Consider the following 72089-nt stretch of genomic DNA (forward strand, 5'->3'; position numbering starts at 1 on the left):
GCTGCGAACAGTCCTGGGCGGTTCTTATACCCCTGAGGTAAACGACTGAATTTTTTCCGAGAGCCTAGTGCGCTAAAGCTTGTTAAGTCTCTCCTTTCAGGCGCTATATTCTGGCAAAAAAACCTATTGGAAATGTCTAGTGTTGCTTTGTATTTTTTACGCACTATGTTGCTCATTAGTGCAGTGCTATGTGAGTATTGTATAGCATAGGTGCGTGTATGACTATTTAGATGTCTGTAGTCTAAGACTATTCTGTATGAATGGTCTGGTTTGGCTGCGGGGGCGTTATTCATTGGCGAGACACAGGGTTCAATTACACCCTAGTACTCTAATTGCGTGAGTATTTCTCTCACTGGTGCTTTTGCTTCATGTTTTATAGGATACTGCGGCTGTGGCTGAGGTTCACTTTTAATGGGAATTGCATGGTAGGGGGAATCCTTATCCCATCCTACGTGATTTCTGTATAATGCAGGTGCTTGTGCTAGAGCCCATTCAATGGAATAGGATTCAGCTAGTTCCTCTGGAACAAGGGGCGAGAAGGAAGGCTTAATGACATCTTCTCCCTATGGGCAGGTAAGGACAAAGTCAGGCGGCCAATCTTGTTCGGCCAAAAAGACATCATACACTTTTACTATGCGATCCCAAAAGATTGCACCTATTGTGCGTTCAATGTCTCCTTCTAATTGTAGCGTTACTTTGTACACCCTATCAGGCTTGGAGACACACATGTCCGCTGTTTCTACTTGTATAAAGTCATCAGTTGCTCTCACCTCCAGATGCTCTAGAAAATTCTAGCGAACGATTGTGACCTCTGCCGCGCTGTGTAGCAATGCTAGCGCCCAATTCTTCTTCTTCAAGAGGACCCTCTTCCTGTGTGGCATGTCAGACTGCGACTGCTGCCACCTTTTTCTTTTTGAATTGTGGTTTTTGTTAGGCGGGTTTCTCTTCCTTTTTAACAGAAACCTCCGAAGAGCGTTGTGATTCCTGTCTCGGTTTCACGTACTCTGTTCTTCACTCTGATCGCCCACCTCTCCCATTTCTCTTTTCCGATGAGTCCTGAAAGGAACGAGATTGGCGTGTATCAGTATATTGATATCTATCAGGCGTTTTGATATTATCTCTATTTCTGAGATTATACCTATTCTGTGGGGTCTCCGTAGGCGGAGATTCTAACCTTTCTTTTTTAGGCGTTTGTTGCTTTTTATCCCAGCGTTTCTTATTAACCTCAGGTGTTTGTTTGGGGTTATCTTTATTCGATTTACCATGAAATTGAAGTTTTTGTGGTCTGGCCCCTAGGCTATCTGGACCGATACTTGAATAGGACTCTGCTATTATTTTAGACAGCTCTCGTTCTTGATATTGTTGCGGAACGTCACAAAGCCACATGCGCACTGCAAGTGCGACTGCTTCCCCTTTAAGGTTACTTATTATGATTGAGGACACTGTGGCAAAATTGCCTATCAATTGCATCCCCAAATCTAGGGCCGGGGCAGCCCCATATTCATCTTGAATTTGTTTTAGCACTTCCGGTAAATTGGCAAGTGTCGGTGTACCGTGTGCGGTTGTGTAGAGCGCGGCAAATACCGTGCCCCATGTATTACAGTTTTCTATTGTAGGGACCATCCCAAAAGGCAAGCACATCGTTAATATTCTATGTTTATCCTGAGGTCCCGCATGGGAAAATACTGCCTCCAGCGTATTAAGTTTCCTCTTGTTTGGGGGGTACTTTACCCATAATCGAATGTACAGTCGCAGGATTTATACCTGGATTTATACCTGGCGTTACTGCATGTGGATGTGCTGGAGCAGCATGTGCTGGGTTTGTATTTAATGTTTGCATCACAATTTGTACTAATCGTCCATGTATTGCTATTAATTCAATGTATAAGCGACGAACCTCAGCTACTGCTAAATTTCCAACTGCAGGATGTGGTGTATAGGTGGCCAATAAAGGTCAGGTAGGACCGTCATTGCTTAGTGGACCTAACCTTACTGGTAATAATGTATGGGGTAGGGTGCCATCAAGCCAATTATTATGTTCTTGATAAGATAGAGGTATCTGTAAATATGCGTACGCTCCGTATTGTCCAGGCGCGTTCGCAGGTGTATATTGATGAAATGTATTAGTAATCCCATCAACTGCTGAAAATGTGACCCAAGAGTAAAAAAGTTCTGTTCTATAAGCTGCATGGGCGTCCACCACAAATGTGACTGGACCTCCCTGGGCCGTTAGGCCATTTGCTAGTAAGTGTGCTGTAAGAGGTTGTCTCATGTTAACAGCTATTTGCACATGTTGGGAATTCGCCATAATAGTAACGCTATTAGTTCAGAGAAGGCACACCAAAATGGCGTTTCCTTTTAAAGTTCAAGCTTGAACAACCGCCAGTTGTAGTAGGGTTACCTACACAGCCGTGGTGGAAATCCTCACTGCCACGGATGTCTCCGCATATGGCATCGAGGTGTCATTATATATAATGAGACAGAGATGCTCTGGAGGACCTGAAAATTAGAGCCTGACCAAAAGTTGGGCGCCATGTCACGTAGGCTCTCATTATTCTAATAAGACTACTGGATTTTGAGCAGCAAGATCGTCCACGGTGTGGGAGACTGAGTCTGACCCATTGTGGGTGACACCTGTCGCTCTAAATCTGGGTTTTGCTCCGGCTAACTAGCAGTGCCTCGTCTCTCTCGAAAGGTAGAGATGATTGGGCAACCAAGCGCATGACATATAATACTTCTAAGGGAAGTCGTGGTCACTCAGGTCGCATCCTGTTCACTCATTCACAATTCGGTCTCATATATAAATGACAATGAAAGCAGTATAGGTTTTAAAGACTGGTTTAATAAAACGACAGCACTTTAGATAGCAAAGCGTGAGCTGCAATAACCAGAAGGACACAACATGACAATATTAAAATGGTGACGATGAGAGTGAAGCATAAAAATAAAGCTATCATATTGCCACTAGAATCGATGGACTATTTTCTATGTGAATCATAATTTGAGCACAGCATGTTAAGCTCTAATCCTGCTTTTCAGGTTCCCCCGTGAGGACATCAACCCCCATACATGAGCAAAGGCCTGTAGTCTGCGTTAGCATCTGCAGCAAAGCATTCAGCATACAGCCGTGGTTCCCTGGCTGGAATCTCCCTCTTGACTTAATGGGACTAGGAAGTGTTTTTACAATAACACAGCTAATGTTCTAGGAAAATGTCCCTATGTAAGGATGTGTATTTTCTACGAATGTTGGAGACTAAACTTCTACCACGTTCACCGGCAATGTACCAAACTGTAGCTTGACTGAAGCACAAAGTGATCAAGAATGTCTTGTTTGAGAACACAGTGCTGGGCTAAGCAAAACAGTTAAATAGAAGAAATGAAAACAAGACCGTAAAACTGGATATTGTAAAAATAACAATGTGAGGCCGAATAAAATATATCTAGATCAAAGTGCACAGCGGCCTAGTGTATTAAACTAACCTGCATGGAGCTATAACTAAAATGGCTACACAACAGCTTGATTTTATGAGTCTTTGCTGTAAGAGGACCTTTATTGCCTGCTCGTATATGCATGAACATAGTGACAGCTTATGAGTGAATGCGCTACCAAAATAATGAAATGTTTCCTTTCAGGGAGTGGAGTGCATGTGAAAACAATGTTTCCGCGTTGACCTGTATTGATCCCTCTAGCAAGGTGAATACATTGAGTAAGTCTGAATGGAATAAACAGATTTATTTGAAAGAAGCAGCTGAATACAGAAAGGTCCGGATTTCTTTCTATTTTTACCTACTGTCTTCTTGCCCGTGTTGTTAATTGTTTGACATGCTCATTTGATTGACGGTTTTGTAACATTGAGGTAGGAATCTATTATATGTACATTTGCTCTTAAATTTGCATGGATGAGGTTTAAATATTACAGCTGCACTTCATTCACCGATGGTTTGTGTCATGCATCTTTCTAGTTTTCTGGTAGGATTTTATATTCTTTCTGACTACTCTATTGTTGCTACCTTTTCGGGAACAAAATGGCGGCTTTGCTGCAGAAGCAAGTTTCAGTCCTTGCCTAATTTTGCTAGCCAATTGTGTGGAGGCAATCATGTTTGAAACTAGACAAAGCTAGCGAGTGAAGCTCCGGGATGGGGTGTTGGGGTTCTTCCCTCAAACAAATTTGTACAAGTAATTCATTTTCAGCTCAACTCTCCCAGGGCATTGGCTAATTCTTATGAAGTTCTCATGAAATTACTACATGGGCTTCTAAATAAACACGCCCATCAACAGTCGTTTTGCGCTGGTCACCCCTCAAGAAAATTATTAAACATGAGAATAGTAGGACTTCTTTACTGCATAATTTCCGAAAGAAAATGGCTATGGGGGGGCCCGCGGAGAGAGAGACTCGCTCTAGTCTCTCCGCGGGTCTTTTCGGGACGACAGGAAGTGGCGCGGGTGCGCCTGGATTGGTGGACAGGTAAGTGGGGGTGGGCTTTAGGGATGGGTTAAAAGGGGGTAAAGGGGTGGGGTCGGCCTCTTTCCAGGCCGACCATTACAGGGAGGAAGTTTTGGACCACCCACCCACCCTGCATAGAAGGTAGGCAGCAGGGGAGGGTTTGTCAAGGGAAGGCGTGATTAGGTAGGTAGGTTTAGGTTTGACGTCAGTTAGGACAGGTGCGGTGCATAAGAGTTGGCAGGAAATGGGGGAGAGCCAGATGCGGGCTTGTTCCCCCCTTCCAGGGGGAAAAAGGAGGTGAAGGATCAGAATGGGGAGAGGTTTGTTTACAAACAAGGAGGGCATGGAAGGAAGAGGGGAGTGTCTAGGGGAGGGGATTGGAAGAAAGCTATTAGAAAAGAAGGATGGGCATGAGGAAGCTTTTAAGTTGAAAGTTGGGCGAGAGGGATTTCATACAGTTCTAAGTTGTTGTTGTTTATGTAAAATCCTGTCCTAAATAAATGACCTTTTGCACTAGAAATGAGTGTCAATGTATGTTTGTCCCGAAAAGCACAATTTCAGATATTCTGGCTGTGCTGTTATATTCCACGTCTTTCTATTTTGATTCAGAAGAGCATCTGTCATAATAACATAAAATGGATGTTGAGAAACCAAAATACCAAGGGCATGAATGTGACATCACACAAACTATGACCCTGCCCTGCCATCGCATGATTGATCCCTTGTCCCACATTTACTCCCTCTTATTTGCTGCTAATGAGCTAGTGGGAAGGACAAGAAATGGAAACTGTAGAAAGGAAAAAGATAGTAGATCCCATCTGATCCCCTTGAGACCAGGAAGAGTAAGAGCAATGCCAGAGACACCAGAGGGGAAGGAGAATAGCATATGCGACCACTGGCTCCCCCTTTTTAGCACTCATGTTTTATGACTGAGGATCTACTTTAAAGGGGGATGATGGGGTAAATAACCCCTGCAAAGATATTACAGTCTCAAGCCTGAGACAGCATAGCTATTCCTTAGATTGCCACGCTTTACAGACTCATATTGTAGCGCTGAATTATAGGCTCAGCCTTCCGACAGTTATGTGAGTGATAATCATATGATAAATATCTATCAACAAAGAGCATGAGATGTCTTCACAGGAGTTATGAAATACACTCTACAGGAGAAAACCTGTGGCTTTGTAAGGAAATGATGCCAAAACATCACACTAGGTGCCTCCGAATCAGTATGACATATCATTAAATTATCAACTTGAACCAACTCCACACATTTTGCCTCAAATATAAGCTTGTCATTTCGGAAAAATGTATACAAACGTTAGTTTTTCCATTTTTACCAATTGACTTATGAGCTTATCTTTTTAATTATGCATGCATGGCCAGCCCACGCTCAGATACCCTATCACTCTACAGTTATCAACAAGTCCACACTCTTCTCAGTGTCAAAACGAAATACCCTTTTCCTTGAGAAAATGTCAGCTGTTGCAATCACGCGTTTGCCAAAATGTGTTAAAGATATCTTGAATGGCGCCAAGGAGCAAGCACAGTTATATGTGTTTAATGTTTTATTCATTTGATTCTCCTACTCCAATAAAAAGCAAATGCCATCTGTATGAAATATTCTGTAATTTTGAAAATAAAAAATCTAATTAGTTAAAGGAGCGGGCATCCATTCAGTAAAATAAACTCACATAAATCAGTTTGACTTACTGAACGGTGAAAGTAGAACCCGAGTCAAAGTCAATATTAACAGAAAGCAGATCAAAATCATGCTCCTTGTGTGGAAGACTTATTGCCAGTAAAAGGATTCAAGTAAGGAATCTGAATATTTTATATAGACCACACACTGAAAGACCCTACAAATATACTTGCCTTCTCCACTGACAACTACTTTTCTGGCACATCGATAACTGTAGAGCTGGTTTTTATGAAGACATAATTTGCATCTGATTTGGTTGCTTTAAACAGCTTGCTGTTTCTATAGCTATTGTTAGGCCTGGCATCCTTGGCCTGGTTTCCCCTAACTTTTTGTCTTCAGGCCTCCTGTTTTGCTGACCTCGTTTATGCTAGCTTTGGGACTCAGGGCAATTTACCACTGCTAACCAGTGTTAAAGTGCATGTGCTCTCTGCTTAAAACGTGGTAACGTTGTCTTATTTACAATTGGCATATTTAATTTACCTATAAATCCCTAGTAAAGTGCACTACCTTTGCCCAGGGACTGGAAAATAAATGTTACTAGTGGGCCTGCATTACTGATTATGCTACCCACTTAAGTAGCGCTTCAATATGTCTCAGGCTGCCATTGAGGAGCATGTATGCAGTTTTATACTGCAATGACGACCTGGCACGTTAACCCTTTTGCCAGACCCAAACCAGTGCCGGATTCCCAAATAGGCAAAGTAGGCACCAGCCTTTGGGCCCCACTCATTTAAGGGGCCCTGCAACAATGGATCAAAATAAAATTGATTTGATCTTGAAAGAAAATGACAATCAAGCTTTTTTTAATTGTTTTCAAATGATATAAAAAAATGAATCATCTCAAAGAAACAAAAACTCTTCGTTAAAGACACTATAGAGAAAATACTGTATTAATGTAATGTACCCATTAACAACTTTAGGTACATAAACAATAAATATCAGATTCTCATAACAGTTTGTCTCTTTAAAGCTCATCTTCTGTCAGTTTGTAAAAAATGGCGCAAACTACGTATGTGTAATGTTTAGTGTAATGTTTAGTTTTGTGTAATAAAATTGGTTTGTCAAAATTGTTGGTTGGTAAAATTAAAAACGTATTAGGATACAATTTGCGAGGGGAACCGCAACATTTCAACTGCCTAGGGGCCTCTAAAGGCCCAAACATTCCTTTTTAATGCATATGTCACCCCTAAGGTAGACTTTAGACAGCCAATGGGTAGTGTGCAATGTATTTAAAAAACAGGAAATTTACTTTTAAGTTTTACATGTCCTAGTAGTCTTAAATTCGTTTTGCACTACAGCAAGGTCCATCTCTCCCATAGGATAACTTTGAGATTACCTTATTGTATTGTATAAGTGTAATTTCCAATAGAGAAGATGCAGGACCCATATGTTTAGTGTCTCTGGAATCACAGCTTTTGGTGAAGGCGTATTTTAAATTTTAATTCTGAAAATGCCACTTTTAGCAAGTTGTCATTTTCTTGCTTTAGCCATTTGGTGCCTACTGCCTGTTTCCATGACATGCCTGGGGTGGGGTAACAGTTGGGCTCCCTCTAGAAAAACACACAGAAAGGGAGCTTAGGTTTGCCTGATGGGCCATCCTGGGCAGGATGGGAGGGAGGAGCTGAAACACTAGAATGGCTGTGTCTTGTTCCCACACAGAGGGCTGCACCCCCCCGTGGTGAGTCAGGAGCCAGGACAGGAAAGACAGGGACTCTGTGTACTTCAAATGCCCCTCTTTGAAGCCCCCCCCCCACTTCAAAGTCACAACTGGATATAAGTACTGAACCTCAGATACTACCAACTCAGTACACATCTGGACATGTGGATACTCTGTCAGGAAGGACTGCTGTGCTGCTGTGCTGCTGTGCTGCTGTGCTGTTGAAAGGACTGCCATTCTGCATGACTCTGCTGGGCTTCTGTGGTGCTGCTTGGAACCGACGCATCTCCATCGATGCCGATGCATCGCCGCGGCTGCAAGGATCGAGGACAAAGCATAACTGTTGATACCAATGCATTGCTGCGAGGATCAGGCACACTGCATTGCAGACTGCGTGCAGCGTTGCCTCCATTCCCAATGCATCCACAACTTTGCGGGTTCGGAGCCAACGTAACACCTACATCTTTGGAATCGATGCCAACACATAACTTCCTTTGCCTCTTGCATCCTGTTCTTGACGATGACGCAACTCCGAACCAAGGTACTGTTTCAGAGTGCCAAGGCTGATCCCTCTATCTGACCCGCACTCTAACATGGTTGGCCTGACTTTTCAGATTTGACCCAGTGTATCGCAACCAGACAACTTTGGTTGGCTCTTTAAGCCCTACAATTAAGATTATTCTTTAAAAATTCATATTTAGACTTCTTCTTATTGGATTTTTGCCATTTTTCTCTTGAGTTGTTCATTAAGTTAAAATCTATTTTCTAACCTGGTGGAGCCTTTTTGTGGTGTTTCCATGGTGTTACTGTTTGAAGTGTTGCACAAATACTTCATACACTGCCTCTTCAGCTAAGCCTGCCTGCTCTGTGCGAAGTTACCAGAGGGTGAGCACAGGTTAATTTATGGTGTGTATCTCACTTACCCTGACTAAGGTTGTGTTTCCTGCTTGGATATGGTGCATACGTTTAGAAACCAGAAACCCAATTAATAGCAGCTATATCATACAATTCTGAACATGGATTAAGAAGGTTATAGCGAAAGCCAAGTTCATCATTACCTATTTCTGTACCCACTCTACTTCTTTCATCAGCCCACAGGTTGGTCATGACACTAAGAACACAGTCCATGAAACTTTGATGCCAGTACTGCTTGCACTAATCATAGCAGGTATGTCAACTCTTTTTTGTGAGAGAATTTAACCCACTTTTCTGAAAAGGATAGTCATTCAAGGGCTACAGTCTCTGGCTGTATAGTTTTCAGTAACCAGTATTCCATACACAGAGGATCACATCCATCATTCCAGGCATTCTGGGCAATATTCCGAACTACTGCTAACTCTACAGTCTGGTCAAGTGATGGAACGCATTCGAGATTCAAATAGGGAAACAAAAGCGCGTTGCTACACTGAATCCATTTGTCCAGATACCTCAAAGCGGGTTGAAATACAACAATGAATCCCTGTGTTACCTTTCCTGCCCTGCTGCAGGCAGCTTTCACAGATATTTATTAACTTTGAAGCCAAAGAGGCAATCTTTCTCTCTGTCCTGCACTGTTTTTTATGTTGCAACTGATTTAGTATGTTTGGGGTAGTAAATTAATTCTTCTTCAGTATCTTAATAGAAATAGATGACATAAAATAATGAACAAAGAAAATGAAGCACTCTGAGAGTGTCAGTGTTGTGGTCAGTTCATCTTGTTGGTCTCTGTGAGAAATTGGGGTTTTAGTTGACTGGGTTGTGACCCTGGTCAAGCAACAGTCACAATCCCTTGCAGGTTGAACCACAAAAAGTCCCCAAAGTAACCTGTGCTTAACTGTGGGTAGATTGGCACAAAAAATAGTCAGGTTTAATATAGAGGCAATGTGTCAAGTATTTATGCAGCACACAAACAGTAATAGAATGAAGACACAACACAAGAAAAATCCCCCACCAATTCAGAAAAATAGTATAGTCTTTAATAAATGATTTGACACCAAAATGAGAAGAATCCAATCAGTAGAATTAGACTCATGAGTTTTTAAAAATCTTAGGGAAAATAAATTCAGGCCGACCACAATGCGAGGTTCTGTGCCGAGGATGCGCCGCACAGCCGATTCAAAGGTGCGGTGTTGTGATGATCCCATTGATGAGGGCCTGCGATCCAAACTCCAGTACCAATGATGCAGTACACAGTGAAGGTGATGCATCTCTTCTGAGGAGCTGTGAGGCTGCAATGCTGGAACCTGTGTCAGGAAAGCTTTGCACTGGCGGTGGTTTCCGATGCGGCTGTGGAGTCGATGCAGAGTAGTTTGCGTTAGGATAACTTTCTCAGCAGAGGCAATGCGCCGGTTCTACTCGGGTTTGGACCGCGGGACAGAGGAGATGCGTCAGTTCTGCTGGATCCACAGATGGGCTGGCAGACCACCTTCAGGCCCACTTCCAAGGGGCCACAACTTGGGTAGCACCACTTGGCCGAGTCCATGTGCTAAGTTTAAGGTTGTGGGATCCTTCTGTCCCTGAGGCTCTAGTCAGGAGGCCAGCCAGCTAGCTCTTGTAGTCACTTTGGGGTTCTTGGTTCAACAGATGCAGGTCCAGTCTTTACCCAGGCAACAGGGCAGAGGCAGCAGATCAGCACCACAGGGCAGCAGTCCTTCTGAATATCAGCCCAGCAGAGTGGCAGTCCTTTCAGCAGCAGAGCTGTCCTTATTCCTGGTAGAGTATCCACAGGTCCAGAGGTGTACTGGAGAGTTGCTGTCTGAGGTCATGTTTATATGCACTGGTGCCCTCCTTCTGGAAGGTGGGAGAAGCTTCTAAGCATCGGCTTTGAAGTGCATAAATTGCCTGATTCCCTTGCCCTGGCGGCTTTAAGCTATCTGCAGTCACAATATGGAGGTGATAGTCCTTTGTGGGAAGGTAGAGTACTCCCTATTCAGTTGCAAGTGGGGCTATGCTCTGCTCCACCCCCTTCCAGCCAGCAGATGGCCCATTCAGGCACCCCTAATCTCTCTATTGTGTGACTGTGTGGGAGGAATGCACAAAGTTTAACTGTCAAATACACCCAGTCATGTGATCCAAGACAGTGTGCAGGCACAAAGGGGCTAAGGGTGGCGTTTTTAAAATTGTTAACAAAAACATGACTTTACCATTTAATAGGGTTTTTCATTACAATTCCAAAGACACCAAACGTGAGATACCCACCTGCTCCCAATTGGGAATTACAGATTATAAAATGTAATAAGGAATATCCAGTGTTATCATATTGGGAGGGATATGGCTCACAGTAGTGAAAAATTGAATGTAGTTATTTTTCACTACCACAACATGTAAAACCTAAAGGTGCTGGTCCTCTCTATATTAAGGGTGATTTATATGTAATAAAAGGGAGTTTTGGGCTTGGCAATGGGATTATATTGCCAAATTGAATTGGAACTTTAAAACTGCATACAAGCTGCTTTGGCAGACCTCGGACATGTTTTATGGAGCTACTAAAATGGGTAGGTTATGAAGTAACACAGGCCCACTGGTAGCACTTAATTTATAGACCCTGGATATATGGTATACCACTGTACAAGATACTTATAAGTAAATTAAACATGCCTATTGGGTATAAGCCAATTTAAAAATGTTTTGGAGGAGTGAGCATAAGCACTCTAGCACTGGTTGGCAGTGGTAAAGTGCAGAGAGTACTAAGGCCAACAAAAAATAGGTTCAGGAAAATGGAGAAGGAGAGGCAAAACATCTGAGGTGAGACCACTCCAAGGCTGACGGGTCTAACAGTCTACAACAGAAAGCTCTAGATAACTCACAAAATAACAACAGCACTTAAGCTTACTCATGTTTTCTGCACTGCATGAGAAGTGAACAGAATCTTTACATACTAGATTTTCTCTATCTAACCTGAGTGCTTTTAGTATTAAGCCTAATTCTTTTTGAATTTTATTTACTATGCTGTATATTGAATAAGGTGCCATCATATTCTCAACAATGCACTCCATATTTTTCTTCTGAAATGTATTTTACAGGCTATCTGCAAATCACTTAATATTTTCACATACAGATTGCTCCTGCAGTCGTAAGACACATAGCTGTGATCATGCTTGCCAGCTTGAAACACTTGTGTCAGGTCAGTAATTTGGATGACATTCTATTGTGAGAGTGGGGAAAAGTTTGTGTTGAAACAAATGGACCTTTTCACTTTGTATGGGATAAATAGGCTTCATTCCCATGGTATACTATTTCACTCCATCTCAAGATGCTTTGGAAAATCATATCCTTCATCCCTAATGATGACTTCAAACAAGTGGTTAAATCCCTTAAAATTGTCAGACTAGTCATTGAAAATGAGCTACTCACAGGCCACCCCAAATCTCACCTAGCTCCGCTGATAGCAAACCTGATCAGTGTTGCACAACTCATCTGAAGCTCTAAACGCTCATCACAGCACTCCTGTCCCCTCCTCCCATAATCGGCTACTGATCAAAATGAGATGCATTTTGTAAATATCCTGCATTACCCAAAGCGTCATACACAGAGGCACCATAATATTGCTAGCAGATAAACCTCTGCTCTTTTGAGTCTCTCCGCTCCCTTAGTAGTTCCAAATCCTTACTACTCAAACCTGCCAGCTTCACAAAACAGAAAACAATAGCCATGATCTGTCATTCACTCCCATTGGAGGCATGCACCAACCCTTCCTTAAGCAACCCTTAATCTAGAATACCTACTTTTATACCATCAGACTCAACGGAGCCTTGCCCTTTTGGGAAACAACACCATCCTAGCAATTCAGAGCAAGTAGACTGAAGTACAGACTGTACACTTCAATGTTAACTGCTGTAGACCCCTTATACCCACTCAAACCCTTGATATGGAATACCTCTCCTCCGTGAAGCCTGTCCTTGCCCTCCTCCCAGATTTTGTCTCTCTTTTCTTGGAACCATATGTATATATGAACTGGTGTAACATACTTTTAAATAGTGTTAGTGTTTTCCTGTGACCCAGGGTTTGTTTGGCATAGGTTTCTGGACTATTATTTGATCCCCGTGAGTTACCTGACAAGTTTTCTGCTGTGTACCCTCATCAAACATATACTGTATTATCAGGACTTGAAAGTGCCATACCACATGGAGTGCTTTATTGCTGTACTCATCACAAAAGGTTATTTGTGTAGGACATACCTGGTCAAACACTACAGGTGGTCCTTTGAAAGCTGAGAAGAAAGAGTGATATCATGATATAAACTGGAAAATACTCCTTGTCTAATATTATTTTATTAGTTTTGAAAAGTCACTGTCACTCGTTTTTCAATGGCATTCACCCTCCAAACAGGAAAAAGGCTTCCAAGTACTACAGTAGTGTTACCTGTTTGGAGATTTGCATTCCCTCCTCAAAAGCAGTCTGTCCACATTTACTTTAATGGGAATCATCCTTTTAGACATCTGCCTTATTCCCCCTCATTATAGTCAAGATTGGAAATCAATAATAATGCCCATGTTACAAGTTTGTTTGATTTGGGTCATGTGTATGGTACTATTAATTCAAAGTAAGACCATTTATAAATATATTTTTGACAATTGTAAGTCTTTCCACATGATAGCACTGAAGTTAATTATTTGACATTGCCCAGTTACATCTCTTATTCTACAAGTTAAGATAAGAAACAGAAATTGCGCTATTATCAGGTTATTGCTGGAGACAAGTAACCATCAATCTGCATACATATTCATTAATCAATGATAATGCTGAAAACCAAAAAAATACCAATAAAGTTTATGTTAAAAAATGAATCAATTATGCACACTAAGGAACAAACCTAAGAATTACTGGATACAGAGATATTAAGGGAGTGAGACATTTCAAATAATTTCTTACACAGAGAGACACTTTTTATGGTACATCTTTGTATGCCACATTTCAGTTAGTGTAATTCCTCAAATTAAACAAAGGGACATTTAAATATATTCTAACATGACTGAAATCCTGTTGTGCTATCTTAAAAGATGTACACATGCTGACTGGCATTTGATAGTTGATATGCTGCTAGTGTAGGGTTACATAGTGAGTCCATGTCACCCTGATATCGTTTTAAGCTGTCAGAGGCCCTTCTTTTAAAAGTCATACAGGTTAACCTATTAACTTTGTTAAGTTAAATTGAAAAAATAGGATGTTTCACCTATTTCACCAATGCCATTATATCATAATGCAGTGACTTTTCAAAGGAAAAAAAAGTCCCAGAAACACTTCATCCAAGTGACATGGTATTATTGGATAAGTACCAATAGCTTATATTCAAGTTTGACTTTTCTGTGAATGGCAGCAGGTGAGTGAAGCAGCTTATAGATTTCAGTATTCTGACAAAATATTGTGGAAACAATATTGTGAGAGCCTGAAATGTTGTTATGTCAATTATAACCTGGGTGAGAAAATTGGAGGTAAGATTATAGTTTTCTTAGTATGTTTTTTGCTAGAAATGTTTTTATGTGTTATATCATTGTAATTTATATCATTTTTATGTATGTTTTGTGTATTATCATGTTTAATATATTTTATTTGTTTCTAAAAAGCTTGTTTTATTTTGCATAATGATTTTAGGAGCAGGATTTTGGTTTTATGAGGGAATGGATGGGGAAACAATACAAATTTTTGAATTGTTTAGCTTATTGTGTTTGTAATTGTTTTGGTTATTTTTATTTATACTTTTTCAAACCGCATATAATCAATTATTTTTTATTAAATTATTGTTTCATTTTTTAAATTTATTTTCTCATTATGCAGCATTCACATTTATATACAGTTTTTATATATTTTATTTTTTAGTTTTAATAGTGTTATATATTTACTTTTCTAGTAAGTACATTTTTGGATACATTGTATTAAAAATTGTTTCTTGCTAATTAAAATTCATTTATTTATTTTTTATTAAAATAATTGATTTAAATAATTGTACTATATTGGTTTTCATTAAAGGACATTTTTAAATTTATGTAATTTTAAAAATGTTAATCTTTTAAATGTATTTTTGGTAGTACTTTTAATTACATTGTTTATGTTGTGTCATTTACTTTTTTGGCATATTTAAAATGGATTTCTTGAATGTATTATTTTAGTGATATGTCTATTGCTTTTGTGCAGTAGTTAATTGTGAAATATAAAAATGCTGTATTTTCTCTCATGTCCTAATTTTGGAGCGGGAACATAAAATTGCCCACCCACAAAAGCCCAACACTTTTCCCAATGTAATTAAGCTTGGAGTTGGGGTAGTAAATCTGAATTCCCCCCACCCCCCAAGCACAATGTGTTTCCTAATGTAGTTACATTTTGGAGATGGGATAGTAAATCTGACCCCTCTACCCAAAGTCCAACATTTTCCTTAATCTGGTTAAGAGCCTCATTACAAGTTTGGCAGTTGGACTGCCATATTGGCAGTCATGCAGAAAGCGGTATTACGAGTTACACAGGCAGTACCGATAAAAGTCAGCCAAAAATCCAACACCACCAGTACTTTGGAGGGTGTGAAATAGGTGGTCCGACCACCAGCCCATCAACCAAGCGCTGAACCTATTACAAGTACAAAGTCGCAGTGGCGGTCAGCCGTAGTGGTCTGCCAATGGAGGTCCAAACCTCGTCGGTTCACGGTCGACAAAGTAAAACACAACACCTCATTGGATTGCCACACCCAACACACCTGCAAAGCACACTATAAAGCACACCCCTTCACACTCCACAATCCTTTGCATCCATAACGCCAAATACTGTAGCCAGATAAACGCTTAGAATAGGCACCCACCAACTTTCACTGAACACATATCCCACACCCTCAACACACTCCTATCACATCCATTTGCACCTCACTACTCCTTTTACTCCCCGTCACCTGTTTAATTCCCACCACCTATCAATATTTTTTATTATCACCCCAGAAAATTCCCCGTTTCACTAAAGATGAGTTAAGAGTCATGGTGGATGAAATCATTAGAGTAGAGCCACATCTATTTGGAGCCCAGATCCAACACAGTAGTACCGCCAGGAAAATGGAAATGTGGCAAAGGATAGTCGACAGAGTGAATGCTATAGGCCCTACCCCACGCACAAGGGATGATATCAGAAACAGGTGAAACAACCTTAGACGGAAGGTCTGTTCCATGGCATCGAGGCACTAGCTGTATGTCTAGAAGACTGGCAGTGGCCCCCCACTTCCTACCTTAGAACTCAGATCCTGAGAGGAGAAGGTCTTGGCCATCCTGCATCCGGAGGGCTTTGCAGGAATACCTGGATAGTGGAGTTGGGTAAGTCACAAAAACAAATATCAGCAAAATGTATTGTCATGCATGCTCATTGATCACCATTTGCCAACTTCACCGTCAACCCACTCAACAGCACAGTGTCCACCTGTTCATAGACCCCTGTCTGGCCTCCAACATGTAAACTAGACTCACCTGGGGTAACAACAACTCTGTACAGTGTGTGTAGTACAAGGACTGACAGCACTACTATTCCCAACAGGCACTGTTCCACCATTACAAAATTGTGAACAGTGTATCCTACTAGACAGTACCTTGATTGTCACCTCCACATTAGAATGTACACACCTGAGAAGATGCCATCTGTATACTGTGTAGATAAGACAGGCACTGACAGGAATGCTAAGGCCGGGAGGCACTGCTACTTTCACTCCACTCAGCTACCACAGTGTCATCAGCTCTAATGACCCTTCTCCCTCCACTCAGCCTTTGAACTGTACTCACCTGAGAGGATGACATCTGTATACTGTGTGGGTAGGACAGGCACTGCCAGGAATGCTAAGGCCAGGAGGCACTGCTACTGTCACTCTACTCAGTCACCACTGTTGTAGTTGGACTCTAGGCAAGACTGCTTGTTTATGGATGATAGCACTTTTGTTTGTAGGCGACTAGGCCATACAACAAATTGCAACTGTCGGCCCAACCCTCCCGGGTCATAAGCAGTACCTCACTAAAATCCCAAACAATAAAAGGTGATTTCTGGCAGCCTTTACACCTGGACTCAAAAGTGCGACATCTCAGGGGAGTCGTGGTTAAACTGATTTTATCCTTTTATCACATGAGCAATAAGTCTCAGTCACACACAGGCAGTAAAGAAGATGCAATAAAGTTTTCAATAGGTGTGATTTCCAAGACTGCAATCTAATGTAAAAAGCATGAGCTGCAATGATTAGGATAATGAACAATGCAAGAAGCAGAATTGTAAAAACGAGAGTTGTGAATATAAAACCCCCCACCATGTTGCAATAACATGAGATGTGAAATAGGCCCTAATGCCCAAGCATGATGAACCTAACCTCTAACCTAACAAGAGCTATGTGTGTTAAATCTAATCTGCCAGTACCATGTCCATGAAAAGAGCCCCCTAATCTTTGTTCCTTTGAATGAGGTCTGTAGATCAGACTCCACGGTGACACGAAGGCTGGGTCTGCATCAAGGTGACGTGTAGCATAGATAGCGTTAATGGCATCTGTCAGGAATCCCTCTGATAGTCTTGTCTGCATGAGATGCATTTATACAGATCTTCTAGGACCCCTGACGCAGGTATGTTCCCAAACAATATCTAAGAAGGCATGCTTGGGGAGGCCATTATATAAATAATTCCCTCCAAAAGTACATTATTTTCCAGTCACACGTAAGTGAGATAGGAACATGATGTCAATACCTACGTGTATCACTTGCCTTTGACGCTGATAGTGATGCCTTCACAGAATGGCACTGATAACGTAAAACCAGAACATCTTCCTAACTATAAACATAGCAGCCATTGTGGAAGAAAAAATTAAATAAATGTTCTAAAACAGAGCAGGCTAAGTAGGTCAAAAGACACTAGGTGGCAGGGGCACGGGCACAGGACTGCTAGCCAAAAGGCTAAGCGAACTCCTGATTTTCAATAAAACTAATTAGAATCTGCTATACCACAGTGTCTTCTGTTCCAATGACCCTTCTCCCTCTACTCAGTCTTTGAACTGTACTCACCTGAGAGGATGACATCTGTTTACTGTTCAAAGGCTCCAAGATGCATCATATGAGTGGTATTGGCAGCAGAGACATTCACAATGCTCTGACCACATAATTACAACTATCACATATACAACATGATTATGGCTCTGCCTGCATAACTAGGTCTTAAAATGACCTTAGCCACATCCTGCCCAGGCACTGTTTCGCCTGCACTGCTGGCAACAAATGAGTCTATGACCATCCTTCCAAGTGCTAATATACTCAGACATTCTGAAGCCTGTTGACTGAGATGGAATTGGTATGTAACCCAAATGTCAGGTCAATACAACTGATAGCCTGTCACATAAGGCAAATCTGCAAATACAATGTGTACATGGTCTTAGCCAAATGTCACTGTTTACAATTGGAGGTACATGTCACATTGTATCTCTCACATCAACAGGTCTAGATGCCACAGTGAATACTGAGCCCACTGAAGAGACTGCTACTACCTGCATGGATGAAACCCTCTGTGAAGACACCACTCCCGGACGTCCGGACATTAATGAGGGTTCTGGCCTACCCAGGGAACGTGGTCAGATGACACCAGTGAGCCTCACTGTGACCACATTGGTTCCTCCCAACCCAGTTGCTTCAACATCTCAGGCAGCCAGTTGTCCCCAAACCTGTGTCCCCCAGTACCGGGATCCTGAGTCACTGCAGAACACTTCAGACAATGATGGTCCTGGAGCCAGTGGTAGGGGACAAGCCTTGCCCAGGGCGCAGGCATGTGGGGGTCAGGTGCATGGGAGGGATGGTGTTGGCCTGCAACATGAGGCTGCTGGGGTTGGCCCTGGCCAGGACACCATCAGCCAAGTTCTGGGAGCCTACCAATAATCCCAAGGCATGATGGGCCAAGTACTTGCCGAACTCAGAGAGATGAAGCAGCTGCAGGGGGACTGCCACTGTGAGTCTCTGGAAAAGTGGGAGGCCATCAACACCATCCTGGCCTCCCTAACAGGAGTGTTCAGCGAGATCAATAGTACCATGATGAGGGACTGTGAGCAACACCACACCCCTTCCTTTGGCCAAGCAACACCGACCCCTAAAACATCTGTGGAAGCCACTATAAGGGAGGCACTGTCAGGGGAAGTACCCACCTCAGACACACCTGCCTCTGTAGCAGCAGAATCCCACTCTAAACGGGGACGTCCACCCAAGATTCCAGGAGGTGCGGATTGCAAGACATCAACTACTGCCAGCAACCGACCTCTTCCTGAAGGGACTCCTTTGTGTTACAGACTCACTCTGTTGACTGCTCTTTAACACTTTTTATTTTCCATGGTTGTAGGACACTGGACTTTGCACTTTAAAAGTCGTGGCAACTACTCATTTGATTTCATCCACCATGCCTGATCCCTTACTTTACTTTTTTTTTTAAGAGTCTCACAATTATGTACTGTACATATGTAAATAAACACATCTATCACAAAAGCCCTTCCTGCTACAAATCTCCAACATTTTTAAACGTTGAATTTCAATCCCATGTGATGCACATGAGGAAGACATAAAATGCTAATGGAAGGAGGGATATGTCTCAGGTAGTTATGCTGAGGAGAATTAGCAACACCATGAAACAAGTGTCTGGTCACACCAAACGTTTTATTGCACAGTACATCACATAGGCTGTTAAAATGAATGGACTGCCACAGCCAAGAACGGCAGAACCATCTTGAGTCAGGCTAGATTTCACAAAGGTACCGTCCATCAGAGCACAGAAGAAACAGCTTTGTCAGACCTTGTCCCATAGAATAGGCTACAAAATGAGTATATCTTGTCACTAGCTAGAGCCACATTACATACCAAAACCATGTCTGCCAACTTAACATACACCATGGCACAGACAGAGGGCAGTACAACTGTCCTTGATCCTATTATAATGAGCAAGCATCTGGTGGCATTACACAAACCTATTTCAGTGTTGTGGCACAGGCACTGTTGCCTGCAATGAGAAAACATATCAATAGTACACAAAGTTCAAACAGGATCATTGTAAACACTATGTGAAGGGAGAATGCATGGATTGCGCTGGTTGGCATGTTTCATGGGTGCATGATCATACACATGAGACAATTGGACCACATCAAACAAGTGTATTGTGAACTTCAGAATTCCACCCACCCACTGTCCAAGCTGCTTTGGCGGAGGACTCATATACCCCATTTCTGTGACTAACATTGCCTGGATCAATCCATGTCCACTTCAAATGTCAGAACAGCAACTACTACCTGCTAATGTCACAATTATGAAATGCCCACATGACAATGGCATGATGAAGACACCTAGATAAAATACAGTACAAAGAGTTTAAGCATGAAAAATCATATACATAACCCAAACCTCATAACAATCTTCAGTGGATCCACTCGCCTTGCAATAAGACTGACACAAACAAAGGAGATCATCAAGGTACCAACATTTCCAAGTCTGACGTAGCAAGCAAACCTTGGCAGTATACTGCATAGTTTGAGATCCCCTGTCTATTGGAAACAAATACCATACTCATCAAAACCTGACCCCCCACAGTTCCTTATACAGTCAAAGTAATCACATAACATTACATACTTACACTCATGTGAAGTAGTAAGTGATGATATGTGCCTGCAAGTCTTCACCTTCCTCTTCATCATTGTCATCCTCACTTGGCATTTCAAGATTCTCACGCGGTGGTACTGCTAACTCCTTCTTATCTGGAATATATGGGCTATCTCTCATCAGGACAATGTTGTGGAGCATGTAGCAGGCCATAATGATCTTATATGCTTTTTGGGTGAGTAGTGGAGGGCTTCACCTGTATTGTCCTGACTCCTAAATCTGGCATTCAGGAGCCAAAAAGTGAACTTCACAACATGCAGTGTTCTTCCATGGGCATCGTTGAAGCAGACTTACCCTAGCGTAGTTGGGTTCCTCACCGGTGTCAACAACCATTGATGGTTTGGGTATGCAGAGTCCCCTGTAATGGAATGGGACATATTTGCAACTATGAGTCCCTCTCATCCACATTTTTGCTACCGACATTGCATACAAACAAACATGACATTTGTGACTTACCAACCAGGCAGGTGCTTTCTGGGTACAGTAGTGACAACAGCTGTGAAGCTGCGCTGTTCCACATGATGAAGGCATCATGGACTGAACCCGGATAACACGCACAGACCTGTGATATGTAAAGGTCCGCCAGAGAAACAACTTGGACATTGATGGAATTGAAGTTCTTCCTGGTACAATAGACTTGTTCAGTGCCATGTGGTGGAACCAAGGCAACGTGTGTACCATCAGTGGCTCCCACAACATGCGGGATGTGTGCCAACCATTGATTTCAGCCTTCACATGGGCAAAACCTTCATGTTGAGGCAACTGGATGTAGCTTTCCAGGTGTTTTAACATTGCTGAGAGTACATCCTTCAATAAAAGACTGAACATAGGCTGGGACAACCCAGAAGATATGAACACTGTATTTTGGAAAGACTCTGTGGCCAGGAAGTGCAACACTGCCATGGCTTGTGTAATGGGTGTATGTTGTTTGGATGACTAATGGCAGGCATCAGATCTGGCTTTAAATGACTACAGAGATCCACAATTGTTTGCCAATTAAGACTGTAGATCTGGATAATGTGTCTTTCCTCCATGGCCTGAAGGTCTGGCAGTGGACGGTAGACAGGAGGATGTCTGATCCTTCCCCTCCCTGGGTACCTGTGTAGGACAAATAATGAGTTTAACCATCACTCAATTTGTCCCTTGCAACACACATTAGGCATGTCAATGACAAACTGTGACAAAACATGTCATTTGTTGAGGACATGATCCACAGTATACATCACCACTGTCAATGACACAGAATCAACATGTTTCCCCCTTGCTTTGCTACAAATGTGTACACATCATCCATCTAGTTAGCAAGAATTTGTGCATGATACTTGCTACTCGGACTGTGACTTGATGTCACAAGTCTTAAATTACCTGGGGGGGAAGAGAGGGCTGTGCCTGAAAGCAAGTTGCCACATGTGTCAAGCAACATACACAAATGGTGTCCAACTAGAGGACCCAGATTACAGGCCAAGACAAGCACTTATAATTAGTATTAACAACATTTTCAGAGTTTTGACACATTTTTCTTAGCCATATACCGCCTGTAATGCCTCTAAAATGGCATGTGCTCGACCTACTCCACTGGACAATTATGAACCGCTAGAGACCGTTCGCAGAAGTCTTCATGGTGGTAGGCAGTTGCTACTGTGGTGGATACAGCCATAGGCTAACATTGTTGCCAGTGGAGGTTGCAGGCCAATGGCTGTGTCCACCAGGGGTGACGGCCATGTATGTAGCAGATGTGACTGCCATGTTCTGAAAAATTTCTCACTTGACACTCCTGCCAGCAAGACTTCCACGACCTGAGCTGTTGTGTACTGCCTCTGGGAGCAATCATGCAACTTCCAACAGGTGATAGAGCCCCTGCCTTCTCCCCGAGGAGCTGGAGAGGCTAGAGGAGGAGGTCCTACCCCTGTATGGACAGCTTTATGGTGCACCAGACGAGCAGATAAGTACTTCGTGTCCACTTGTTTTCACTGCACTTCACCATATTTTCCCCCATCACAGGCTAGATTGTGCCCATGTGTGCCAGTATGTAAAGTCAAGGCCGTGAAGATAGAGTCGGTGTGGCATCAATGGGAGAGTCAATGTCCATGTAACGATGTTCAGTGCCATATGTTGGGTCCTTATACTTTGGTGTGTGTGTCTGGTTTGAGTGTACCCTGTTGTACCTCATGTTGGATGCACAAAACTACTTGACACATGGATTTTGTCAATGTGAGATCACATGTATTTGTATGACAGCATGAGCTGTGTATGCATGTTGTATGTGTCAGGTGGGTGTAAAGTGAACTATGTGTATGTTGCCAGTGAGATTTCAAACCACATCTGGCCTTACTAAACTGTTATTCTGAAGGCATATCCTGATTCACTCTTCCCTTCAGGTTGCCTCATACACACAACAGGCCAAATTGTTGTTGGCTACATGATGTTCTGCCATGCATGAAAGTGATGGGAATGGAGCTCCATGTAGGTTTTGTGTGCTCACCCTGCAGAGATCAGGGCCTGTCAAATGTATCCCCTATTAAGGGTCCAAGTCTAGGCTGGTGTTCAGTCTTTTTGACTACACAATTGTGACACAATGCCCACTCCCTGTAACCAAGTATATCCTGTTATGTGAATCAATCACTCTGAGAAAATGCAGCTTAGTGAGGTTCTTTCTCTGATGAGTATGTAAATGGTTTTAGTAGGGAGACAATGATCTGTGTATAATGTGTACTTGGCATCACTGTCAATGTGTGTCTCTGACGCCTGACAGGTCCCTTACTTCCACAGCCCTGTTGACAGCATCACACAGGTCATATTTGTCCTGTGCAGGCTTATTGCATACATAATAGACCCACAGTGCAGATAGTGTGATGAGTCCTGGGAACCCATGATATATGACTCATTTGTTTGGTCACATAGCAGAAAATGGACAATGCATGCCTTTGTTTGTTGGATGCCATCTCTGCAGGATGGACACATATGTCCAGAAGCATGTTCGTTGGTACATGTACCTGATACAGAACCCCACCCCTGGCATGAGTATGCATTTGTCAGTCCACATATCCACACTTGGACACCATGCGTAGTGTCTATACCCACCATGCCAGTTCCTTCATCGTTACCCATGGGTAATATTTGAGTTTATACTCTGGCAGTAGCCTGTAGGAACTGTATGCAGGAAATCATTCTCACCGACTGTGAGTCTATTAATGCATTCATGCCGAATGTGTGTACTATTCAGAAGCCACAAAGGTGTGATGTGTCCAATGATCCCTCCGCTCTCAGAGCATGTCCACAAGATGTCAGTTGGCATACCTAGTCAGTGGAGGGTCTGAGCAGGTTAGGGGATTGTTCTGACGATTGGGAAGTGTTTGTAGTCCTGTCCCTTCACTCAGTGGCTGGTATGAGGCACACTTGGGCAGTTTGGGCAAAACAATGTTTATAGATTTGTGTGCTGACATATGTGACTCAGCCATTTTCGATGGGACTTGTGGACATAATTTCTTGTCTTTTCTTTTGCATCCATGCAGGTCAATGCCTATCAGAAGAAAGGGATTTGGAGAGCCATCACCAAGAAGGTGCGGACCCTGGGGACCCAAACAATAAAAGGTGATTTCTGGCAGCCGTTACACCTGGACTCAAAAGTGCGACATCTCAGGGGAGTCGTGGTTAAACTGATTTTATCCTTTTATCACATGAGCAATAAGTCTCAGTCACACACAGGCAGTAAAGAAGTTGCAATAAAGTTTTCAATAGGTGTGATTTCCAAGACTGCAATCTAATGTAAAAAGCATGAGCTGCAATGATTAGGATAATGAACAATGCAAGAAGCAGAATTGTAAAAACGAGAGTTGTGAATATAAAGACCCCCACCATGTTGCAATAACATGAGATGTGAAATAGGCCCTAATGCCCAAGCATGATGAACCTAACCTCTAACCTAACAAGAGCTATGTGTGTTAAATCTAATCTGCCAGTACCATGTCCATGAAAAGAGCCCCCCAATCTTTGTTCCTTCGAATGAGGTCTGTAGATCAGACTCCGCAGTGACACGAAGGCTGGGTCTGCATCAAGGTGACGTGTAGCATAGATAGCGTTAATGGCATCTGTCAGGAATCCCTCTGATAGTCTTGTCTGCATGAGATGCATTTATACAGATCATGTAGGACCCCTGACGCAGGTATGTTCCCAAACAATAGCTAAGAAGGCATGCTTGGGGAGGCCATTATATAAATAATTCCCTCCAAAAGTACATTATTTTCCAGTCACACGTAAGTGAGAGAGGAACATGATGTCAATACCTATGTGTATCACTTGCCTTTGACGCTGATAGTGATGCCTTCACAGAATGGCACTGATAACGTGAAACCAGAACATCTTCCTAACTATAAACATAGCAGCCATTGTGGACGAAAAAATTAAATAAATGTTCTAAAACAGAGCAGGCTAAGTAGGTCAAAAGACACTAGGTGGCAGGGGCACTGGCACAGGACTGCTAGCCAGAAGGCTAAGCGAACTCCTGATTCCCAATAAAACTAATTAGAATCCACTATACCACAGTGTCTTCTGTTCCAATGACCCTTCTCCCTCTACTCAGTCTTTGAATTGTACTCACCTGAGAGGATGACATCTGTTTACTGTTCAAAGGCTCCAAGATGCATCATATGAGTGGTATTGGCAGCAGAGACATTCACAATGCTCTGACCACATAATTACAACTATCACATATACAACATGGTTATGGCTCTGCCTGCATAACTAGGTCTTAAAATGACCTTAGCCACATCCTGCCCAGGCACTGTTTCGCCTGCACTGCTGGCAACAAATGAGTCTATGACCATCCTTCCAAGTGCTAATATACTCAGACATTCTGAAGCCTGTTGACTGAGATGGAATTGGTATGTAACCCAAATGTCAGGTCAATACAACTGAGAGTCTGTCACATAAGGCAAATCTGCAAATACAATGTGTACTTGGTCTTAGCCAAATGTCACTGTTTACAATTGGAGGTACATGTCACATTGTATCTCTCACATCAACAGGTCTAGATGCCAAAGCGAATACTGAGCCCACTGAAGAGACTGCCACTACCCGCATGGATGAAGCCCTCTGTGAAGACACCACTCCCGGATGTCCTGACATTAATGAGGGTTCTGGCCTATCCAGGGAACGTGGTCAGATGACACCAGTGAGCCTCACTGTGACCACATTGGTTCCTCCCAGCCCAGTTGCTTCAACATCTCAGGCAGCCAGTTGTCCCCAAACCTGTGTCCCCCAGTACCGGGATCCTGAGTCACTGCAGAACACTTCAGACAATGATGGTCCTGGAGCCAGTGGTAGGGGACAAGCCTTGCCCAGGGCGCAGGCATGTGGGGGTCAGGTGCATGGGAGGGATGGTGTTGGCCTGCAACATGAGGCTGCTGGGGTTGGCCCTGGCCAGGACACCATCAGCCAAGTTCTGGGAGCCTACCAATAATCCCAAGGCATGATGGGCCAAGTACTTGCCGAACTCAGAGAGATGAAGCAGCTGCAGGGGGACTGCCACTGTGAGTCTCTGGAAAAGTGGGAGGCCATCAACACCATCCTGGCCTCCCTAACAGGAGTGTTCAGCGAGATCAATAGTACCATGATGAGGGACTGTGAGCAACACCACACCCCTTCCTTTGGCCAAGCAACACCGACCCCTACAACATCTGTGGAAGCCACTATAAGGGAGGCATTGTCAGGGGAAGTACCCACCTCAGACACCCCTGCCTCTGTAGCAGCAGAATCCCACTCCAAACGGGGACGTCCACCCAAGATTCCAGGAGGTGCGGATTGCAAGACATCAACTACTGCCAGCAACCGACCTCTTCCTGGAGGGACTCCTTTGTGTGCTACAGACTCACTCTGTTGACTGCTCTTTAACACTTTTTATTTTCCATGGTTGTAGGACACTGGACTTTGCACTTTAAAAGTCGTGGCAACTACTCATTTGATTTCATCCACCATGCCTGATCCCTTACTTTACTTTTTTTTTTAAGAGTCTCACAATTATGTACTGAACATATGTAAATAAACACATCTATCACGAAAGCCCTGCCTACTACAAATTTCCAACACTTTTAAACGTTGAATTTCAATCCCATGTGATGCACATGAGGAAGACATAAAATGCTAATGGAAGGAGGGATATGTCTCAGGTAGTTATGCTGAGGAGAATTAGCAACACCATGAAACAAGTGTCTGGTCACATCAAACATTTTATTGCACAGTACATCGCATAGGCTGTTAAAATGAATGGACTGTCATAGCCAAGAACGGCAGAACCATCTTGAGTCAGGCTAGATTTCACAACGGTACCGTCCATCAGAGCACAGAAGAAACAGCTTTGTCAGATCTTGTCCCATAGAATAGGCTACAAAATGAGTATATCTTGTCACTAGCTAGAGCCACATCACATACCAAAACCATGTCTGCCAACTTAACATACACCATGGCACAGACAGAGGGCAGTACAACTGTCCTTGATCCTATTATAATGAGCAAGCATCTGGTGGCATTACACAAACCTATTTCAGTGTTGTGGCACAGGCACTGTTGCCTGCAATGAGAAAACATATCAATAGCTACACAAAGTTCAAACAGGATCATTGTAAACACTATGTGAAGGGAGAATGCATGGATTGCGCTGGTTGGCATGTTTCATGGGCGCATGATCATACACATGAGACAATTGGACCACATCAAACAAGTGTATTGTGAACTTCAGAATTCCACCCACCCACTGTCCAAGCTGCTTTGGCGGAGGACTCATACACCCCATTTCTGTGACTAACATTACCTGGATCAATCCATGTCCACTTCAAATGTCAGAACAGCAACTACTACCTGCCAATGTCACAATTATGAAATGCCCACATGACGATGGCATGATGAAGACACCTAGATAAAATACAATACAAAGAGTTTAAGCATGAAAAATCATATACATAACCCAAACCTCATAACAATCTTCAGTGGATCCACTCGCCTTGCAATAAGACTGACACAAACAAAGGAGATCATCAAGGAACCAACATTTCCAAGTCTGACGTAGCAAGCAAACCTTGTCTGTATACTGCATAGTTTGAGATCCCCTGTCTATTGGAAACAAATACCATACTCATCAAAACCTGACCCCCCACAGTTCCTTATACAGTCAAAGTAATCACATAACATTACATACTTACACTCATGTGAAGTAGTAAGTGATGATATGTGCCTGCAAGTCTTCACCTTCCTCTTCATCATTGTCATCCTCACTTGGCATTTCAAGATTCTCACGCGGTGGTACTGCTAACTCCTTCTTATCTGGAATATATGGGCTATCTCTCATCAGGACAATGTTGTGGAGCATGTAGCAGGCCATAATGATCTTATATGCTTTTTGGGTGAGTAGTGGAGGGCTTCACCTGTATTGTCCTGACTCCTAAATCTGGCATTCAGGAGCCAAAAAGTGAACTTCACAACATGCAGTGTTCTTCCATGGGCATCGTTGAAGCAGACTTACCCTAGCGTAGTTGGGTTCCTCACCGGTGTCAACAACCATTGATGGTTTGGGTATGCAGAGTCCCCTGTAATGGAATGGGACATATTTGCAACTATGAATCCCTCTCATCCACATTTTTGCTACCGACATTGCATACAAACAAACATGACATTTGTGACGTACCAACCAGGCAGGTGCTTTCTGGGTACAGTAGTGACATCAGCTGTGAAACTGCGCTGTTCCACATGATGAAGGCATCATGGACTGAACCCGGATAACACGCACAGACCTGTGATATGTAAAGGTCCGCCAGAGAAACAACTTGGACATTGATGGAATTGAAGTTCTTCCTGGTACAATAGACTTGTTCAGTGCCATGTGGTGGAACCAAGGCAACGTGTGTACCATCAGTGGCTCCCACAACATGCGGGATGTGTGCCAACCATTGATTTCAGCCTTCACATGGGCAAAACCTTCACGTTGAGGCAACTGGATGTAGCTTTCCAGGTGTTTTAACATTGCTGAGAGTACATCCTTCAATAAAAGACTGAACATAGGCTGGGACAACCCAGAAGATATGACCACTATATTTTGGAAAGACTCTGTGGCCAGGAAGTGCAACACTGCCATGACTTGTGTAATGGGTGTATGTTGTTTGGATGACTAATGGCAGGCATCAGATCTGGCTTTAAATGACAACAGAGATCCACAATTGTTTGCCAATTAAGACTGTAGATCTGGATAATGTGTCTTTCCTCCATGGCCTGAAGGTCTGGCAGTGGACGGTAGACAGGAGGATGTCTGATCCTTCCCCTCCCTGGGTACCTATGTAGGACAAATAATTAGTTTAACCATCACTCAATTTGTCCCTTGCAACACACATTAGGCATGTCAATGACAAACTGTGACAAAACATGTCATTTGTTGAGGACATGATCCACAGTACACATCACCACTGTCAATGACACAGAATCAACATGTTTCCCCCTTGCTTTGCTACAAATGTGTACACATCATCCATCTAGTTAGCAAGAATTTGTGCATGATACTTGCTACTCGGACTGTGACTTGATGTCACAAGTCTTAAATTACCTGGGGGGGAAGAGGGGGCTGTGCCTGAAAGTAAGTTGCCACATGTGTCAAGCAACATACAAAAATGGTGTCCAACTAGAGGACCCAGATTACAGGCCAAGACAAGCACTTATAATTAGGATTAACAACATTTTCAGAGTTTTGACAAATTTTTCTTAGCCATATACCGCCTGTAATGCCTCTAAAATGGCATGTGCTCGACCTACTCCACTGGACAATTATGAACCGCTAGCTACCGTTCGCAGAAGTCTTCATGGTGGTAGGCAGTTGCTACTGTGGTGGATACAGCCATAGGCTAACATTGTTGCCAGTGGAGGTCGCAGGCCAATGGCTGTGTCCACCAGGGGTGACGGCCGTGTATGTAGCAGATGTGACTGCCATGTTCTGAAAAATGTCTCACTTGACACTCCTGCCAGCAAGACTTCCACGACCTGAGCTGTTGTGTACTGCCTCTGGGAGCAATCATGCAACTTCCAACAGGTGATAGAGCCCCTGCCTTCTCCCCGAGGAGCTGGAGAGGCTAGAGGAGGAGGTCCTACCCCTGTATGGACAGCTTTATGGTGCACCAGACGAGCAGATAAGTACTTCATGTCCACTTGTTTTCACTGCACTTCACCATATTTTCCCCCATCACAGGCTAGATTGTGCCCATGTGTGCCAGTATGTAAAGTCAAGGCCGTGGAGATAGAGTCGGTGTGGCATCAATGGGAGAGTCAATGTCCATGTAACGATGTTCAGTGCCATATGTTGGGTCCTTATACTTTGGTGTGTGTGTCTGGTTTGAGTGTACCCTGTTGTACCTCATGTTGGATGCACAAAACTACTTGACACATGGATTTTGTCAATGTGAGATCACATGTATTTGTATGACAGCATGAGCTGTGTATGCATGTTGTATGTGTCAGGTGGGTGTAAAGTGAACTATGTGTATGTTGCCAGTGAGATTTCAAACCACATCTGGCCTTACTAAACTGTTATTCTGAAGGCATATCCTGATTCACTCTTCCCTTCAGGTTGCCACATACACACAACAGGCCAAATTGTTGTTGGCTACATGATGTTCTGCCATGCATGAAAGTGATGGGAATGGAGCTCCATGTAGGTTTTGTGTGCTCACCCTGCAGAGATCAGGGCCTGTCAAATGTATCCCCTATTAAGGGTCCAAGTCTAGGCTGGTGTTCAGTCTTTTTGACTACACAATTGTGACACAGTGCCCACTCCCTGTAACCAAGTATATCCTGTTATGTGAATCAATCACTCTGAGAAAATGCAGCTTAGTGAGGTTCTTTCTCTGATGAGTATGTAAATCGTTTTAGTAGGGAGACAATGATCTGTGTATAATGTGTACTTGGCATCACTGTCAATGTGTGTCTCTGACGCCTGACAGGTCCCTTACTTCCACAGCCCTGTTGACAGCATCACACAGGTCATATTTGTCCTGTGCAGGCTTATTGCATACATAATAGACCCACAGTGCAGATAGTGTGATGAGTCCTGGGAACCCATGATATATGACTCATTTGTTTGGTCACATAGCAGAAAATGGACAATGCATGCCTTTGTTTGTTGGATGCCATCTCTGCAGGATGGACACATATTGCCAGAAGCATGTTCGTTGGCACATGTACCTGATACAGAACCCCACCCCTGGCATGAGTATGCATTTGTCAGTCCACATATCCACACATGGACACCATGCGTGGTGTCTATACCCACCATGCCAGTTCCTTCATCGTTACCCATGGGTAATATTTGAGTTTATACTCTGGCAGTAGCCTGTAGGAACTGTATGCAGGAAATCATTCTCACCGAGTGTGAGTCTATTAATGCATTCATGCCGAATGTGTGTACTATTCAGAAGCCACAGAGGTGTGATGTGTCCAATGATCCCTCCGCTCTCAGTCAGATTGCTAGAGCATGTCCACAAGATGTCAGTTGGCATACTTAGTCAGTGGAGGGTCTGAGCAGGTTGGGGGATTGTTCTGACGATTGGGAAGTGTTTGTAGTCCTGTCCCTGCACTCAGTGGCTGGTATGAGGCACACTTGGGCAGTTTGGGCAAAAAAATGTTTATAGATTTGTGTGCTGACATATGTGACATAATTTCTTGTCTTTTCTTTTGCATCCATGCAGGTCAATGCCCATCAGAAGAAAGGGATTTGGAGAGTCATCACCAAGAAGGTGCGGACCCTGGGGGTCCACAGCCGGTGAAGCGCCCACTGCATAAGTACCTGAGATGCTGGCCCCCGAAGATCGTGGAGGCCCAGCTAAGGCTGTCCTCCCAATGTGGGCGGGGTGCCCATTGGTCAATGACCCCCCCTAATGGCCCACATTCGGGCTTTGGTCGACCCAGAGCTGGATGGGCGTTTGAGGGCAGCAGAAGAGCCATAAGGGGTGATTAGACTGCAATTTCTTGCCTGTCCCATTGTCAGGTGATTGAGTGGGTTACTGACTGCTCCCTCTGACAATAAGGGATGAGCCATGTGTCACACAGTAGATGGGAGATTGTGTTGACATTTCATGTGTGTCAAACTGGTCTACCTTGCATTCTGAACCTGGGATCTGGACAAACCTGGGGGGAATCCTCAAACAACTTTCTCTTCAGGGATCAGAAATGGCTGTGTACAGTGATCTTTCATGCTCTTTTTGTTGTTATACAGGGTGTAATTTCTGACACACAGATCACTTCCTCTGAATGTCACAGACAAACGGTAAGTGGGTTATGGATCACTGTACTCTGCCATGTATCTGGGCATATGTGTATGTAGACATCTGCCAGCCAGAAGCAAGTTATCTTCAGTGTATGATGTGTGCTGGTGCCTCGCTGCACTCTGTGACGTGTTTGTGCCCAGTGTAAATGTAACATGGTCTTACATGTTTAATTGTTTGCAAATGTAGCAAATTACTTTCCCTTGTTAAGGGGGGAATGTCCATTGAGTAGAATGATGTCCCAATACTGTAGCCAACATTCCTTGTGCCTACATGTCAGCATGTGTCCTTTTTTGTTTAGGAAACATCCTTATTCTATAATTTCATGCATGTTCTACCCATGTTGATGGGATAATATCTGTATTCCCTCACATTGATGTTCATGGAAAACTGTTAGTGGAATAGTACATTTACAATGCTGGTCCATTTCATGGCGTGCCACAGACAGGAATGTGTCAGCATTGTTTATTGTCTGACAGATACCTTCATGCATTATAGTATGTCATTTGGCATGTAGGACTGCGGTAGTAATTAGGTACAGGACATTTATGCCCAGATTGTGGAACCACTCAGTGTTTATCTATGCCCTTAATGTGGCATCTTGTGGAAACATGCACTGCACATGTTGAATGACTGAGGATTGTTCCCGGACTGTTGTCGAGCATCATGGAGTGACTTGCAGTGATGTTGACATCATATGTGTTTGGGTTCAGGCATTCATCCACAGACAGATACCATGGTTGGTATGTCCAAGATGTGGATGGTGATGTTGCTTCTCGTTGGACTGCAAGTTGGGGTCCTTCTATTATACCTTGCAAGTTCTGTGTCTCTCCAACATGCAAGGTACAGGTGTGTACCACAGACACACTCAGATGATGTCATTGTAATGGATGTCAGACATTAGTAGTGACTATTCTGGGGCTGACTGATTCATTGTTGTCTGTATTCTTGAGACATCTCACCCTGCCATATTGGACCTGACGTCAATGTTGTTCCTTTCAATGACACATGTGAGGCGTTTCTGAGTGGCATTGATACAACCGCCTTGACTTTACTGGGACAGGTGTCACTTTTTAAGCTGTACATTGTTGAAATGTGTCCATTGTGACATGGGTATTTCCATGACAACTACTCCAAAATATATCACTTTTGTATCTGAGATAGCTGGATTTCATTGGCATCATCTCAAATTATTGGTACATCATGTATGTGCAAAATAGATGTGTGCATAAACTTGTGTGTGAAATATTGGAAGCTACTTTACAAAGGGATAGTATTGTTGGCTGCAAGCAAACTGAGGTCTGCTGTATGTGATACAGCTGTGAGTATTGAGAGGTCACCTAGTTGTTGTATGGTCATTGTGGTTGCAAGATTTCAGCCATGCAATTGTAGTTGTGTGGGATCCTGATTATCCTGTGGGTAACTTTGGTCAGTCAAGATGGCAAGATTGCATATGGTATGGCACATGAATGTTCACTTTGGTGAAACTTTTTGATGGAGCCTGCTTGACATGATGGTATTGTTTGTCAATCAGAGTTGTGATTGAATTGTTATCATGTATATGCTATGACCTAATTTCTCATTCTTTTTGCAGCATCAGCACAGTTAGGCAAAGGAGACGGGACACAGTGGCGAGGCAAAGCATCTGGCTGGGGACCTCGGGTCAAGATTCCACCGATACAGAGGGACACAGTGGCCTGGAGGGTGAGGGGAGTGCCACTGGGGAGACGGGATCTACATCCTCATCATTGGATTCCTCCTCCAGTGGCCACTACCAGTGGTGGCGGACCCATTTAGGACCCCGAGTACCATCCTTGTTCACCATCCCCCATTCTGTCATCACCCTCCCTGTTGCCGCCAACCCTGTTGGCTGTGCCCGCTGACCCAAGAGGGTGGGCATCTCCTTTGCCACATGCACCTCCGCCCCAGGCCCTGTTACCCCTGCTGCCCTTAGTGAGGAGGCTATTGACCTCCTCAGAACAATCTCTCTGGGTCAGACAGCCATCATGAATGCCATCCATGGACTAGCAAGGCAGCTACAACAGACTAATGCATTCCTGGAAGGCATTCATGGTGTGATGTCTGGTCTACAGAGATCTTTTCAGGCTCTTGCCTCCACACTGACGGCAGCCAGTCACCCCCTAACATGGTCCCCCATCCATCTCCCCTTTCCCTACCTACCCAAAGCACACAAACAGATCCTCATGTGTCTACCTAAACAGACAAATATAGCGCACACAAGCACAAGCAACACAAGACACACTGGCACACACACAAACAACATACACCCACAGAAACAGAAACATTCACAACTTCCACTGACACCCTCACCACCCCCAGCATCTCACACATGAGATCAAGCCTACCTACAGACACTACCGCAACAGTCACTGACACAGCCTCCTCACCCATCCTACCCAGAGATACAACCCCAGCAGACCCTCAGACATACACCACAAGCACCAAACCCACAGATACCACAACTACTGACCCACCTACATCCACCATACCTGCAGTTATCACCCTAGCAAACACCCACTCACCATGGCATCCCCCAGCACCTCCACCCCCAAAGCCCAAGACACATAAACACCCTCACTCACCCACCCAACAGACACCCTCCATACACAAGCATACCTCCCATAAGCGGGACCCTAAGCCATTCACACCTAAACAGCCTACAACCACTCCCTCAACCTGAAAATCCCATGCCCCTTCTAATGACTGTCCCGGCGTTTCCAGAAAACTGCTCCTCTGTGGCCTTGGCCTTAACCCTGTTCTCCCCCCGGGCCACATCCAGAAGGACCCCACCCAGCTCCCAGTTGTTCCCTTCCTCTTCCAAGGCCTCCTCTGCACCCTGCAAGTAGCCATTTCTATTCTCCCAGCAGAAGCCCATCCCTCCCAAACAGAAGCCCATCCCTCGCACGAAGAAGACTACCCCTCCCCAGGCCAATGACCCCCTCCCAAATCCGATCCCCCAACCCCCTGATAATCCCAGAGGTGCCTGTCTGTCCCCTTGATGACCCTACCAGTGGAGGTTACATGGCAGTCAGGAGTCAAGTTTGGCCACGACAGTGTGCTATTATTGGCAATATTCATGGACTGGCCAATGGCCTTTGGACAATCATACTTCTTCCTGTAAATAACCTCGACAGTTGTTTTGTTTTAGGTACACCTTGCAATTCGTTTTCCAACTTTCTGTTGTCCCTGAGTGACTTTGGTTGTGTGCCTGCAGTTGTGTGTGTTGGAGCCTGCTTGCTGCTCCAGTTGCAGTTGTTAGCAGTATGTGGATTTGTGTACACTGATGTTGTCCCCCAGAAGAAGGGTACATGTTCTGAGTATAGGTATGTGTGTGTGAATGAAATGGTGGTGTCATACCATTGTGCACAGTTTGGTATGGTAAGTATTTCTTATTGTGATGTCCAATGTGAGCATGTATGGTGCTAGACTTGCCCCCCATATCTGGCTTATATATACATGAGATGTGTGTCATCTTGAGTTTTGAATGTGTAGACATGGCGGGTATTGAATTGTGCTAGTTTTGTTTGCATTAGCCTGTGCATGTGCCTATTTAGGTATGTGCCCCTTGCAGATGGTTCTTGTAGAGGTATGTTCCATGCAGTAGGAGTTATATGTGCTTTGATGCATTTCTCTTCCCCATTGTTTAGATGTGCATGACAATTGGTTTTGGTATTGTTTGCCCATTGAGACCCATGTAGGGTCATTTCCTGTGGATATATTGTTTGAGAGTCCTGTTCAATGTGTAATATGTCCTAGTGCAGTCCCTTCCCTGGGTGTCCCAGATGGCCCCATCATCCAAATTGTATCGGCGTAGTTGTTATGTTGTTCTTGATGTATTTGTCTCTCTACGTTTTATGCATGCCATTGTGCTTCCAATGTGCTGTGATGTTTGTGATGTGTGAGTCTTTTGCAGGGCTGTTTACTGGTGTTGTTGTTTGTGTTTCATGTCAAATCAATAGATATGTGTTTTGTATGTGGGGCCAGTCTCTGACCAGTGTGGAATGTGGTTGTGTGAGCTGTATTTGTATATGTGCTGTAGGTGTGTTGTTGTTGCTGTGTGTGACACTGTTGTTTAGCCTTCAGTGTCTCTGTTCCTGAGCTGTGTGGCCGTGTGCATTTGTTTAGTGTGGCAGTTCAGTGTGAGTATGCTGGCCAAAGTATGTGTAGTGTGTGTATATGTCCATGTTGATATATGTCAGTGAGTGTGTGTTGTTTAAGACGTGTGCCTGCTGCCTGTGGTGTGCCCCCCCATGATGTGTTGCCAGCATTACAAGCTGCTTTTAAAGGTTGATGATACAGATAGGTCTGTACTTACGGTTGATGGTGTCCACATCGATGTTGATGTTGTGGTCTTTCGATGAGCAGCAGCAGCAGCATGATGTTTGTTAATGGCTGCATGGCGGCCCAAGACATGTAAAACTGCCTGCAGGTGACTGTCTCCATTTACACTATCCATTTCCGCCAGCTTGTACATGGAGGTTGGACCGCAACAGTCACATTGGTGGTGTGCAACCTTGTAACAGCTCTGGTGGAAACACTGGGCCTGATTACAACTTTGTAGGAGGGTGTTAATCAGTCCCAAATGTGACGGATATCCTGCCCATCCTATTACGAGTTCCATAGGATATAATGGACTCATAATATGGCGGGTGGTATATCCGTCACATTTGGGATGGATTAACACCCTCCTCCAAAGTTGTAATCAGGCCCACTGTCTCGGCTGGCCTGTTTATGCTTCCTTGTGACCATGGCAGTCTGTGCTGCCTGGCTGTGCTGCTGGACTACTGGTAGTCTTCTGTTTGTATGACCCCCAAACTCGTAATACAGTGGTCCGCTCTGCCAGACCATTGGCGGTCGGACTGCCACCACCAACATGGCAGTCACAGGACTGCAAAACTCATAATCAGGCCCTAAATTTGGAATGGGAATAATAAATCCTGTTTGTTTATTTAAAATAATCTTGGTTAATTTGGATTTAATTTGCTTTAATACTATTTACAGATAAATGTTACAAAGTATGACTGTTTGTGTTTGAGGGAGATAAAATGGTTTTGTTTAGTGTGCTTTTTTAAAGTAGGGTTCTTGATATTTAGTCTAGATATGATAGGCCTGGTTTGGTTTGTTAGTAAGGAGATTCACTTTGAATGCTACAGGTGCATGCATTTGTTTAGTTTGTTTAGTGGTTTTCGGTTTGAGTTGAGTTAAGGATTGTTCCATTCTTAGAGCCTAATTACGAGTTTGGCGGTCCTAAGACCTCCAAACTCGCAGTGGTGGTCCGACTGACATAATCCTAGCAGTCCTACCACCAGGTTATGATCCAGGCAGTTGGACTGCCAGGAGACCACTGCCACCACCAGGATCAGAGATCCTGACAGGTTGGTGGTGGTGAAAGTCGTGGTCAGCAACAGCAATGCCAGATTCGGCACCGCCGTGCTGATCACGACTTTCCTTTCTGTCAGCCTTTCCATGACAGGGTCCCCGCTATGAAAAGGCTGGTGAAGAGGCAGAGTTGTTGCCAGACGGGTACCCTTGCACTGACCACAACTATGTCATGGGCAGTGTAGGGGCTCCCCTGTCAGCCCCCTCAGAATGCACACTGTCCGCCATGGCAGACAGTGAGCATTCTGAGGATGCTGAGTGTGGTGGCATGGGCCTCAGCTCTCTCAGAGAGCCAAGGTCAATACGGTTGCACTTTTTCCGGCGGTCAGGCCGGCTGAAACATTGTAATACAACGTTGGTGAGGCTGCCTCCCCACCGCCATATTGGAGTTTGGACAGTCAAACCGCCAAACTCATACCCAGCCCCTTAATTCCTTGTAGCTTTGTTCTTGTTTAAGTACTTCTAGGAATTGGTGGACTGTAAGGAGCCTTCTTCCAAGTGTTCCTTGGAAAGAACTTTGCCACACTTCCATTGTGGTATTAGTCTTTGCTTCTTGGGTCATGGTGCCGTTATAGACATTCCACTATAAAACGTAATTATTGGGTTGGCGTCTGTGGTCTAATTGGTCAAGGTGACAAACCCCTGAAAATATTCCATTAGTGGACCTAGTTTTGTTTCATGTTGTTGGTAATAGGGAGTATTGATTATATATCATAGTGCTTAGTGCCTTTTGTTACAGGGACGTATGCTAAAGCTATTAGGTTTTTTATTTTGTGTGCAGATTCTAGGTTAGTTGTGTATTCTGTGCTCAGGATAGATTTTTATAGGAGCTTTAATATTCTTTGGTGTAAGTGATAGTAGCACTTTTGACCTGCTGAGTGTGGGTAGAGTTTAAGCTTGATCAAAATCATTGTCTTTTCAAAATCTATGATGATCTTTTGAGGGTTATAATTGTTAGTTTTTTTATTTGTGTTAGCATTTTACTGTGAGTTGCACTTTGTTAGGTAAGAGTGCATACATTAATGGGATGTTTTAATCTTTATACTAACCATGTATTGTGTGTATTTGACTGAGCAGTAGAGGGCAAAACTTAAAAGCGGCTTCCATCATCAACGTGTTACATTGCGTTGAGGTTAGTTAAATGTTGCTGGTTGAATACAATTGTATTCTTTTATCACTACTGAGGTTGTCATATAGTAAAAATGTGTCTTTTTTGTGTGTGATTCATAAGTGTTCATAAGGCTTTTTTGCTCATGCTCAAACTATCAAAACGAGATAGTGGCCATAGTCATGTACCCATCCCAATGTTGTGTTATCATTCATTTATACAGTATGCCAGTAGTTTTCATGACAGTGCAGCATGGCAGGATAGTAATGATTGAGATCCCATTGCACTTGTCCCTCATTGACCATTCCACCCCTTCATTGCGCTTCATAGACTGATCATAGCTCTGTCTCTCCATTACGTGAAAAAGGTTTCTAGTTGTCTTGACTACCTGGCTTTTCTAACATGTCAACCAACAAACCTCCCAAAGTGATGGTTTCAAAAGAAGATACAGCTAACCAAATTGTAGTGAGTTATTGCTGTTGTACGTTGTTCAAAATAATAATAATAAATAACTTAGGTGAATCTGGTATCTAAAATGTGTAATTTTCTTCTAGCCATGCAGACCACAGGTGCCTGGGCCAGTGGCAGCGCCAGTGTGACGGTGGAGACCCAGGATGTTGGATGGGGAGGAGTCTCAGAGGTGCCAGGGACGAGTGATGGTGATAAGTCACAGTGCTTGCTTATTGACAAATTAGGCATACTCTATCTGTAAAGCGATGTAGATATCCTCCCCTCATCATCACTTCCCTGCCCATGGCATTTCACCACCAGTGACCTAACTGCAACCTGGTTCAATTTGGCACAGCAGTGTTGGCTGTGCAATGTAAATCTGCTACAGTTAATGCAGCATTACAAAGTTTTCAATGCATTTACAAACTGAAAACAAGGTGTGCTTCTCAGTGCCTACTCAGTCACCTCCTACTAGTACTCATTTCATTATTCTTTGCTACATCCTGTCCCAACCTACCAAAACAATGAATAATCCATTCTTGGCATGTGGCAAATTTTTTTGGCCCAGTGATTTACGTATATATATTTAATGGCTTTCATGACGGATGAGTTATACCTGTTCAAATTTTTCACTTTTCACATTTGTCAACTACAGTGAGTGACTAAGCAAAAGCTTAGCACATGATGATCAGTGATACCCCACTATTCTATAGCAAAATTAACATTTCTACCTAGCTTAATCCCTCTAACCTATTTTGGAGTAGAGTAACTGGAGGGTGAGGCCTGGGAATAAAGTGGAACTAAGGCCAGGATTTATACTCTGTTTGTGCCGGATTAGCGTAATTTAGTTTTTTACACAAATCTGGTGCAAACTTAACTCCGGATTTATATATTGCCTAGCGTGAAAAATATGGAGTTTTCATCATTTTAAGGATGTGTGAAACCACCTTGCATCAATGAGATGCAAGGTAGGCGTTCCTGTTGAAAAAATGACTCAAACACCCTAGTGCCATATTAATCAACAGGGCAAAAATGTTGCACAGGTGGGAGGTGGACCCGAAAAATTACTCAAAGCCCAATTTGTGTGAAATTTTAACGCCTGGGTCAGGGCAGGCGTTAAAATGAGGCAAACACACCACTACTTAAGTAGAACACACACAAGCAACATAATTGCTCAATAAGGACACTGATGCAGCATGCCAGACGACGCAGAGCACAGGACCAACAGCAGCAGCCACCACCCCAACTTGGCCCCCAAAGGCAACGCAGAAGGCAAGAGAGGGTCTTTAGGTCCAGGACAACCCTCCAGGGTCTCAGGGAACAGGAGATAATCCAGAGGTATAGACTCAACTGGCAAGCCATACAGCAGCTGCTGTGCCAAATTGAGCCACATATAACAGCCAGCCTGCAGACACCAAAAAATATACCACTGATGACCAAGCTGCTAGCTGTTGTGCACATGTTGGTAAGTGGCTCCTTCCCAACAATGTGTGCCCTGGTCACTGGGGTATCACAGCCCTCATTCCCTGCCATCCTTCCCAAGGTTCTAGATGCCTTCATCTCCCTCACACCCCGCCATATCAGCTTCCCCAACACCCAGCAGAAGCAGCAGGATGTAAAACAGGGGTTTTACCAAATACATGGCTTCCCGCATGTGCTTGGTGCAATTGACTGCACCCATGTTTGGATTGTACCACCTGCAGCAACAGAGCATCTATACCGTAACAGAAAGCACACCCACTCCATAAATGTGCAGGCCATAGTTGACCACCAGGGATTGTTTACCAACATCTTAGCCAAGTATCCTGGGAGTGTGCATGATTCTTTCATCTTTCGCCACAGCACCGTCAATCAGCACTTCCAGGATGGACGATATGGCAATGTCCTTCTTGTCGGTAAGTCCATAAACCTAGCAATATACACAAGCCACAGCAACCCTGTAGGACACCCAATACATAAACAACTACATTGATACGTGGGCAGGAAGACACTGAGGTGTGACACAGGTAGTTATGTTGTACACCCTGACACAATGAGATACACACCCATGGACAAATGACGGCTGCTAATAACAATAGACGCCATTCTAGAGCTACAAGGAACCAATGTCAAAGCACACAGTGACAATGACATGGCCTGCACTGGAAGTACAACTTGGAAGATGAACCATTTACTATTACGTTAGGCCACATAGTCAATCCCACACCCTCCCTCTTAATAACTACTGCGGAAGGGGTGTGCAATGTGTGTTGCTGCAGGTCAAACACCAGGAGACATGTAGCATGATGATGCTGACTCACATGTAGGTGACATGGAAATACTGAGACAGTCCCAAAATTACACATCACTCCTGGGGTGACATTGCCAGGCAGCAATAAGGAAGTGGACTGTGCTATGAACACATATTGATGTTCCACTAATGCAAACTGCACACTGCTGCACACACTGAAAGAGACACTTGTCCATCAAAATAACAGATGTATAGGGGGATGGCCCTTCCTGCACAGATACATCCACCTCCACAAGGCAGTTAGCCAGGTTACTTGGAACACGTTGGGTAGTCTAGGTGCACAGTTGTACATGAGCCACTGGTAGAGGGAACTACAAAGGTCTGCATAGAACCAAGTCACACATGGGACAATTGTGGATTGTTAATACTGAACACCTCAGTGCTGCCAACTTAGGGAGATGTGTTGTGCATTGTCACCAAGTCTAATCAAAGGGCCTCACTTTTGGATTTAATCTCCAATGAGTTATGTCTAAGTGGATGGGATGTCCAGGCCATGTAGTGCAACCATGTTAGCACCACTGAATCTATTGTGTGTGTGGAAGTATCATGTATCACTAAAACATGTTGCTCACAACACAGCGCATGGTACATACATACTGACCAGCAGTTTGGGAACAAATCACAGATATCAGGTCAATAAGCCAAACACAAGTTGTCAAGTCAAATAACCCAATGCAGAAAAACCTCACAGAAGCCCAGGATCTCATACAATGCCACAAACGCATATGAGTCACAGATGACACAAGATATCAACTGCCATGCTACATGACATTCCTGGTGCAAGCACTAAGAAAATACTTACTCCTATTTTCTTTTTCAGCAGATCAGGGTTATGGGATCCAGCCATGGATCATGACCCCATTCCCCAACCCAAGCACAGCAGCAGAGCGTGCCTATAATGAGGCACATCGGAGGACACGCACCATTGTGGAACGGACCTTTGGCATTCGGAAACCCAGATTCAGGTGCCTGGACATCACAGGAGGCAGCCTCCTATATGCCCCAGAAATGGTCTGCAAGATGATATTGACTTGTGCCATCCTGCAAAACATTTGTGTAAGGAGGAACATACCCCTACATGAACCCGAGCAAGAACTGCCTGAGGAGGAGGATGGTGCCAGGGAAAATGAGGGGGAACATCCAAACACAGCTGCAGGAATGCGCCGCAGACAGCAGATTGTTCAAAACTTTTTTCACCAATGGTCACTCTAAACACATTGTTAAGATATGTAATTAAAGACCTCACTTTATCACACAATCCTGCTCTGGTTACTTATTTCTCCATCCCATGTTCTTTAGGAATGTGAGTATTACCTCAGGGAGGTCACAAAGACAAATCTGACTACTTCTGATGCAACATCACATGTGATGCGTATGATTGTACAGCAAACATCACACACATATAAAAGAAAAACATCTTTTGAATTTCACATATGAAGGATGAAATCATAGGACCACAGCATATAACAGACATCCACATTGCCAACACGGTCTACTGTAGCACATGACAAACAACTATGACATCTCCAATCATAAGATAAATAAGCGCCTCATACATGAGGCAGTGGATGTGAAATATCAGTGGTAACAGGAATGTATAACCAGACACCTGCCATTAGCAAGTGTGACATTTGCTATCTCTGCAAGGAGCTTGTGTGACAAGAGGTGCATCATTTCTGAAAATGGATAGCATGAGTGTCCCAGGTATGACAAGCAATGGTCACAACACATGCCCTGCGCAGTCCATCCATGGTAATGAGTCCTGCCACTGCCATGTGTTAAGTCTCTGCCCTCCCATCTCTAGGGGGATCTGTAAATGGACTATCTGTACCCTGGAATTCATCATTAACACTCACCCAGACTCCCAATCTGACTCCTGTTTGCTTCCCTTTTCCATATGGCATGCTGTTGAAGAACTACATTAGCCTTCATGGACTTCAGGTTCCATAATGCACTGCCTGGTATTCGGTAAGGCCTGTAATCTTCTATCCTTTGCTACCTATAGAAAAAGTCTGGTTGTCCATTTATACTGTATTCTCACCTCAAGGACTTGTGAGAGACTGAAGCTGCACACACCTGAGAGCTCTCTCGTGGAGCCCAGCCATGTGACTCTGCCCTGGCCTTCCTGGAACAGCTTAAAAGCTGCCATTCCCTGAAGCTCCTCATTGTGCATTGGCGTACAATTAATTCATGTACCAGAGCCCTTGTTGGATCGTGTTACAGTCCTGATTATGCATGACCTGCTCTCTGTTTACACAGTGCTGTTCCTACTTGTTCCAGTCAAACTCTGCTCCCAATTTCTCAGCCTTGTTCATGTTTGTTTCTGCCAGAGCCTGCTTTCCGTTACCCAGACCTGTTCCAGTCTTTGCGTCAACCAGAGCATGTTCCCTGTGCTTGGCTTTACCTCCTAGTTTGTTCCCTTGCCTTCTGTTTCCTCGTGGAGATTCATCTCTAGTAAGTGTACTATCAGCCCTCACCTGTATAGAAGTGTTTAACTTTGTATTTGTTCTGGCACCTGGTTTGCAGAGGCTAATCCAGCCCCCATCCTTTGTCTAGTGTCGCAAGTAGTCATAAGTGCCTAACAGTGACAGTGTGCTATGGCTGTATTCCAGGATTTGTTAATGTGTCTCCAGCCAGACAAACAAGGGCTAGTCTTGTATATGTAAGGACAATCCTTGTTTGTGCCCTAAGGGTCCATACACAGACTCACTTCTGCTGCCACCTTTCTATGGGGCTTGCGTGGTGACTAGCTGTGAGATTAATCTGCACAGAGGCACTGACGTTCCCAGTTGCTGTGTGAAGTTCTAAGCACTACCCTGTGTACAATCTTAGTGATAAGCCCTGCATGTTTGTCCATTACTGACCCGTTCCATATTTGTCCACACTAAGGTTGCTCCGTATTATTTGCCTTACCATAGCTGCCCTATCCCCTTGTATGCCTTTAGCTGCTCTTCTGCTTTGGGATGATTCTTCCTTGCAAGATACTCTGTGAACTCAAGGATTACCCCAACAGACTCCTGACTAGACCTGCACGAAACCGTAACACCATGGAGGCCAATACTGACACAGGGCACACATGCCCACACACTTGAACAGGACACTTTTGTGGAATGCACATCTGAAAATATGTGAACACATGCAGCCAAGGCTGCAGGTCCACCATTTCAACATGAGTAACATAGGTAATTTTCATTAGTCAAACTGACGTGTACATAACAATATTATGATTGGAATTAAGGCACAGTGTCGAAAACACTGTACCTACCAAACATGTACAAATGGCCGACATATGGGTAGTTCACACACAAGTCATCATGAAGTCGTAGCCAACAATGTGTGGGGTAACATATCTGACATAGCCCTCATCAGCCATCCTCAATCATCTCTGTCTTTTGCTTGTCGTGGGAAATGTAATGTCCCCAAAGTCAAACAACTACACACATCAAATGAGTTGTAACAGTTAATTCACACACAAAACACACAGGCCATGATTTATACTTTTGTAGCGCCACATTGACATCATTTATTGATGCAAAATGAGTGCAAAGTTACAAAATACAGTTGTATTTTGTAACTTTGTGCCGCTTTTGCATCATAAAATAAAGGAAATGCTGCGCAAAGATAGTATAAATTTGGTCTCCACTTGCATGCTCTACCACATGTGGCCAAATACTATACCACACACTGCAGGCCATACCATCCTATCTTCATCCTGATACAGGCTGCATGCATGTTAAATAATTCAACATTACGCAAACACAGTTTGAGTCAGAAATTTTGACGCAAATGCGTCGTAAAACAATGCAACTGCTAACTAAACATACCTGGGCCCTTAGCGTTAATTCCACCAGCGCACTCCACGCATGCGGATATCCATTAAAATAGGAGTTTCCCGGTAATGCATGGTAACTTGCCACACTTGTAGGTTATGCGTCGAATATATTCATGCAAACTACGTATGCATAAAAAAAAATACATGGAAGACGGTGAACGGGTGCAAAGGGGACAGAAAGTGATGTAATAGGAAATCCTGTTTACAGACATAGGGGGTCATTCTGACCTCGGCGGTAAAAGGCGCTTACCGCCGGCCAGAAGACCGCCATAACACCGCTGCGGCCGCGTTATACCGCCACGGTCATTCTGACCCACAACTGCCAAACCGCCAAAAACCCGACCTCCACTGAAGGCCGCCACATCAGCGGTCAGCGATAAACTGGAGATGACCAAACCTCCACCGTCACGCCAACAGAAATACGCCCATGCCATTCCGACCCACGAATCCACGCGGCGGTTTTTCAACCGCGGTATTCCATTGGCGGTACACACCGCTGTGCTCAAAATACACACACATCTCCAAAACACTGCCACATTGGACAATTACAAATACACACACCTGATACACATACAAACACCACTCCCACACAATCAATCCAATATAAAACACACACCCACATCACCCACAAACCCCCACAAATCGAAATTCAGAGACAAGGCGCAATACACAGAGAGAGAGCACAGGGAACGCAAACCACAACACACACAGGAACCCAACATCATCACCCACACTACATCTACGCACAAAACACCACACACCACCACACTCATCACCACAAACACCACCCCACACCTCATCCACACCACCCCGTGGCACCCCAAAGACACCCCAGGTTCTCGGACCAAAAACTCAGGGTCATGGTGGAGGAAATAATTAGGGTAGAGCCCCAGCTCTTCGGCACACAGGTGCAGCACACCACAATAGCCAGGAAGGCGGAGCTATGGCAAAGGATCGTCGACAGGGTCAACGCTGTGGGACAGCATCCCAGACATCGGGAAGACATCCGAAAGCGCTGGAACGACCTACGGGGAAGGTGCGGACGATGGTGTCAAGACACAACATCGCTGTGCAGAAGAGTGGCGGCGGACCCCCACCCACTCCACCCGAATTCACAGCATGGGAGCAAGAGGTCTTGAACATCCTGCATCCTGAGGGCCTCGCTGGAGTAGGCGGAGGAATGGACTCTGGTAAGTCTAATCTAAACTACTTCATCCCCCCCAACCACCAGCATGCCAACCCACACCCCCACCCTCACCCCCAGCCCCCCAGCACACATCCTCCCTGCTAATGTCTCACCAGCACAACCCACCCAACCCAACACCAACCCCTGAATGCCAACACAAACCATGGACACCCATCACCTAAGCATGACCACTGCACATACCCATCTCCCCCCCACAAACCACCCTCACATCTCCTCCCACAAGGGAATGCCAGCACTGGGGGACAAGGGCACCCACAAATTGCACGCCATGGCACACACAGAAGCAATAACCATACTCTTTTACCCCTGCAGGGCCCGAACGCCAACACACCGGCCAGGAGGGTCCAGAAATGTCCATCCCACCCCCAGAACAGGCCCCCAGTGATGACAGCAGCTCTGTCGACCTAGAACCTGATGACCAGCCCGGACCATCGGGGACCTCTGGACAGTCGGTTCCCCTCAGGCAGCCACAGGCCACAGCAGACCTAACCCCCTCTGGAAACACCAGCACAGCACCCACCCAGCGGGCCCATGCCTCTGTCTCCGGGACTGGTCAAGCAGCGGTGTGTCTACCAGTACAGGGCACCCAGGGTAACCCACCACCCCAACAACAGGGACCTGGGGGCAGTGGTAGTGGGCACACCGTCCAGGGGACAGAGGCCCAGGAACAAAGGGGAACTGGGAGGGCTGCTGTGCGACAGAGGGAGGACAGGCCTAGGGAACCCACTGTCCAAGAGGCCCTCACCACCATCATGAGAGCGTACCACCACTCCCAAGAGACGATGGCGACGGTACTGGCCAGGTTCCAGGAGATCCAGGCCATGCAGGAGCAACAGTACATGGGGTTCGGGAAGAATTGCGCAGCATGAGTTCCGCAATGGGTACAATCGTGGTGGCACTCAACCAGATTGTCACCACATTGCGGGACCATGTGGCCCCACAAAGGGCCCCTGCCACTAGCATGGAGGAAGAACAGCCCACCACCTCCGCCGGCGCTAGTGGTCAGGAGGCCCCGACACAACAGCAACGGCCCACCCGGACCCCACCCCCTGCAGAACAGGAACCACCCCGCAAGAAAGGCCTGAGATCTAGGAAGAAGACAGAGTAGGATGTCAAGACCCCCGCCATGCACGGATCCCCCCGGATGTCATCCCACTGTCCCACTTGTTCACCCTGTCCAACCTTGAACTGCCCCTGCTCCACCTTCCACAGGCATATGGACAATGCACCTGTGCGAACAAGAGTCTGGACCCATCACCCTTTTTTAACTATACACCAATTATTCCACTTCAATAAACACAATTATTGCACAAAAACCATCTGGAGTCTGCCATTTAAAAAAAAAAAAAAAAATGTATTCGATATAACCAACCAGAAATGTCCAATTACATTGTGATGACAACATACCAGTGTCACACAGCGGTAGTCCATGGGGAAATAAACCAGAGGGCACTCCGTGGGGACCAGATCACTGAAAAAGGAATTGAAATACACAACTAAGTTACCATACATTGGGGTGAAAGGACAGACAGTAGAGAGCCAGTACTGTTACAGATATAATAAAATGCAGGAGTAGATTCTTACCTGTGTGTCACTGGAAATACTGCAGTATCACTCTGTCCCTGTTGTCTGTGTCGTCCTCTTCGTCTTCCTCCTCTTCACTCTCCGCAGGCTCCACAGCGGCCACAACACCACCATCTGGAACATCCTCCTGCAGGAAAGGCACCTGGCGTCGCAAAGCCAGGTTGTGAAGCATGCAGCAGGCCACGATGATATGACACACCTTCTTTGGTGAGTACATTAGGGATCCACCTGTCATATGCAGGCACCTAAACCTGGCCTTCAGGAGGCCGAAGGTCCGCTCGATCACCTTCCTAGTACGCCCATGGGCCTCATTGTACCGTTCCTCTGCCCTTGTCCTGGGATTCCTCACTGGGGTCAATAGCCAAGGCAGGTTGGGGTAACCAGAGTCACCAATTAGCCACACACGCTGTCTCTGTAGCTGTTCCATCACATAAGGTATGCTGCTATTTCGCATGACGTACGCGTCATGCACTGACCCTGGGAACTTGGCATTTAAATGGGCGATGTACTGGTCAGCCAAACAGACCACCTGGACATTCATCGAATGATAACTTTTTCGGTTCCTGTACACCTGTTCATTGTCTTTTGGGGGGACCAAAGCCACATGGGTACCATCAATAGCACCAATGATATTGGGAATGTGTCCAAGGGCATAGAAATCACCCTTCACTGTAGGCAAGTCACCCACCTCAGGGAATATGATGTAGCTCTGCATGTATTTCATCAGGGCAGACAACACTCTGGACAATACCTTTGAAAACATAGGCTGAGACATCCCAGATGAAATGGCCACTGTAGATTTAAATGATCCACTAGCCAAAAAATGGAGTACTGACAGCACCTGCACTAGAGGCGGAATCCCTGTGGGTTGGCGGATGGGTGACATCAGGTCTGGCTCCAGCTGGGCACACAGTTCCTGTATAGTGGCACGGTTGAGTCTGTAGGTGAGGATGACATGTCGTTCTTCCATTGTCGACAGGTCCACCAGCGGTCTGTACACAGGAACATTCCTCCGTCTCCTCACAAGTCCCAGCGGACGGGGCCTAGGAAGGACAACATGGAGCACAGAGTCAATCAACCCACAGGTAAGTTCCCACAGCTTGCACAGTACACGAATCTCTCTGGATTGAATGGCTTGTATGATTGTCGATGCAAGGACTAGCCATGTGTGACGCAGTAGGAATTAAGCCATGTGGGCCCTTGAAATGGCGGCTGCCTGACCTGTGAAGTGTGACAATGTGAAGTGAGGTCATTGCACAGGCGTGGCACACCGTGGCGGTAGGCGGTCGAAGTCCGCGGCGCAAAGCCTCATTGGACAACATTGAACCCTATGGGTTTCAGGAGCCAATCGCGATGTGCGCCGGCGGTCGCGGTACGCACCGCCGCGGTACGCACCGCCGCGGCCGTAACCGCCATTTTCTCTCTGCTTAATCACACGAGACCTGATCATCCACAGGAGAGGACCTATACTGCAAGTGCTGCTGTGACCTCGGTCTGGAAGTGACAATGGCTGCTGCGACTGGGGAAAGGGCCCCCGCCTTCAGTTCCGAAGAGTTGGAGAAGCTCGTGGACGGGGTCCTCCCCCAGTATGCGCTACTCTACGGTCCTCCAGACCAACAGGTGAGTACACGGGGGGCAATGCATAGTGGGCAATGCCTGTGATGAGTGGGGTGGATGTACGATGGAGGGGAGGGGAGCGAATGACGAATGCATGGCACGACAGATGAGAGCATGTGCCACATGGCAAGTTTGGGGAGGGGGGCCACTCACATCGAGCATGCTGAAAAGTGATGATGTTTCTTTTCCCCCCCTGTACATGTCACATAGGTCAGCGCCCATCAGAAGATCGAGATTTGGCGTGCCATCGCCAAGGACGTCCGGGCCCTGGGGGTCCACAACAGACGGGGCACCCACTGCCGCAAGAGGTGGGAGGACATCCGCCGCGGAAGCAGGAAGACCGCCGAGGCTCTGCTGGGGATGGCCTCCCAACGTGGGAGGGGTGCCAGTCGTACCTTGACCCCCCTGATGTCCCGGATCCTGGCGGTGGCCTATCCCGATTTAGATGGGCGCTTGAGGACATCACAGCAGACACAAGGGGGTGAGTACCAGCACATTCAGCTATATTTGCGCGCAGTGGAGGTGCCTGGGTGGGGTAGGAGGCCTGTGGGTATCCCTAGGCCAGGGCGATTTCTGTAGGCTAGGCCCCTCCGTGAGGTATGGTCCTGTGCCCCGCCCCCCACCTCTGTAGGGTGCCTAGTAACGCTATTCATGGACCTGTGTATTCTGTGTGGGCAGTTGTCGCCCATAGGCTTGTAGGGCATGTCCCAGTGAATGAGTAGTGTACCCCAAGTGTGCAGCGTAGTGCAGGGGGCTTCTGTGTCTGTCCTCTCTGCCAACAGTGTCCCCAATGCATGCACTCAACTTGTCTTTATTTTTCCACCCCCCACCCCATTTTCTTTGTTTTTCTGTGAATGTGTGCATTAGCATCATCAGGCGGAGGAGAAGTGGCATCGGCGCAAGAGGGAGCAGCATCTCAAATGGCCCCAGAGGGCCATGCAACGGACTCCGACATGACCAGTGAGACGGAGGGCGAGGGGGGCTCCACCACGGGGACCCGTACAGACGTCAGTGACACCGACACGTCCTCGGATGGGAGCTCCCTTGCGGTGGCGGCAACATCCGTGCCCACCGATACTACAGGTACAGCCGCCACCCAGCGCACCAGCTCCGCCCTCCCAGCAGCCCCTCGGCCTTCGGCCCGTGCCCGCACGGCCAGGAAGGCGGCCATCTCCTTCGCCCCAGGCACCTCAGGCCCTGCCCCAGTCACCCCTGCTGCCCTCAGTGAGGAGGTCATTGACCTCCTGAGGACCATCATTGTTGGGCAGTCTACCCTTTTGAATGCCATCCAGGGTATGGAGAGGGAGGTGCATCAAAGCAATGCATACCTGGAGGGCCTTCATTCGGGTCAGGCTGCCCAGCAGCGATTATTCAACGCTCTGGCCTCAGCACTGACGGCAGCGATTGTCCCTGTCTCCAGCCTCCCTCTTCTAACTCCCTCCACCCAGTCCCAGTCTCCTGTTCCTCTGCCTATCCCATCCACACCTACAGACCAGCCTGCACACACCTCAACACCCAAGGGAAGCTCATCCAGACATAAGCACCACAGAACACACAAGCATTCACCCAAGCAACATACAGATGCAGACATGCCAACAGCCACTACCTCCTCTGTGTCCCCCACCTCCTCGTCTCCCTCCTCCCTCCCTGTGACGTCTACACTCACACCTGCATGCACACCACCATCAGCCAGTACACCCATCACCAGCACACCCTCCAGACCAGTCCGCACACGTGCAGTCACCACCCCCACTGCCATGTACACGTCCCCTGTGTCCTCTCCCAGTGTGTCTGTCACCCCCGCTTCCAAACCACAAAAACGCAGGCAGGCACCCAACCAACAGCCATCCACCTCACGTCAGCCTCCAGCCCAAGCACCTGCACCCAAAGACACCAGACTTGACTCTCCTACAACCACATCCTCTTCCTCCACTCCCATACCCACTCCAGCTACCCTTCCCATTGCTCCTAAAAAACTATTCCTCTCTAAACTGGACCTCTTTTCCTCACCTGACCCACCCCCTCCATCTCGTCAGAGTTCCAAAAACACCTCAGCCACCACCAGCCCAGCAACTCCCAAGAACGTCGTGCCTGGGTTTTGGAGTCCGCCCTTTCCTTGGGCAGGGACATCGGCCAGCAGCAAAGGCACAGCCAGACCCCCCCTGGGAAGAGGAGCAAAAAACTGAAGGGCAGGATCGACAGGCCTGATACGCCTGCCCCCAAGGAGGGTAGCCTTGCACCGTCACCTGCCACATCGGGTAAGGGAGCCAAGGGCCACGGAGAGTCTGCCAAGGAGGGCATGGGCAGCAAAGCGCAAAAGGCAGGGAGCAGCCGACCTGGCCATGAGGGCCCCACCAGCCCCATTCCGGGGGTATCGGAGGAGACCCAGGGCCCCAGGACTCCATCACAGGAGGGCCCCGCAACGGAAAGGTCCGATGCTGACTGAGCGGGAAGTATTGGCCAGGTGTGGTTCACTCGAAACACAAGACAGGCACCGCTGAACAGGGCCCCGCCAAGACAGGCACCGCTGAACAGGGCCCGCCGTGAGAAGCACCGCTGAACAGGGCCCGCCATGAGTAGCACCGCTGAACAGGGGCCCGCCGTGAGGAGCACCGCTGAACAGGGCCCCTCCGTGAGAAGCACCGCTGAACAGGGCCCGCCGTGAGTAGCACCGCTAAACAGGGGCCCGCCGTGAGGAGCACCGCTGAACAGGGCCCCGCCGTGAGTAGCACCGCTGAACAGGGGCCCGCCGTGAGGAGCACCGCTGAACAGGGCCCCGCCGAGACAGGCACCGCTGAACAGGGCCCCGCCATGAGAAGCACCGCTGAACAGGGCCCCGCTAAGACAAGCACCGCTCCTCTGGGCCCTCCTGTCAAGCACCGCTCCGCTGGGCCCTCCTGTCAAGCACCGCTCCGCTGGGCCCTCATCTCAAGCACCGCTCCGCTGGGCCCTCCTGTCAAGCACCGCTCCGCCCTCCTGTCAAGCACCACTCCGCTGGGCCCTCATCTCAAGCACCGCTCCGCTGGGCCCTCCTGTCAAGCACCGCTCCGCTGGGTCCTCATCTCAAGCACCGCTCCGCTGGGCCCTCCTGTCAAGCACCGCTCCGCTGGGCCCTCATCTCAAGCACCGCTCCGCTGGGCCCTCATCTCAAGCACCGCTCCGCTGGGCCCTCCTGTCAAGCACCGCTGGCCCATTGGCAGGCCCGGTTCTGTGTCGGGCAGGGCTTCACGAGGCACTCTGCCCACCATGCCTCCTCCATGACCAGTGGACTCTGTAATCCACCTGATGGACTGTGGCTTTGCACCCCCCAGGATGGCACAGTGGGCAATCCACCCACTGTAGAGACTTGAGAGACTGTGGCTTTGCACTCCCCAGGATGGCACAGTGGGCAACCCACCCACTGTAGAGACTTGAGAGACTGTGGCTTTGCACTCCCCAGGATGGCACAGTGGGCAATCCACCCACTGTAGAGACTTGAGAGACTGTGGTTTGCACTCCCCAGGATGGCACAGTGGGCATGGAGGCCCTTCGTGGATCTGGCGTCGTGGACTCATGTGGCTGAGGTGCCCCCCCTTCCCTTCCCCCTGAGGTGCCAGTATTTTATTTTTGTGATGCCCCAGCAGTGTTCTCTCCAATGGACTCGATCTCGTGTGTGGGCTTTGCCCATGTGTTGATGCACATTGGCCCACGGACATTTGAACTTTGCAAAAACTGTGCCGGGCTTTTGCTACTTGTATATATATAGTTCTAGATGTGTAATAATTCTTTATATATTGCTAAGTTCGCTATACTTAATTATTGCTATAATATAGTTCTATTTTTACAATCATTGCCTTTTGTCTTTGCATTTTTGTTTTGGGGGTTTGGTGGTGTCACTCTGACTTTTTAATCTGCATTGGTGTGTAGGTATTTCGGAGGGGGTGAGGGTGGGGGTGGGTGTGTCGCGTATGTGTGTGCCCGTAACCTTTCCTCCTCCCCCCTCCCCTGTGTCGTAGGTGCAGTACTCACCGTTGTCGTCTGCGGCGACGTTCGTGATACTGGAAGAAGAGCAGGAAGGCAATGGCTGGGAGGATGTGGAGTTCCGGTTCCATGCTGTCCCGATTCCGCGTGGAGTGTGTCGAGGTGAGCGTTTTCCATTGGAAATGTCTGTTTCCGCCGTGTTTTTATCGGCGGGGCTCCCGCCCCGGAAAAGGTGGCGGATTGGTGAGTCGTGATAGGGTGGGCGGTACATTGTCTGCCGGCTGCCTGTTGGCGGTGGCCACCGCGCTGTTTGTTTGTGCCGCCGTGGCGGTCGGAGTGTTAATGCGGCGGCCTGTGTTGGCGGTTCCCGCCAGGGTCAGAATTCCATTTTTTTGACCGCCAGCCTGTTGGCGGGTTGGCCGCCGCTTTATCACCGACCGCCAGGGTCAGAATGACCCCCATAGTACTGTGGGTGTCCTTTCACTTTCACTTTACTGTCTGTGCTTTTTCTTGACTGTGTGGCTGTGTCTTTGTGTTGCTCATGTTTGGATTGCGTATATTGTATCTTGTGGTGTCTATCTTGTGTCTTTTTGTGTATTCTATTTGTATATTTACATTTTTAAGAGTTTTGTGTAGTTTAGTGCTTTTTGCAAGAGGCAGGGGCGAAAGCGGAGAATTGAAAAGACCAGGAGAGGGGGTAGGTCAACAAGAAAGCGAGAAGTTGGCTGGCAAAAGTGCACGACAGAACAGGAGGAAGAAATAATGAAGGATAGAGGGTTGACAGTAGTCAACATTTCATCTCATACTCTATCACAGGATGAACAATCGGTATTGGAATTAGGGTTATCGTTCTGCCCGACAGCCAACTTCAATTACACAAAAACACGAATTGATATTTTTCATTTAATAAGAAAATTGAAGTTAATGAAGATTTTTGTGCAACAGAAGGGTGGAACCGCAACACACACAACAAAAGCTGACAATTCAGAGGTTGCTCCGGTATTAACGATCAGCGACATAGAAGGTTTAGCTGCCCTACGAGAATTGGAAATAGGGGAAAGGACATGGGCAACAGATATTGAATTATTGGATGATCTAGACCTACAAACAGACTGTGCCAGTGGTAGCAGTTTCAAAGCTAAATCGAGATGCAATCCAATTTTACCGCATGACAACATTGACGCTTTTCACGAAGCAGTGACCTTTGAGTTGTTTAAATTGTGGAAGAGGACAAAGGATGTTTTTGCACAAAATCTAACAGCAGGCCAACGAACTTCATTAGCAATCCCTCAAGAAAGCAACCTCATTTGTTATAAAACCAGCGGATAAGGGGGGCAATGTAGGGCTGTGGGACGCTACTAAGTATCAACAGGAAGTTAAGAGACAATTGCTCAATCCAGGCTGTTATGAGGTATCAACAATATCAGTTTACCGACATTCTATAAATATGTTCCATGATTTACTCTTTGAAGGTGTCAGCAGAGGTCTGCTTTCAGATGATGAGTTTAAGTTTTTACTGGTACGGAAATCAGTAGCACCTTGCTTCTATCTGTTACCTAAGATTCACAGGGATATTGTGAACCCTCCAGTTCGACCTATTGTGTCAGCAAGAGGTAGCTTATTGGAGAACACTTCCATTTATTTAGATTACTTTTTGAGTCCGAATGTATTTAATTTAAATTCATATTGCAGAGATACCACGGATTTTCTGACAAAAATACAGGACATTCCTTGGCAAACCAATGATATCATGGTAACTATAGATGTAGTATCGCTATATACTTGTATTCCACATGAGAAGGGAATTCAGGCATGTCGACATTTCTTTAGGGACAAACCGATTAGATTTTTGGAACACTGAATTGCTTCTGAGTATGTTAAGGTTTTGTCTAGAAAACAATTTCTTTATATATGAGGATCAATGGTATAGACAAACAACCGGGACTGCGATGGGAAGCTGCTTTGCTCCCAATTATGCCTGTCTGTTTATGGGGTGGTGGGAAACACAATTGTTGATGTCAGATGAAAATGTGATATGGTTCCAACATATTATTTTTTGGACACGATATATTGATGATATATTCATGATATGGGATGGTCCTGAATCAGCATTATGTGATTTTCTGAATTCGTTAACAAACAAGGATTTGAATTTGCATTTTTCGCACAAAACACACAAACAGGTTATGGAATTTTTAGATGTAAAGGTTAGTGTAGAAGAAGGCACGCTTCACACTAAACTGTTCAGAAAAAGCACATCTGGGAACAGTATCCTACACGCCTCAAGTCACCACCCACCCAATGTTAAGTGGAGTATACCCTATGGGGAAATGCTGAGAGCCAAGATAAATTGTAGTACCCCACAAAGCTTTGAAAGAGAACAATTGATAATAATACAGAGATTTAGATCCAGGGGATATCCATATAAAATAGTGAAGAATGCATGCCGTAAGACAGAAGAAGTTCAAAGGGCTGAATTATTGGTTCCCAGAAAGAGAGAAAAAGGCATCAATACCCCGAGATTTGTGACAATATTTAATGCATATTCTTCAGAAGTTAAGAAGATCCTTATGAAATATTGGCATCTCATTAAGGCTGACACAATAATTGGTCAGTTAGTTAGTCCCACTCCAATGATAACTTAGAAAAGAAGCAGCTTTCTGAGAGATATTCTCATACATAGTTACACAAGGAAGACAAAAGGAACCTTCTTAGATAAACATCAAGGTTTTTACAAATGTGCCAAGTGCAAAGCGTGCAGATATAGTTCAAATCGTAAGCAATATGAGCTACCTATGGGTAGGCAAGTGAATATTAAGAAATATATAAATTGCAACTCAGATTTCGCTATTTATGTAATTGAATATCTGTGTGGATTGCAATATGTTGGAAGCACAATTTTTCCTCTGAAAAACGTATCCTTGAGCATTGGAGAGCAATATTGAATAAGGATGCTGCTTATCCAGTAGTGCGACACTGCAATCTGAAACACGATGGCAAAGTAGAAAAGATTTAGGCGGTGATTCTAACCGCGGCGGGCGGCGGTCGCCGCCCGCCATGTGGTTACCGCCAAATGACCGCACCGCGGTCACAAGACTGCGGCGGCCATTCTGGCTTTCCCGCTGTGCTGGCGGGCGACCGCCAAAAGGCCGCCCGCCAGCACAGCGGGAAAGATCCAGCAACGATGAAGCCGGCTCCGAATGGAGCCGGCGGAGTTGCTGGAGTGCGACGGGTGCAGTTGCACCCGTCGCGAATTTCAGTGTCTGCTAGGCAGACACTGAAATTCCTATTGGGGCCCTCTTACGGGGGCCCCTGCAGTGCCCATGCCATTGGCATGGGCACTGCAGGGGCCCCCAGGGGCCCCGCGGCACCCCCTACCGCCATCCTGTTCCTGGCGGGAGAACCACCAGGAACAGGATGGCGGTATGGGGTGTCAGAATCCCCATGGCGGCGCATCAAGCTGCGCCACCATGGCGGATTCCCATGGGCAGCAGAAAGTCGGCGGTACACCGCCGGCTTCCTGCCTCTGGCCGCGGCTGTACCGCCGCGGTCAGAATGCCCGGCGGAGCACCACCAGCCTGTTGGCGGTGCTACCGCCAACCTCCGCCATGGCGGTATTTACCGCCAGGGTCAGAATGACCCCCTAAATTCTTTGGTATTGACAGGGTTCAAGGTACTCCGAGGGGTGGGGACAGAGAAAAACAATTAAGGAAATTGGAGTCAGAATACATTATTCAGCTGAATAGTCGACATCCTTGGGGATTAAACAAGGATGAAGAACTTTTTATTCATATTGGTTAGTCAGATGGTATAGAGGTATGTGAAAATTGTAAAAGTCTCAGATTAGGTTACTTTTTATTTTTCAATTTAATTTCAACCTGATGATTCTATTGGTTTATAGAGGGAAATATTTTTTGTGGCTCATCCAATTATTTGCAATATTGTCTATTACATGTTGGTATTGTTTAAATGGGTTAGGTTAAATGTGATGGATATCTAAAATTACAACATAATAATCATGAATTAAATTATAGTTACAAAAAAAAAATGATTTTTTCTATGTCTATGGACTAGTGGATATATAGAAAGTAGGAGGGGCCACATTTGTTGTATGTTTGTAAGAAGGGCCAAGGAAGAAGACCGTGATGGTTGAAACGCGTCGCCCTATGGTTTGTTCAATGGAATTTTTGGAATAAATAAAGGCCAGTAATCTGCATGGAGTGCCAGAGTTTGAATTTCTTATGGAGCAGATATATATATATTTGCCACCAGTTGTCTTGCAGTTGCAGCTTGCGTCTTCAAAGCAGTGCACACACTTCAACTGACGCATTTCAACTGTAGCTTTTAGGCAGCAATAAAGAAGTCAAGTAAGTCTTGTGATTATGTTTCGGCTACAAAAGGATCAGACTTTTGTCTAGTGGCAGTTTTAGTGCCATAAAGAAGCGCAGAAGGTTTATATGACTACTGCACAAAGCAAATCTGTATTTTAAGTAAATAGCTGAGTACGTTAGTAAAGTCAGCCACTACCTGCGCTATAATACAAATGAAATGTATGTGCGGGGTAGGGGGTGGCTATGGAGAGATGAAGAGCATGTTTGCTGGGTGGTAATGAGGGAATCCGAGGAGGAGGACATGGGAGTGGGAGCACCAATAATGATTGTTGGACTGGGCGCAGGAGGTGCTAAAGTCTGTGACGAATGGTATGTGACAAGGTGTTTGAGTGTCTTGAAAGAACGTGCTGATTGAGGGAAGAAGCGCAGGTAAGGTGGCCTCTACTGTTGCACTTATCACACACACACACCAGCAATTTTGTGACTGTCTACGTAGGCTAGTTTTTTAGAGCAACAGTTTAGCCAATAGCAGAGATGGCATCTTGATGGATGACTGCTGCTGACGTCACTCTGGTTATAGAGGACAGCTCTAAACATAGGATCAGAGACTGAGACAGCAGATACTGAGACATCATCTGAGGGATAGGACAATGGCACAGACTCTAGGATTTTTCAGTTGTAGGAGTCCCATTGGATAACTCCTTCCAGTAAATTGTGAGGGAGGTGATGAGGGCAGTCCTGTTGTCCCTTCGCAAGCACAGTCTGTGCAAAAGGGCAATAGTGGGTTAGCCCAACACAGAGAGCAGGTGAATGCGGGGGCAAGCACAGAGAGGGTGCTCTCTTGGGAGCTCCCCAATTTAGTTCAACCCCGAATTCCACTGCCCAAATTGTATTGTGGAGACATCAAAATTATCCATCACAAAACAAACTGGTTTTGTAAGGCAGGCACCTGTGTTTTTGGTGCTGGGTTCAGCGGCTACATAGGGAAACATACTAAACCCAAACATTTCTGGAAACTAGACATCCGGGGGAGTCCACAGAGGTGTGACTTGTGTGGATTCCCCAAAGTTTCCTTACCCAGAATACCCTGCAAAGCTGAAATGTTTAATAAAAACTCAATTTTTCTTGCATTTCTGTCACACAAACTACAGGAATACGCTGCGATCCACAAAATTCCTACCACCCAGTGATTCCTCACCTGTCCTGATAAAAACACTACCCCACTTGAGTGCCTATACCTAGTGCCTGCGTAAGGAATGGATCACCCCAAGGTCAACAGTTGCCTCATGTAAGTACCAACATTGACCGTTGTGTGATCTCTTCCTGTTGCGGGCACTAGGCCTACCCACACAAGTGAGGTACCATTTTTATCGGGAGACTTTGGGAAATGCTGGGAGGAAGGACATTTGTGGCTCCTCTCAGATTCCAGAACTTTCTGTCACCGAAATATGAGAAAAAAGTGTTTTTTTTACCACGTTTTGAGGTTTGCAAAGGATTCTGGGTAACAGAACCTGATCAGAGCCCCACAAGTCACCCCATCTTGGATTCCCATAGGTGTCTAGTTTTCAAAACTGTGCAGGTTTGCTAGGTTTCCCTAGGTGCCTGCTGAGCTAGAGGCAAAAATCCACAGCTAGGCACTTTGCAAAAAACAGCTCTGTTTTCTTTGTCAAAATGTAATGTGTCCATGTTGTGTTTTGGGGCATTTCCTGTCGCGGGCACTAGGCCTACCCCCACAAGTGAGGTATCATTTTCATTGGGAGACTTGGGGAAATGCTGGGTGGAAGGAAATTTGTGGCTCCTCTCAGATTCCAGAACTTTCTGTCACCGAAAGGTGAGGAAAAAATGTTTTTTTGGCCACATTGTGAGGTTTGCAAAGGATTCTGGGTAACAGAACCTGATCAGAGCCCCATAAGTCAGCCCATCCTGGATTCCCATTAGGCCTACCCACGCAAGTGAGGTACCATTTTTATCGGGAGACTTTTGGGAGAAATGGCCTGTAATTCACATGCTAGTATGGGCACCCCGGAATTCAGAGATGGCCAAATAACCATTGCTGCTCTTTACCTTATCTCATGCTCATTTTTTGAAATACAAAGGTTTTCTTGACACCTATTTTTCACTCTTTATATTTCAGCAAATGAATTGCTGTATACCCGGTATAGAATGAAAACCCATAGCAAGGTGCAGCTCATTTATTGGCTCTGTGTACCTAGGGATCTTGATGAACCTACAAGCCATATATATCCCTGCAACCAGAAGAGTCCAGCACACGTAACGGTATATTGCTTTAAAAAATCTGACATTGCAGGAAAAAGTTACAGAGTAAAACGCTGAGAAAATGGCTGTTTTTTTCAGCTCAATTTCAATATTATTTTTTCCAGCTGTCATTTTCTGTAGGAAAACCTTGTAGGATCTACACAAATGACCCCTTGCTGAATTCAGAATTTTGTCTACTTGTCAGAAATGCTTAGCTTTCCGGGATCTAGTATTGGTTTCACACCCATTCCTGTCACTAACTGGAAGGAGGCTGAAAGCACCCAAAATAGTAAAAATGGGGTATGTCCCAGTAAAATGCCAAAATTGTGTTGAAAAATTTGGTTTTCTGATTCAAGTCTGCCTGTTCCTGAAAGCTGGGAAGATGGTGATTTTAGCACCACAAACCTTTTGTTGATGCCATTTTCAGGGAAAAAACCACAAGCCTTCTTCGGCAGCCCTTTTTCCCATTTAAAAAAACTAAAAACTAAATTGTGTGTGTATTTTGGCTAATTTCTTGGTCTCCTCCAGGGGAACCCAGAAACTCTGGGTACCTTTAGAATCCCTAGGATGTTGGAAAAAAAGGACGCAAATTTGGCGTGGCTAGCTTATGTGGACAAAAGGTTATAAAGGCCTAAGTGCGAACTACCCCAAATAGTGAAAAAAGGGCTCAGCACTGGGGGAGAAAGGCCCAGCAGCTAAGAGGTTAAACAAATATTTACATCCCGATTTGAAAGCAGCCACAGACATGGTGGTCTGCTGAGCCCAGCAGGCCAACACTCCTGTGAGTGCCGCCATTCCCAAGGGGTTTGCAAAATGAGATCTACCTCATCATTATTCATGAGGTAGGTCATTTGCTTCCCCATTTGTGAATTGAAAATAGTGTCATTGAAAGTGTTTTACCTCAGATCATCCTAATTGCTAGTTGCTAAGTCTTCCAATGTGTGACTCACAAAACCTGATCTTGTACACCTGGCCATGAGTAACGCATCTCTGGTGCAATAACAACACCTGTGCCCATGCATTCTGTCAATGATGATCAGCTAAGACACTGTCAGCATACCATATTTCACTGTTTTGGGACAGCAAAGTGGGCTATCCATGGTTAGCACTACATTGCCATCATTACACACACATGATCCCTGCCATCATGTTGGCAAAGGTGGCATATACGGCTTATGTGTTGTTTCCTGGTAGCCTGCGCTGACCTGTCCTGAGATTCCTGTGACGATTTCATCCAGGATGATGGCTGCAACCATCTCCACCATCTCGTCCAGGTCCTCTTGCGGGGCTGGACTCCCACCTCTGGTCTGCAGTGCTGCCTTCCTGTTCCTTGCCATTTTCTCCTTTGTCCTGCGCTTGCAGTCATGCCAGCACTTCTTACACTCAGTGACAGTTCTCCTGACCTCTGCCACACTGTTAATCTTGTCTACAATTTGTTGCCAAATTTCCGACACCTCTCTGACCAGGATTTCATGCTCCTCTGCACTGAAGCGACACTTCCTCTTCTTTTTGTCTCTCCCCTGGGTTTTGTCTGTGTCCTCCTGGCTGGTTTCTGGTTGTGTAGGGTCTCCCTGTGGTCTCTCCTGGCTTCTAGGATCCATTTTGGGGATCCTTAGCACAGTTTGCTGCACTTGCGTCTTTTTTTGACGCTATTCCGGTGAAAAATGGCGCATATCTGTTTTGCAACGTTTTTCCATGTCGCAAACCGGATTAGAGTCATTTTTCCTGCGTTAACGTAATTTTGCCTTACTACAAGGCGCAATGGTTAGCATCAGGAAAAATTACTCTAACCTGTTCTTAGCACTACAGTGCGTCAAAGTATAAATATGATGCGCGGATGGCGTTAGGAAATGACTCTAGCCAGCCTCAAACTTTTTTTGATGCAAAACTGCGTTTGCGCAGTTTTGCTACAAAAAGTATTAATCTGGTCCTAAGTGCCTGATTTAGAGTTTGGCGGATAGGATACTCTGTGATAAATGTGCCAATTCAAAAATATATCTTGCTCCTTTCCCTGTAGTATAGTGCATTGTTTTTTCTGCTCTCTACTTACGGCAGGCAGTATGTCCGCCATATATGGGACGTGTGTGACATAGTATTATTATTATTATTCATCTGCCTCTTTGGAGGCAGGGTAGAGTTGAAAGGCAGTTGGATAAAAGAAGAGCAGGGCCATTGGAATTGAAGTAAGATAATAGATTGCCCATTACAGCTGCCCCAAAAACATGCTGCAGACTGCAGAGAGTAGCAGACCCGACGCTAGCATGCCTCCATTAATGTTGCACAACAAGAATACTAATAATTGTGCTGCACATATGCCTTACTCATTAATGAGAGGTAAATTTTCTTTTAACAGACAAATTTGTTTTTTTTTTACTATAAAAATTTTTAATCGGAAAATAACACTTTTATTCTATTGATATTGGTATTCTCCCTTAATTCCTTACAGTCAGAAGTTTATGTGATGCATGTGTGGAGAAACCCTGGACCTGTGACTAATCACATCAAGATGACCAATGGCCCTAGGAGACTAGCAATGTTCTGCTACTGTGCCACTATATAAACAAGTGTTTGCACTGAGCATTTTTTACAATTGGTGTTTTTTATTTTTTTATTCTTTTTTTATACAGTTACTCCTGCTGGTCCACCATCACAGCAGTAGATAGCAATCCAACTGCAGGCCACCCAATGGAGGCCATCCAGGCTGAATATTGCCGACTGGTGGATTTGAAGGGGGAGGAAGCAGAAGCACATGTACTGTTCCCAGTACCTCTGGCCATCCACCAGCACCACCATCTCAGCCACATCATTGCCAGTGTCGCCAGCAGCCGGGATCCACCACTGCTGCTCCCTCCTTATCATCATCATCCACAGATCGCCTCCTCTGCATCTTGTGGGAGCTGAGAGCTGTCAAGAATTAGCCTGTCTCTACAGCGGCTCGATGCCTTCTGAGCCTTTTTTTAAATATATTTTCTTTGGTGGGAGGGACTTTTCTTGTGGGTGGAGAGGATGGGAATTGGGAAGGGCAGTTGGGGCAAGGAGTTTTGGTTTTAGACTGTTATGGTGGATATTAGGGAGATGTATTTATTTGTTTGGGGAGAGAAGTGGGCCTCTTGTGGGTAGAGAGGATGGGTTTCTTTTGTGAAGAAAATAAAGGGGTAGTTTGTTTATGTGATGACGATCTGTCTTGTGTCTTTGCATGCTTTTAGCACAGCCTGTTTTTTTAAATGGCAAATGCTACCCTCTGAATAGTCACATACTGAACACTTACTTTCCCCTTTGATTTTCCTCAACTGATTCTGAAGTCCCTTGACATATAGGGGGTCATTCTGACCTCGGCGGTAAAAGGCACTTACCGCCGGTCAGAAGACCGCCATAACACCACCGCGGCCGCGGTAAACCGCCACGGTCATTCTGACCCGCAACTTGCAAACCACCAAAAACCCGACATCCACAAAAGTCCGCCACACCAAAGGTCAGCGAAAAAATGGCGATGACCGAACCTCCACCGTCACGCCAACAGAAATACGCCCATACCATTCCGACCCACAAATCCACGCGGCGGTCTTTCAAACACGGTATTCCATTGGCGGTACACACCGCCGCGGTCAAAATACACACACACATAGAAAACTCAGCCACATTGGTCAGTTTGAAACACGCACACCTGATACACATACTAACACCACTCCCACACACCCAACACAATATAAAACACACACCCACATCACCCACAAACCCCTACGACCCGAGATTATTGACGAAGGCTAGAGAGAGAGCCCAGAATAGACAATCCCACAACACAGAGGCACACAACACCATCACCCACACAGAATCCACGCACCAAACACCACACACCACTACACGCACCACACTCATCACCACAAACGCCACCCCACACCTCATCCACACCACCCCATGGCACCCCAAAGACACCCCAGATTCACTGACGCAGAACTCAGGGTCATGGTGGAGGAAATAGTCCGTGTAGAGCCCCAGCTCTTCGGGGCACAGGTGCAGCACACCACAATTGCCAGGAAGATGGAGCTATGGCAAAGGATAGTGGACAGGGTTAAATGCGGTGGGACAGCATCCACGCAATCGGGATGACATAAGGAAGCGCTGGAACGACCTACGGAAGAAGGTGCGTTCCATGGTATCAATGCACAACATTGCGGTGCAGAAGACTGGCGGCGGACCCCCACCTACTCCCCCAGAATTTACAGCATGGGAGGAGGAAGTCTTGCACATCCTGCATCCTGAGGGCATCGCAGGAGTACGCGGAGGAATGGACTCTGGTAAGTCAAGTCTTCACTACTGCTTCCCACCCCACCTGCATGCCAAATCATACCCCCACCCCCATCACACCAACTCTTAGCAAAAGGCTCACCATCACAACCCACCCATCCCAACACCAAGCCCTGCATGCGACCACAAAGCATGGACACCCATCACCAAAGCATGCCCACTGCACACACACATCACCCCCACAAGCCACCCTCACAAAAGCCCCCACAAGGGAATGCCTGCACTGGGGTACACGGACACCCACCCATCACACGAAATGCCACACACAGAAGCAATAACCATACCTTTATACCCCTGCAGGACCCGAACGCCACCACACCGCCACAGAGGGTCCAGAGATGTCCATCCCACCCCCAGAAGAGGCCCCCAGCGATGACAGCAGCTCTGTCTCCCTGGACCCAGATGACCAGCCTGGCCCATCGGGGACCTCTGGACAGTCGGTTCCCCACAGACAGCCACAGGCTACACCAGACCCAACCCCCTCTGGGAACACCAGCACAGCTCCCACCCAGCGGGCCCATGCCTCTGTCTCCAGGACACGTCAATCAGTGGTGTGTCCACCACTACAGGGCACCCAGGTTGACCCACCACCCCAACAACAACAACAGGGACCTGGGGGCAGTGGTAGTGGGCACACCGTCCAGGGGACAGAGGCCCAGGAACACAGGGGAACTGGGAGGGCTGCTGTGCGACAGGGGGGGGACAGGCCCAGGGAACCGACTCTCCAAGAGGCCCTCTCCTCCATCATGGGAGCTTACCACCACTCCCAGGAGACGATGGCGACGGTACTGGCCCGGTTCCAGGAGATCCAGGCACTGCAGGAGGAACGGTACATGGGGTTCAGAGAGGAACTGAGGAACATCGGTTCCGCAATGGGGACCATCGTCGTGGCCCTTACCCAGATAGTCACCACATTGCAGGACCATGTGGCACCCCAAAGGGCCCCTGTCACTAGCCCAGGCCAGGAACAGCCTACCACCTCCGCCGGCGCTAGTGGACAGGAGGCCCCCACACAACAACAGGCCACCAGAACCCCACCTCCTGCAGAAGAAGAACCACCACGCAAGCGGAACCTGAGATCTCACAAGAAGACAGAGTAGGATTGCAAGACCCCCGCCAGCCTAAGATACCCCCCGATGCCATCCCACTGTCCCACATTGTCACCCTGTCCAACCTTTAACTGCTCCTGCTCCATCCTTCCACAGGCATATGGACAATGCACCTGTGCGACTGAGAACTGGACTCTGCCATGGACATTACTCCACCCCCACCCATCACCGTTTTACAATCATGTACCTATATGTAGCACTTAAAATAAATCACTTATTGCACTTAAAATAACAGGAGTCTGCTTGTATTCTTAACAAATGTATTACACATAACGGTGCAATAATGTCCAGTTACTTTGTGATGACAACATACCAATTTCAATAAGCTTTAGTCCATGGGCAAACAAAGCAGAAGTCACGCAGTGGGTCATACAGCTCTGAAAAGGGAAGGGAAAGTCACAAATCAGTTAACAGGAACTGGGGGGAAACACAGACAGTGGAGACGCATGAGGCCTTAAGTAAATGTAAAATGGCGTGGGTGATTCTTACCTGTGTGCTACTGAAAATATTGTTGTATGACTGTATCCCTGTTGTCTGTGTCGTCCCTGTTGTCTTCCTCCTCTTCACTCTCCACAGGCTCCACAGCTGCTACAACACCACCATCTGGACCATCCTCCTGCAGAAAAGGCACCTGGCGTCGCAAAGCAAGATTGTGAAGCATACAGCAGGCCACGATGATATGGCACACCTTCTTTGGTGAGTACATTAGGGATCCCCCTGTCATATGCAGGCACCTAAACCTGGTCTTCAGGACCCCGAAGGTCCTTTCTATGATCCTCCTAGTTCGCCCATGGGCCTCATTCTACCGTTCCTCTGCCCTGGTCCGGGGATTCCTCACTGGGGTCAGTAGCCACTACAGGTTGGGGTAACCAGAGTCACCAATTAGCCACACACGGTGTCTCTGTAGCTGTTCCATCACATAAGGGATGCTGCTATTTCGCATGACACACTCATCATGCACTGACCCAGGGAACTTGGCATTTACATGGGAGATGTACTGGTCAGCCAAACAGACCACCTGGACATTCATCGAATGATAACTTTTTCTGTTTCTGTACACCTGCTCACTTTCTTTGGGGGGAACCAAAGCCACATGGGTCCCATCAATGGCATCAATGATGGTGGGGATATGTCCAAGGGCATAGAAATCACCCTTCACTGTAGCCAATTCGCCCACCTCAGGGAAAATAATGTAGCTCCGCATGTATTTCATCAGGGCAGACAACACTCTGGACAAAACCTTAGAAAACATAGGCTGAGACTTCCCAGATGATATGGCCACTGTTCTCTGAAAAGACCCACTTGCCAAAAAATGGAGTACTGACAGAACCTGCACCAGAGGGGGAATCCCTGTGGGTTGGCGGATGGGGGACATCAGGTCTGGCTCCAGCTGGGCACATAGTTCATGTATAGTTGCTCTGTCAAGCCTGTATGTAAGTATGATATGTCGTTCTTCCATTGTCGACAGGTCCACCAGCGGTCGGTACACGGGAGGATTCATCCTTCTCCTTGCAAGTCCCAGCGGACGGTGCCTAGGAAGGACAACATGGAGCACAGAGTCAAGCAACCCACAGGTTCGTTCACACAGCTTGCACAGTACACGAATCGCTATGCATTGAAAGGCTTCTATGAGTGGCAATGCAAGGCCTAGGCCTGTGTGACGCAGTAGAAATTATGCCATGTGGGCCCTTGAAATGGCGGCTGCCTGACCTGTGAAGTGTGACAGTGGGATGTGAGGTCACTGCGCTGGCGTGGCACACCGTGGCGGTAGGCGGTCGAAGACCGCGGTACACAGCCGCATTGGTTAACATTGCACCCTATGGGTTTCAGTAGCCAATGAGGATGGGCGCCTGCAGTACGTACCGCCGCGGGCGTGACCGCCATTTTCTATCTGATTAATCACTCGAGACCTGATCATCCACAGGAGAGGACCGATACTGCAAGTGCTGCTGTGACCTCGGTCTGGGAGATACAATGGCTGCTGCGACTGGGGAAAGGGCCCCTGCCTTCACTTCCGAAGAATTGGAGAAACTTGTTGATGGGGTCCTCCCCCAGTATGCGCTACTCTACGGTCCTCCAGACCAACAGGTTAGTACACAGGGTGCACGTTGAATGGGCTATGCCTGTGTTGAGTGGGGTGTATGTAAGATGGTGGGGAGGGGGGCGAATGAGGAGTGCAACGCACGAAAGATGAGAGCATGTGCCACATGGCAAGGTTGAGAAGGGGGGGGCCCCTCACATTGACCAGGCAGAAAACTGATGAGATTTCCTTTACCACCCTGTACATGTCACATAGGTCAGCGCCCATCAGAAGATCGACATTTGGCGTGCCATCGCCAAGGACGTCTGGGCCCTGGGGGTCCACAACAGACGGGGCACCCACTGCCGAAAGAGGTGGGAGGACATCCGCCGTGGGACCAGAAAGACCACCGAGTCTCTGCTGGGGATGGCCTCCCAACGTAGGAGGGGTGCCAGCTGCCAATTGACCCCCCTGATGTCCCGGATCCTGGCGGTGGCCTACCCCGATTTGGATGGGCGTGTGAGGACATCACAGCAGACACAAGGGGGTGAGTATCAGCACATTCTGCTATCTTTGCGCGCAGTGAAGGTGTCTGGGTGGGGGAGGAGGGCTGTGGCTATCTCTAGGCCAGGGCGCATTCTGTTGGCTAGGCCCCTCCATTAGACACGGCCCTGTGCCCCCGCCCCCCACCTCTGTAGGGTGCCAAGTACAGCTATCCATGGTCCGGCCTCACCCATGTGTGCATTTGTCATCCATAGACCTGTAGGCCTAGTCACAATAACTGAGTAGTGTACCCCGATTGCGCGGCCTAGTGCAGGGGGATTCTGTGTCTGTCTTCTCCGACAACGGTGTTGCCAATGCATGCACTCAACCTGTCTTCATTTCTCCCCCCCCCCCCCATTTTCTTTGTCTTCCTGTTCATGTGTGCATTAGCATCATCAGGTGGAGGAGAAGTGGCATCGGCGCATGAGGGAGCTGCATCTCACATGGCCCCGGAGGGCCATGCAACAGACTCCGAGTACACCAGTGAGACGGAGGGCGAGTGGAGCTCCACAACGGGGACCTGTGGAGACGTCAGCGACACCGACACGTCCTCAGAAGGGAGATCCCTTGCAGTGGCGGCAACATCTGTGCCCACCGCCACAACAGGTACAGCTGCCACCCAGCGCACCAGCCCGCCCTCCCAGCAGCCCCTCAGCCTTCGCTCCGTGCCCGCTCGCCCAGGAAGGCGGGCCTCTCCTTCGCCCCAGGCACCTCAGGCCCTGCCCCAGTTACTCCTGCTGCCCTCAGTGAGGAGGTCATTGACCTCCTCAGGACACTCATTGTTGGGCAGTCTACCCTTTTGAATGCCATCCAGGGTGTAGAAAGGGAGGTGCATCGGAGCAATGCATACCTGGAGGGCATTCATTCGGGTCAAGCTGCCCATCAGCGATCGTTCAACGCTCTGGCCTCAGCACTGACGGCAGCCATTGTCCCTGTCTCCAGCCTCCCACTTCTGACTCCCTCCACCCAGTCCCAGTCTCCTGTTCCTCTGCCTATCCCATCCACACCATCAGACCAGCCTGCACACACCTCTACACCCAAGGGCAGCTCATCCAGACGTAAGCACCACAGATCCCACAAGCATTCACCCAAGCAACATCCAGATGCAGACATGCCAACAGTCACTACCACCTTTGTGTCCCCCACCTCCTCATCTCCCTCCTCCCTCCCTGTGACGTCTCCACTCACACCTGCATGCACACCACCATCAGCCAGTACTTCCATCACCAGCACACCCTCCATTACAGTCCGCACACGTGCAGTCACCACCCCCACTGCCATTTACACGTCCCCTGTGTCCTCTCCCAGTGTGTCTGTCACCCCCTCTTCCAAACCACACAAACGCAGGCAGCCACCCACCCAACAGCCATCCACCTCACGACAGCCTCCGTCACAAGCACCTGCACCCAAAGACAGCACACTTGACTCTCCTACAACCACATCCTCTTCCTCCACTCCCACACCCACTACACCTACCCGTCCCTGTCCTTCCAAAGTGCTTTTCCTTTCCAACCTTGACCTCGCTCCAACCACTGACCCACCCCCTTCATCTGGTAAGAGTAAAAAAAGCACCTCAGCCACCACCAGCCCTGCATCTACTGTGACCATAGTGCAGGGCTATTGGAGTCCACCAGCTCCTAGGGCAGGAACATCGGCCAGCAGCAAGGGGACAGCCAGCCCACCCCCTGGGAAGAGGACAAAAAAAAATAAGGGCCGGCGTGACAAGCCTGAGACGGCTGCCACCAAGGACAGTAGCCTTGCCCCGTCTCCTGCCACATCATCAAAGGGAGGCAAGGGCCACAGAGCTTCAGCGAAGGAGGGCAAGGGCAGCAGGGCGGAAAAGTCAGGCAGCAGGCGAGCTGCCCAGGAGGGCCCCACCAGCCCCATTCCGGTTGTGACGGACGACACCCACGGGCCCAGGACTCCATCACAGGAGGGCCCTGTGACCGCAAGGTCGGATGGCGACTGAGCGGGAAGTCTTGGCCAGGTCTGGCTCCCTAGAAACACAGGACAAGCACCGCTGAACAGGGCCCCACCGGGAGAAGCACCGCTGAACAGGGCCCGCCGGGAGAAGCACCGCTGAACAGGGCCCCGCCGGGAGAAGCACCGCTGAACAGGGCCCCGCCGGGAGAAGCACCGCTGAACAGGGGCCCGCCGTGACAAGAACCGCTGAACAGGGGCCCGTTGTGACAAGAACCGCCGAACAGGGGCCCGCCGTGAGAAGAACCGCTGAACAGGGTCCCGCCGTGAGAAGCACCGCTGAACAGGGGCCCGCCGTGACAAGAACCGCCGAACAGGGGCCCGCCGTGAGAAGAACCGCTGAACAGGGCCCCGCCGTGAGAAGCACCGCTGACCAGGGGCCCGCCGTGACAAGAACCGCTGAACAGGGGCCCGCCGTGAGAAGAACCGCTGAACAGGGCCCCGCTGAGAGAAGCACCGCTGAACAGGGGCCCGCCGTGACAAGAACCGCTCCGCTGGGCCCTTCATCTCGAGCACCGCTCCGCTGGGCCCTTCATCTCAAGCACCGCTCCGCTGGGCCCTTCCTTTCAAGCACCGCTCCGCTGGGCCCCGCCGTCTCTGCAACGCTCCTCTGGGCCCTTCCTGTCAAGCACCGCTCCGCTGGGCCCTTCATCTCAAGCACCGCTCCGCTGGGCCCTTCGTTTCAAGCACCGCTCCGCTGGGCCCCGCCGTCTCTGCACCGCTCCGCTGGGCCCTTCCTGTCAAACACCGCTCCGCTGGGCCCTTCATCTCAAGCACCGCTCCGCTGGGCCCCGCCGTCTCTGCACCGCTCCGCTGGGCCCTTCCTGTCAAGCACCGCTCCGCTGGGCGCTTCATCTCAAGCACCGCTCTGCTGGGCCCCGCCGTCTCTGCACCGCTCCGCTGGGCCCTTCCTGTCAAGCACCGCTCCGCTGGACCCTTCATCTCAAGCACCGCTCCGCTGGGCCCTTCCTCTCAAGCACCGCTCCGCTGGGCCCTTCCTGTCAAGCACCGCTCCGCTGGGCCCTTCATCTCAAGCACCGCTCCGCTGGGCCCTTCCTCTCAAGCACTGCTCCGCTGGGCCCTTCCTGTCAAGCACCGCTCCGCTGGGCCCTTCATCTCAAGCACCGCTCTGCTGGGCCCCGCCGTCTCTGCACCGCTCCGCTGGGGCCTTCCTGTCAAGCACCGCTCCGCTGGCCACCGCCGTCTCAAGCACCGCTCCGCTGGGCCCTTCCTCTCAAGCACCGCTCCGCTGGGCCCTTCATCTCAAGCACCGCTCCGCTGGGCCCTTCATCTCAAGCACCGCTCCGCTGGGGCCTTCCTGTCAAGCACCGCTCCGCTGGCCACCGCCGTCTCAAGCACCGCTCCGCTGGGCCCTTCCTCTCAAGCACCGCTCCGCTGGGCCCTTCATCTCAAGCACCGCTCCGCTGGGGTCTTCCTGTCAAGTACCGCTCCGCTGGCCACCGCCGTCTCAAGCACCGCTCCGCTGGGCCCTTCCTCTCAAGCACCGCTCCGCTGGGCCCTTCCTGTGAAGCACCGCTCCGCTGGGCCCTTCATCTCAAGCACCGCTCCGCTGGGCCCCGCCGTCTCTGCACCGCTCCGCTGGGCCCTTCCTGTCAAGCACCGCTCCGCTGGGCCCTTCATCTCAAGCACCGCTCCGCTGGGCCCTTCCTCTCAAGCACCGCTCCGCTGGGCCCTTCCTGTCAAGCACCGCTCCGCTGGGCCCTTCCTGTCAAGCACCGCTCCGCTGGGCCCTTCCTGTCAAGCACCGCTCCGCTGGGCCCCGCCGTCTCTGCACCGCTCCGCTGGGCCCTTCCTGTCAAGCACCGCTCCGCTGGGCCCTTCCTGTCAAGCACCGCTCCGCTGGGCCCTTCATCTCAAGCACCGCTCTGCTGGGGCCTTCCTGTCAAGCACCGCTCCGCTGGCCACCGCCGTCTCTGCACCGCTCCGCTGGGCCCTTCCTGTCAAGCACCGCTCCGCTGGGCCCTTCATCTCAAGCACTGCTCCGCTGGGCCCTTCCTGTCAAGCACCGCTCCGCTGGGCAACGCCGTCTCAAGCACCGCTGGCCCATTGACAGTGCTGGTTCTGTGTCGAGCAGGGCTTTACGAAGCACTCTGGGCACCATGCCTCCTCCATTAACAGTGGAGTCGGTAATCCATCTGATGGACTGTGGCTTGGCACTTCCCAGGATGGAACAGTGGGCAAGCCACTCACTGTAGAGACTTGAGAGACTGTTGCTTTGCACTCCCCAGGATGGCACAGTGGGCAAGCCACACACTGTAGAGACTTGAGAGACTGTCGCTTTGCACTCCCCAGGATGGCACAGTGGGCAAGCCACCCACTGTAGAGACTTGTGAGACTGTGGCTTTGCACTCCCCAGGATGGCACAGTGGGCAAGCCACCCACTGT

Source organism: Pleurodeles waltl, chromosome 2_1 (genome assembly GCF_031143425.1).
Source record: "Pleurodeles waltl isolate 20211129_DDA chromosome 2_1, aPleWal1.hap1.20221129, whole genome shotgun sequence".
Lineage (NCBI taxonomy): Eukaryota > Metazoa > Chordata > Amphibia > Caudata > Salamandridae > Pleurodeles > Pleurodeles waltl.